At 46.8% G+C, this 70,942-nt stretch overlaps 1 protein-coding gene and 1 long non-coding RNA gene across 6 annotated transcripts; both read left to right on the top strand.

Moving 5' to 3' along the window:
* Window positions 1-23,858: 23,858 nt before the first annotated feature.
* On the top strand, window positions 23,859-25,832 carry LOC108415572. Its single transcript, XR_005131234.1, has 3 exons — window positions 23,859-24,690; window positions 25,469-25,515; window positions 25,615-25,832. It is a non-coding gene; the product is annotated as an uncharacterized LOC108415572 (long non-coding RNA).
* Window positions 25,833-30,355: 4,523 nt separating this feature from the next.
* akap8l (A kinase (PRKA) anchor protein 8-like) lies at window positions 30,356-46,036 on the top strand. Of its 5 annotated transcripts, none has more exons than XM_017688997.2 (13): window positions 30,356-30,464; window positions 32,879-32,917; window positions 33,796-34,021; window positions 36,218-36,734; window positions 37,564-37,684; window positions 40,220-40,263; window positions 40,599-40,635; window positions 40,751-40,883; window positions 41,027-41,168; window positions 42,010-42,115; window positions 42,224-42,354; window positions 42,563-42,658; window positions 43,729-46,036. In XM_017688997.2, the coding sequence occupies exons 1-13, from the start codon at window positions 30,434-30,436 to the stop codon at window positions 44,137-44,139; spliced, it is 2,034 nt and encodes a 677-aa protein (XP_017544486.1). In that variant the 5' UTR covers window positions 30,356-30,433; the 3' UTR covers window positions 44,140-46,036. The 5 variants fall into 5 exon arrangements, with proteins under 5 accessions (XP_017544486.1, XP_017544490.1, XP_017544487.1 ...); XM_017689001.2 differs by having other exon boundaries at window positions 40,751-40,856; XM_017688998.2 differs by having other exon boundaries at window positions 40,602-40,635.
* Window positions 46,037-70,942: the final 24,906 nt, after the last annotated feature.

Genomic DNA, 70,942 nt, shown 5'->3' on the forward strand with positions numbered 1-70,942 from the left:
TTTACTGCAGTTATCAGATTATTAAGTGTAAACATGCTGAACCAGTTACTGACACAGTCTGATTTACTGCAGTTATCAGATTATTAAGTGTAAACATGCTGAACCAGTTACTGACACAGTCTGATTTTCTGTAGTTATCAGATTATTAAGTGTAAACACACTGAACCAGTTACTGACACAGTCTGATTTTCTGTAGTATCAGATTTTTAAGTGTAAACACACTGAACCAGTTACTGACACAGTCTAATTTTCTGTAGTATCAGATTATTAAGTATAAACACGCTGAACCAGTTACTGACACAGTCTAATTTACTGCAGTTATCAGATTATTAAGTATAAACACGCTGAACCAGTTACTGACACAGTCTAATTTTCTGCAGTTATCAGATTATTAAGTGTAAACACGCTGAACCAGTTACTGACACAATCTGATTTTCTGCAGTTATCAGATTATTAAGTGTAAACACGCTGAACCAGTTACTGACACAGTCTAATTTTCTGCAGTTATCAGATTATTAAGTGTAAACACGCTGAACCAGTTACTGACACAATCTGATTTTCTGCAGTTATCAGATTATTAAGTGTAAACACGCTGAACCAGTTACTGACACAATCTGATTTACTGCAGTTATCAGATTATTAAGTGTAAACACACTGAACCAGTTACTGACACAGTCTGATTTTCTGTAGTATCAGATTATTAAGTGTAAACACACTGAACCAGTTACTGACACAGTCTGATTTTCTGTAGTATCAGATTATTAAGTGTAAACACGCTGAACCAGTTACTGACACAGTCTGATTTACTGCAGTTATCAGATTATTAAGTGTAAACATGCTGAACCAGTTACTGACACAGTCTGATTTTCTGTAGTTATCAGATTATTAAGTGTAAACACACTGAACCAGTTACTGACACAGTCTGATTTTCTGTAGTATCAGATTTTTAAGTGTAAACACACTGAACCAGTTACTGACACAGTCTAATTTTCTGTAGTATCAGATTATTAAGTATAAACACGCTGAACCAGTTACTGACACAGTCTAATTTACTGCAGTTATCAGATTATTAAGTGTAAACATGCTGAACCAGTTACTGACACAATCTGATTTACTGCAGTTATCAGATTATTAAGTGTAAACACACTGAACCAGTTACTGACACAGTCTAATTTTCTGTAGTATCAGATTATTAAGTATAAACACGCTGAACCAGTTACTGACACAGTCTAATTTACTGCAGTTATCAGATTATTAAGTGTAAACACACTGAACCAGTTACTGACACAGTCTGATTTTCTGCAGTTATCAGATTATTAAGTGTAAATACACTGAACCAGTTACTGACACAGTCTAATTTTCTGTAGTATCAGATTATTAAGTATAAACACACTGAACCAGTTACTGACACAGTCTGATTTTCTGCAGTTATCAGATTATTAAGTGTAAACACACTGAACCAGTTACTGACACAGTCTGCTTTTCTGCAGTTATCAGATTATTAAGTGTAAACACACTGAACCAGTTACTGACACAGTCTGATTTACTGCAGTTATAAGATTATTCAGTGTAAACACACTGAACCAGTTACTGACATAGTCTGATTTACTGCAGCTATCAGATTATTAAGTGTAAACATGCTGAACCAGTTACTGACACAGTCTAATTTTCTGTAGTTATCAGATTATTCAGTTTAAACACACTGAACCAGTTACTGACACTGTCTAGTTTTCTGTAGTATCAGATTATTAAGTGTAAACATGCTGAACCAGTTACTGACACAGTCTAATTTTCTGTAGTTATCAGATTATTCAGTGTAAACACACTGAACCAGTTACTGACACAGTCTAGTTTTCTGTAGTATCAGATTATTAAGTATAAACATGCTGAACCAGTTACTGACACAGTCTAATTTACTGCAGTTATCAGATTATTAAGTGTAAACATGCTGAACCAGTTACTGACACAATCTGATTTACTGCAGTTATCAGATTATTAAGTGTAAACATGCTGAACCAGTTACTGACACAGTCTAATTTTCTGTAGTTATCAGATTATTAAGTGTAAACACACTGAACCAGTTACTGACACAGTCTGATTTACTGCAGTTATCAGATTATTACGTATAAACATGCTGAACCAGTTACTGACACAATCTGATTTTCTGTAGTTATCAGATTATTAAGTGTAAACACACTGAATCAGTTACTGACACAGTCTGATTTTCTGCAGTTATCAGATTATTAAGTGTAAACACACAACCAGTTACTGACACAGTCTGATTTTCTGCAGTTATTGGATCATGCAGACACAGTCACTGTTAAACTGGTGCAAAGTTTATCTCCAAAAGGATATTTGGGGCAGTCGTGGGCTGGAGGTCAGGGAACTGGCCCTGTGACCGGAAGGTTGCCGGTTTGAACCCCAGCACCAATAGTCTATGACTGAGGTGTCCTTGAGCAAGACACCTAACCGCCAATTGCTCCCCGGGCGCTGTGGATAGGGCTGCCCACTGCTCCGGGCAAGTCTGCTCATTGCCCCCTAGTGTGTACGTGGTGTTTCACTTCACTGATGGGTTAAATGCGGAGGTGGAATTTCCCCGGTTGTGGGATTAAAAAAGTGTCACTTAACTTATATAAAAAGATGATCAAAGTAGAAATAGTCTTATATTGATGTTTTTATGAAATACTTTTCTGACATTTATTGTACAGTGTTCTTTTTACTAGATAAACCATCCCTACATTGGCCTCTTAAGTCTTTAAGGGTCTTTATGTCTTTTAAGTGTCTGATAATTTTGGATTATTTGACAATTTGACTGTATATTCTGTTTTTTCTTTAATAGATTTTAACAACAAAAGCTGACCGTACATTAGCCTCTTAAGTCTGCTGTTTCGGCTCAGACTGTGTCCTAAGGGTCTATCATGGAGGATCAAGCATCATCTCCCACGTCTGCTTCCCCATATGAAGCCTCTAAATGCTCCTCCATTACGGCTCAGAGCGCCGGGGTTGCTGTCGTGCCCCAGCTGACTAGCTGCCATATTAATCTCTCACCATGATTCTTGAAACACATGTGAACTCAGAAGGTAAGAAAAACAGAAAATTGTTTTTGTTTTTCATCAGCTACAGTTAACTCAAATGTATACCACAATATTTAGTAGTATTCAGATGATAAAATATACTCAGATAAAGAAGTTACTTAATTTACACTCTAAAAATTATTCTTCAGTGGTTCTTTCATAAAGAAAATGGTTTTATATAGAAACATGAACCATGTAATGAAGGCATTGTGAAACAGTTCTTTAGATTGATGGGGAATGTGCTTTATAAAGTTCTGTGTGGAACCTTTTTGAAAAGGGTTCTTCTGTTGTTACAAGCTTGACATAGTCACAATACAATAACCATTTTTGATGCTATATAGTGAGTGATACTGTTTTGATCCCACAACCGGGGAAATTCCATCTCCGCATTTAACCCATCCATGCAAGTGAAACACCACACACACACTAGGGGGCAGTGAGCACACTTGCCCGGAGCGGTGGGCAGCCCTATCCACGGCGCCCGGGGAGCAATTGGGGGTTAGGTGTCTTGCTCAAGGACACCTCAGTCATGGACTGTCGGCGCTGGGGGTTGAACCGGCAACCTTCCGGTCACAGGGCCAGTTCCCTAACCTCCAGCCCACGATTAGAACTTTCTACAGCACTTTCTCCCATCAGTCTGACAAACCATTTTGCCATGCAAAGGGTTCTTTGATTGTTCATGTTGGTGGCCGTGAAGGAAATAAGCCAGCATCAGGAACAGACCAAGGGCTCCGGCACACTGCAATGCTCTGCCTAGCATCCTGCTAGCCAACTTCCAGTGTGTGGAGATTAAGCTGGATGGCCTCAGGGCCAGAGTTACATACCAGAGAGACATTCAGGGTTGCCGCCTCCCCTGCTTAGCTGAGACATGGTTGAACCCAGTGGTACCAGACCATTCAGTGGTACCAGGCACCATCCAGCTTGTTCTTCTTAGTCTACCACATGGACAGAACAGTGGGGTCTGGGATGTCAAGGGAACATGGAGAGATGTCGCTGATCAGGTTTCTTCCACTTTCATATCCGCCCAAGTGACGCTTCTACTGAAGAAACCCTCCCTGTGTTCTAACAATGTTGTGGAAAAACCTGTAATGGGCTGTCCTAGCATACCTATCTTCACATCTTTACAGGAACTGACTTCTTGATATCAGTCAATCTGGATCTGGACACTTCAACAGAAACTACCCTCTTGTTAGTTGCCTTTATTATTATTATTATTATTATTATTATTATTATTTGTAGGAGTATTAGTAGTATCTTTTTTTAACCCAGAAAAATCTCACTGAGATTAAAAATCTCTTTTAAAGGAGTGTCCTGGCCAAGATAGGCAGCAACGCATAATAAACTGTGGCTGAAATGTCAAAAAATGTATTAGATACTAATGATGTATGTATGCAGATACAAAATCTACTCCATTTCCCTTTACAGTGGCAATAGATGGAAGGTTCTTGGGCATTTTCAATGAATTTGTAAACAACATTGTTTTAGTTTTGGCAACACTTAAAATGATAAGTCTAAGACTACAAAGTCTGCTTTGTATGGTGTTATAAGCAGCTTGTAGTTTACATACAGTTTGATTTTGAGTAGGTAGATAAAAGTATCATCAGCATAATAATGACAATGTAGATTTGGTACATTATGACAAAGACTGTTAATATAGACAGTAAAAAGCAGAGGCCCCAGAATTGATCCTTGAGGTACACCCTTAGCCACTGTCAAAGGAGTGAATATAAAACATTCAGCTTGCACACACTGCATTTTACCAGATACATAATTCTCATAATTCAGGTAATCGTGTCTTCAGTTACTGCAATGCTCATGAGTCTAGATTTCATTAACATATGTGCCAAAAGTCTCCTATAAATCAATAAAATGGGCTGTAAAGTGATACCCTTTATTTAACAAAACAATTGTCATTTATTACTTTGTGTTGCTGTGATTGCACTATATAGTTTTTCTAAAACCTGACTGATCAGAGTTAAGAACTACTTCAGCTGTTCACTCAATCGAAAACTGAAAGTTAGGAAAGAGTGTTTCCTTTAGAAATAGAGTGAAAGAGAAAAAGAGTAAAAGCAGGTTTTCATGCATCATTAATGGAATATAAAAAAATATTACTTTACAATATCATTATTTAAAAAGATTAAAGCTGCTGCAATACCATCACCTGCTTACTTTAAAAACAATCATGCCATCATCATCATCATCATCATCATTAACTGCTTAGTCCAAATAGGGTTGTGGTAGCAGTTGGGAGAGCAGAGAATCCCAGACAACTCTGTCCCCTGTTCCTGTCAACCCTGTCACTTACGTTTACCAACCCAGTCTACATGTGTTTTGTGGACTTGAATGGCAAACTCCCCTGCCCCCTCAACAATCCATGAGAGGGTGAAAAGCTGGTCCATTGTCCCACGTCCAGGATGGAATCCGCATTGTTCCTCCTCCATCTGAGGTTCAACTATTGGTCGAAGTCTCCTTTCCAGCACCTTGGCATAGACTTTCCCAGGGACGCTGGGTAGTGTGATACCCCGATAGTTGGCACACACACTCCGGTTCCCCTTTTTAAAAATAGGGACCACCACCTCAGTCTGCCAGTTCAGATTCAGATTCAGATTCCTTTATTGATCCCAGGGGGAAATTGCAGTTGTTACAGTTGCAGCCATTTATGTAAAAATAAACACTTTACTAATCATTTAAGACAATATAGAGAAATTTACAGTATGTACACCAGATTTAAGTACTTAAGAATACAGTAAGGTGGCGGTGATTGTGATAGAAATATGAAACATCAGGTATAAAGCAGTTACAATTATTTAAATTATTTAAATTAACTTAGTGTCCCTCTGAGTTTTTGCACACACAATTGTTGTTAATGCACATATGAACAGCTGAGGGAGGAGTTATAGAGTTTGATGGCTACAGGTAAGAATGACTTCCTGTGGCGCTCTATGGTGCATTTTGGTAGAGTGAGTCTTGAGCTGAATGAGCTCTTGTGTCTCATCAAAGGGTTCAAGGGTAATGTTCCCAAGGTTCATGCAATATTGCAGAGGCGCGTCAGCCACAACAGCCCCACAACATCCAGAGCCTTAAACATTTCCGGACATATCTCATCCACCCCTGATGCCTTGCCACTGAAGAGCTTGCCAACTAACTCATTGACCTCCACCAGGGAAATGGAACTTAACACACCAGAAGCCAATAGCCCTGACTCCTATGAAGGAGGCATGTGTCTCGGAGGAGTTCTTAAGGAGTTCTCTTAAAGAGTTCCTCAAAGTGCTCCTTCCACTGACTGACAATATCCTCATTTGAAGTCATTTTCTCTACCCCTGCCAAATACAGCTTGGGCGAAGCCACCCCAACCGCTCCTGAGTTGAGGGACAGTTGTCCAGAACCTCCTTGAGGCCGACCAAAAGTCTTTTTCCATAGTCTTACCAAACTCCTCCCATGCCTTAGATTTTGCTTCCAAAATGTCTGTCAGCTCTGTCTGCTGAGTCCTCCTGGCAATCCTGTCCCTAAAGGATGGTGATCTGTTACTAAGGAGCTCTGGTACCACATACATATACGAACGTCCTTGTGTTCGAACTTGGTGTTTGTTATGGACAATCCTTGCCTAGTACAGAAGTCCAATAACAATTCACCGTTCAAGTTTAGATTGGGCAGGCCATTCTTGCTAATCACGCCTGTCCAGGTCTCCCAGTCATTGCCAACATGAGCACTGAAGACTTCCAGTAAGACTGTGGAGTAAAATGACAGAGCAGGGTCAGCAGATGCTGAGGCGCCTAGTGTGCAGAGATCGCCAACTTTCTGCAGAGTCAATCACTACAGACCTCCAAACTTCATGTGGCCTTCAGATCAGCTCAAGAACATCGTAGAGAGCTTCATGGACTGGGTTTCCATGGCCGAGCAGCTGCGTCCAAGCCTTACATCACCAAGCGCAATGCAGAGCATGGAATGCAGTGGTGTAAAGCGCCGCCACTGGACTCTAGAGCAGTGGAGAAGTGTTCTCTGGAGTGACCAATCACACTTCTCTGTCTGGAAATCCGATGGACGAGTCTGGGTTTGGAGGTTGCCAGGAGACGGTACTTGTCTGACTGCATTGTGCCGAGTGTAAAGTTTGGTGGAGGGGGGATCATGGTGTGGGGCTGTTTTTCAGGAGTTGGGCTCGGCCCCTTCCAAAGAGATTTTGGACAATTTCATGCTCCCAACTTTGTGGTAACAATTTGGGGACGGCCCCTTCCTGTTCCAACATGACTGCACACCAGTGCACAAAGGAGGTCCATAAAGACATGGATGAGCCAGTTTGGTGTGGAAGAACTTGACTGGCCTGCACAGAGTCCTGACCTCAACCCCATAGAACACCTTTGGGATGAATTAGAGTGGAGACTGCGAGCCAGGCCTTCTCGTCCAACATCAGTGTCTGACCTCACAAATGTGCTTCTGGAAGAAAGATTCCCATAAACACTCCTAACCCTTGTGGAAAGCCTTCCCAGAAGAGTTAAAGCGGTTGTAGCTGCAAAGGGTGGGCCGACATCATATTAAACCCTATAATAAATACTTTTGGCAATATAGTGTAGCTCTGAAGATCCCTAGACCACACAAGCCCTTCTGCCATGGCAAGGTCCTGATCCAGGAATAAATCATGTCTTGCTGATTTATTTGTGTCTTAAAGCTTAAGAGCATTATGCACTTTATATAAAAATTTTGACATTTAGTTGTAGTCACTGTCAGTATAAACATTTTAGTGTTACAAGATTTTATGAGTCAAATAAAAATTCAGCATTTGAACTGTACCTGATATTTTTATATTGCAGGGTGGAAATTTGCAGCATCCTTATTACTGAATATTTTATTCTCTTCAAGATTTTTTGGGAATTATTAAAATTGACTGTAGTAACAGTCAGCTTTAGATTTTCTAATTGCAGCTCTTATTTTGTAACTGCTTAAAAATGAACCAGGCGTATTTGTGACCAGTAATGAAAGTATGCCCTTGCTTTTGACCAAGCCACCTCATGCTCATCTAAAAGACTAGCTATATTTAGGGTTAAACCAGGGATTTTCATGAAGTTTAACTCTATATTTTTTAAGCATGCATGTCTCTTATCAGTTTCACTAAAATGGTCATAAAAATTTCCATGAATTTTCAACATTGAGTAGTCGAATCCTCTCCCAATCAAACTGAAATGAGTTGCGTCTGAATAAAACATGGCTCAGATTTTTGTACTTTTGTACTGTGGCACATGATCACTAATGTTGTTTACAAAAACTGAAGCAAGGTTGTATATCTCTGCAGGAAATTTGATCAGTTGAGGATGACTTATAAGGACTTTTCAAATTTTTACTGCAAAAATGACAAGCAACACTCAGTGTTGCAGTTAACTCTTCAGGCTTAAAATGCATTTTCGTTCTTGAGTTTACGTGTTTTATTTAAGCTGTTCAAGCTTGTGTGTGCCTTATCTCAGGGTATTAGCTGTTTGTGGTTCGCTGTGTTGGGTCATATTACAATACGTATATGCCAGGGAGTCCATGTTGTAAGACAGCATCACACTGGTATTCACTTTTATAACTTATGACTCACCAAATGCATTCATTCATCAGTTGTATACATTTCACATTTGTCTGCAGATGATACCTCAGAAGTTTCAAAGGAAATCTTTTAGCCCAGTATACTCCAGTTTTTCTGTTGAAGATACTTGAATAATCAAAGTTGTTTTATGTGTGTTTGTTTTTGTTTTATCAGCAAATGCCAAACAGACTCACCAGCAAGCTTCATTTGTTGGCCCTAATATTGGTGAGTGCTGTATTTAGGCTTCACATTTTTTTAAAAATGCATTTGCAAAAATTATATTTCTGTATTGTCTATTATGACACTAATGGTCAATTATTTTCCATTTACAAAATTTCAGAGAGGGTCAGAGATTACCTAAAATCCACCTTCAGAAGGAAGTTTGAGATGATCTTTGAAGGCATGGCTAAACGAGGAAAACAAACTTTACTGAACAAGATCTACACAGAACTCCGCATCACAGAAGGGCAGTGGGGAGGTCTGAATAAGGAACATGAAGTTTGTCAGACTGACAAAGTATTGACAACACCTCCTGAACAGGACATACTAGTTAGCTGCAGTGACATCTTCAAACCCTTAAACATGCAAGGTCTTGAAAGTGAAACAGAAGATGACAGGACTAAATGTGCGATACCTTCAGATTGTGAGAAAGCTGAAGAGAGACAACCCAGAGTTGTGTTGACTGTTGGAAATGCTGACATTGGGAAAACAGTCTCAGTGCAGAAGTTAATTCTTGACTGGGCTGAAGGAAAAGCCAATCAGGACATTGATCTTCTGTTGGTGCTGCCTTTCCGTGAGTTGAACTCAATCAAAGATGAGAAACAGAGTCTCCATGAACTTCTGCTTGACTTTCACTCCGAACTCAAAGAATTTGGGGATACCAAATATTATGATGACTGTAAAATTCTGTTCATTTTTGATGGTCTAGATGAAAGTCAGCTTCCTCTGCTCTTTGGACAGAGAAGAGTCTCTGATATTTCCAAAACAGCATCGTTGGATGAGCTGATGACTAACCTCATTGAAGGGAATCTGCTTCCTTCTGCTTTGGTGTGGATAACTTCTCGGCTGGCCGCAATACACAAGATTCCTCCAGATCTGATCCATCGTTTGACAGAAGTACAAGGATTCACAGACTTGCAGAAGGAGAAGTATTTCAGGAAGAGGATCAGTGACCAGAGCTTGGCCAGTAGGATCATTTCACATGTGAGGAATTCAAGAACCCTTGAGATCATGTGCCATATACCGGTCTTCTGCTGGATCACAGCTACAGTCCTGGAACAAATGCTGAGAGAAGGCAATGAAAAAATCCCATCATCTCTTACTGAGCTGTACACCCGATTCTTGCTCATCCAAACAAGTGAAAAAAAGAATAAATATCTTGGAAAAAGGGGAAGTGATCCTCTGAAGGTCTCAGATGAAGATGTTCAGCTTATTCTTAAACTCGGAAAACTGGCCTTCGACAATCTGCAAAAGAGCAACATCGTGTTTTCAGAAGATGATTTGAAACAGTACGACATTGATGTCACTGAGGCCTCACTGAGGTCAGGGTTGTTCACTGAGATCGTTAAGGAGGAGGATCCAATGTTTCCGGTGAAGAAGTACAGCTTTGTGCACTTGAGCTGTCAAGAGTATCTTGGAGCTTTCTTTGTTGTCCACACATACGCTGACAGAGGAGTGAACGCAATGCAATCAAGTGACAACAAAAATGCCACAAAACAATCATTTAGGGAAAGTGTTGATGGCTTTCCACAGCAAATGGTGACTTTGTATGACTTGCAGAAATGTGCTATTGATGAAGCTTTGAAGAGTAACAGTGGGCATTTAGATCTGTTCCTTCGCTTCCTCCTTGGCCTCTCGCTGGAGTCAAACCAAAAGTTGCTACAGTCATTTTTGTTGCATGTAGAAAGTGGGCAGAACATTCAGCAGACTATTCAGTACCTCAAGAGAAAGCTCAGAGAAGATGACCAAAGACGTTTGAACTCAGAACGATGCATTAACCTCATTCACTGTCTCGTGGAGCTCAATGATCACTCAATGGCAGAGGAGATACAAAGGTTGTTAACCTCAGACCGACAAGCTCAGTACAATTATACAGAAGGACAAATCTCCACTCTGGTCAACATAATCACTAATGTTGCGGATGAACTAGATAAGTCAGAATTTCAACGCATGATGTCTGTAATTCGTGATAGGTCTAAATTGAGAAATTCATTATTTAGGCTGTTAATCCTTGTGGGTCGCAGTGTTGGTGGACTCTAATCCAGCACTCATTAGGTGTGAAATGTTTGGCAGTCCATCAAAGAGCAGACACACAGACCTGTGCATTCACAGACAGGGTCAATGTAGCATCTCCAATTGGCCATACTGCATGTCTTTGGACTGTCAGAGGAAACCCATGCAGACATGGAGAGCAAGTGTGTGTTGAGACTGTGTGTATTGTGTAATTAAAAAAAAAACAGCAACAAAAAAAACCCCGAAATTTCCAGTGCTGGAACAGTGCACAGTGAGCTCAGTTAAAAGTAGAGAAATACGAGTCTTCATGAGCATCTGCTTGATTTTCACTCTGAACTCAAAGAACTTGACGATACAAAACATTACAATGACTACAAAATTACAAAAGTCAGTGCCTTCATGGTTCAGCCTGCATGCTTATACTGGCTTCATGGTCCTCACCGCCAATGATGCGTTACTCCAGTGTTGAAAACTGCTTAAGGTAATGGGACCGTATATATAACTATCACCACCTCATTAAAGGGTTCTTTGCATGGTGAAATGGTTCTTCATGTTTCTTCATCTTCTGATTAAGGCCAAAAACATGAAATGGGCCATAGATTTTGCTGATAAACAGTAATTGTACTTTAAAAAGTTGCAGAAGTGTTCATTGTAGAGGGTGTGTTAACATTATTTTCACTTTGAACATCAATAAAACATGGAATTTGACCAGGGGAGCAAGGCTTTCGCTTGCGATTGGATATGCAGTCATGGTTGGCGTACAAAGTGATTCTGATGATCAGGTTTGTTCTTTTGTACATTTAAACATTTGCTTCCTGTTTTGGTAAAACCACATCAGGATTCACATAATTCTTGATAGCAGAGATAACATTGGTTAAAACTACACCCTACACAAACAAAGATGGTTCTTCAAGGGTTCTTTAGTAAAGGAAATGGTTCTATATTGAAACCATGAACACCCAAAGAACCATTTGCATAATTAACATTCCGAACATTCCGAAAGCATTCTTCAGTTTGATGAAGAATGTGCTGATGCTTCTTACATAAAAGCTTTTTTAAAATGGTTCTATATAGCACCAAAAATGGTTCTCCTACTGGTATATCATCAGTCTGTTTAGAATAGAAGAACCCTTTTCAGTGCTACACAGAATCCTTTTGAAAAACCATATGCAGCATGTTCTCCATCAATCTGAAGAACGCCTTCACGATGTAAAGAAGCCTTTTGTGATTATGGATCTATACAGAAACATTTTCTTTCTGAAAGAACCCTTGAAGAACCGTTTTTTTTACAGAAGAATTGAAACTGATAGACATTTGTTGTTTTATACGTTGAAACTTAATGTATTGAGTATTGAACCTCATATTCATGTGTTCGAGTGGATGATGTTTGACTACTCCTCCCTGTTAGACAGTGACTCTCTTATGCTGTTGCTGTTACTATATCTGGACAAAATAAACTATTAATAAAGAGCTCGTTTGTGTGCTGAAGTCTAGGTCATCCACACCATGCCCTACACTCCCAGCCAAACATCAGGTGTCACATCACTTCACTCACTGAAGAGGCTCCAGCATGACAAATATATTTCCTGAAAGGGAGTCTGAAGGTGGGGAAAGTCTGATGCTGCATTAATGTGAGAAGTAAAGAGCATTTTTATCAGCTCCACTTACTGTATAGCTGCACTCTGTAGTTCTACAGTTACAGACTGTAGTCCATCTGTTTCTCTGATACTCTGTTACCCTGTTCTTCAGTGGTCAGGACCCCCACAGAGCAGGTACTGTTTGGGTGGTGGGTCATTCTCAGCACTGCAGTAACACTGACGTGGTGGTGGTGTGTTAGTGTGTGTTGTGCTGGTGCGAGTGGATCAGACACAGCAGTGCTGCTGGAGTTTTTAAACCCTGTGTCCACTCACTGTCCACTCTGTTAGACACTCCTACCTCGTTGGTCCACCTTGTAGATGTAAAGTCAGAGACGACAGCTCATCTGCTGCTGCAGTTTGTGTTTGTCATCCTCTAGTCCTTCATCAGTGGTCACAGGACGCTGTTGGCTGGATATTTTGGGTTGGTGGACTATTCTTAGTCCAGCAGCGATACTGAGGTGTTTAAAGACTCCAGCAGCATTTTTTCCAAATCATTTTGGGCTTTTTTTTTTTTTTTTTGGTTCATTCATAATGAAATTTACACACAATTTAAAGAACAGGCATTTTCAAATTATGTCAAAAACTGAAAAACAACAAAAATAAAGATATGACGTTTTCTTCCAGAAGCAGTGATATATACACGATATTTCCAAAAGTATTCGGTGGTCTTCAAATGCAGATGAAATTGAGCGACATCCCATTCTTAATCCATCAGGTTTAATATGATGTCGGCCCACCCTTTGCAGCTATAACAGCTTCAGCTCTTCTGGGAAGGCTTTCCACAAGGGTTAGTGGTGTTTATGGGAATTTCTGACCGTTCTTCCAGAAGTACATTTGTGAGGTCAGACACTGATGTTGGACGAGAAGGAGCATGAAATTGTCCAAAATCTCTTGGTGCTGAAGCTTTAAGAGTTCCTTTCACTGGAACTAAAGGGCCGAGCCCAACTCCTGAAAAACAGCCCCACACCATGATCCCCCTCCCACCAAACTTTACATTTACATTTACATTTATGGCATTTAGCAGACGCTCTTATCCAGAGCGACTTACAAAACTGCTTGTCATTACTTCAGAATATCTCATGTTAATAAATGTCGACATAATTTTAAAGAGCTTTGCTCTAAATTGCTACCTGAAGTTATCTATGCATTGAGACCCAAAACAAATACAACAAGTAGAAAAATACCTACAACTCAACACAGAGTCTACACAACACTAAACCTGCTGAAAAAAAGTTTGTAATAAAATACAGTGAACAAAAAGAGGTGAAGATCTTTAATAGACAGTGTTAGTGATTAGATATGTGTAGTGTAAAGAGATGGGTCTTCAGACGTCGTTTAAAGACAGCAAGTGATTCTGCTGTTCGGACACTTAGGGGAAGTTCATTCCACCACCTTGGTGCCAGGACAGAGAACAGTCTGGAGGCATGTTTTCCTTGTGATCTGCAAGATGGTGGGTCAAGTCGAGCCGTACTTGAAGCACGAAGGTCTCTGGGTACGGATCTAGCTTTCACCATTGATCTCAAGTAGGAAGGAGCTGGACCATTTTTGGCTTTGTAGGCCAACATTTATATCTGATGCGAGCTGCTACAGGAAACCAATTAAGGGAACGCAGCAGTGGAGTGACATGGCTGAATGGCTTTACACTCAGCACAATGCAGTCAGACAAGTACCGTCTCCTGGCAACCGCCAAACCCAGACTCGTCCATCGGATTCCCAGACGGAGAAGCGTGATTGGTCACTCCAGAGAACACGTCTCCACTGCTCTAGAGTCCAGTGCCGGCGCTTTACTCCACTGCATTCCACGCTTTGCATTGCGCTTGGTGATGTAAGGCTTGGATGCAGCTGCTCGGCCATGGAAACCCAGTCCATGAAGCTCTCTACGCTGTTCTTGAGCTGATCTGAAGGCCACATGAAGTTTGGAGGTCTGTAGTGATGGACTCTGCAGAAAGTCGATGACCTCTGCGCACTATGCCCCTCAGCATCCGCTGACCGCTCTGTCATTTTACGTGGCCGACCACTTCGTGGCTGAGTTGCTGTCGTTCCCAATCGCTTCCACTTTGTTATAATCCAACTGATAGTTGACTGTGGAATATTTAGTAGTGAGGAAATTTCACGACTGGACTTGCTGCACAGGTGGCGTCCGATCACGGTACCACGCTGGAATTCACTGAGCTCCTGAGAGCGACCCATTCTTTCACTAATGTCTGTAGAAGCAGTCTGCAGGCCTAGGGGCTCGGCTTTATACACCTGTGGCCATGGAAGTGACTGGAACACCTGATTTCAGTGATCTGGATGGGTGAGTGAAAACTTTTGGAAATATAGTGTGTGTACACACACACACACACACATATATAATAGTCCATTAGTAGGTTTATTCATCAGCTAACACACTGTAAAAAAATTTTAACTCTCCCCAACTTAAAGTTTTCTAGTGAGCAAAAGTTTATCATGCAGCAAATATGGAGGAAAGGCAGTAATAGTGTGGAAAAAGGATAGGTGTTTCTGTAGAACACATTCAGATGTGACCCCATTCACATTTGTCAATATTTTGTTTCTTTCTAGCTCAACAATGCAGTCATTATGTTGTTCTGGACTCCTAAGCTGAAAAAGTGCCTCACTCACAGGTGTGGTCTGAATGTCATTCAATGATGCTAGGCAAAATCTACAAAATTTCTCCACATGAAAACTCTCCTGAAACCCTGCAACTCCATGGGCACCAAGATTGTCAGCAGACACAGTGAGCACTGTTCCCATAACACTCTCACCCATTTGTTCAGCAAACACCCCATCATTCTCAAGACTCTTTAAATCATGCAAAAGTGGTCCAAAAAATGCTTCATAGCCATAAATTTTGACTTCTGCACTTTTTCCAAGCAGTGCCAACTGAATTGAATTGAGACTTGAACGGAACTCTGGGGCCCATTTCAAAATGACCCAATACACAGCTGTAATTTTGTGTATTTTTCGAGAGGTGCCCAGAGGGTTTGCTACTTCAAAATCATCAATATATAAACCAAGTGAAAGTTTGAAATCTTGCCCACCAAGAAGTGTATTTTCTTTGAAATACTTACCATCAAAAGATTCTTCAATGTCTTGAGAACAGGGACATAAACAAATGTTTGTTTCTTTGCACTGTTAAAAACATATTCAACAGGTTCAATCACATCAAAATTGGATTTAAAGTAATTGCTCCTCTTATAGTCAGTCGATAAAGGACCATTTTCAGAGGTTTTGCTCAATAATGGATTTGAATTGTGAAGAGATGTTCCGGATGCTCTTGTATCTCCTCCCGGATGGAAGTAGGTTGAACAGTTTGTGGCTGGGGTGGGAGGAGTCCTTAATGATGGTGGTGAATGTCTTTGATGGCAGGGAGCTGCACGCCTGTGATGCGCTGAGCAGTCTTTACTATCCTCTGCAGGGATTTCCTCTCCGCCACAGTGGAGCTACTGTACCAGAGGGTCACACAGTTGGTCAGTATGCTCTCGATGGTGCATCTGTAAAAATTTGTGAGGATCTGAGGAGACAGCTGGTCTTGTTTTAGTCTCCTCAGGAAGTAAAAATGCTGCTGTGCCTTCTTGATGAGATGGGAGGTGTTGAAGGACCATGAAAGGTCTGCAGAGATGTGGATTCCCAGGAACCTAAAGCTGGAGACACGTTCTACCTCTGCACCGTTGATGTAGACAGGAGAGTGTGTGCAGCCCTTGGTTTTCCGATAGTCCACGATGAGTTCTTTGGTTTTGTCTGTGTTCAGGATGAGGTTGTTGGTGGTGCACCAGGAAGTCAGGTGCTGGATCTCCTCCCTGTAGGCCGATTCATTGTTGTTCCTGATGTGGCCAACCACAGTGGTGTCGTCTGCAAACTTGATGAAGATGTTAGATGTGTGCAGAGGAACACAATCGTGGGTGAACAGGGAGAAGAGCAGAGGGCTCAGCACACAGCCTTGCGGCACACCAGTGTTCAGGGTGATGGTGGTAGACATATAACTGCCCAATCTCACAGACTGGGGTCGGTCTGTCAGGAATTCCAAAACCCAGTTACACATGGGGGTGCTGATTCCCAGGTCACTGAGCTTGGTGACCAGCCTAGTCGGGATGACCGTGTTAAAAGCAGAGCTGAGGTCGATGAAGAGCATCTCCAATGTTTGAAACAACTGACTGATCAAAATTGCAGATGTGTCTTTGCAGAACTTCCTCAATTGCACGACATGTGTTTACATTTGATATTGATAGAATATTCACACTGTCAATTATGTGTTGAACGGCACTTTTGGACACATGCAACTGTGTTTGCATACACAAGTAAAGGGCTGCAAGCTAGCTAACAGAGGGGGCTGGTTAGCCAGTACTATTCCGGAGAATAGCTAACACAGGGGGCTGGTTAGCCAGTACTAGTACGGAGAGTAGCTAACAGAGGGGGCTGGTTAGCTAGAACTAGTCCGGAGAGTAGCTAACAGAGGGGGCTGGATAGTCAGTACTATTCCGGAGAGTAACTAACAGAGGGGGCTGGTTAGCTAGAACTAGTCCGGAGAGTAGCTAACAGAGGGGGCTGGATAGTCAGTACTATTCCGGAGAGTAACTAACAGAGGGGGCTGGTTAGCTAGAACTAGTCCGGAGAGTAGCTAACAGAGGGGGCTGGATAGCCAGCACTAGTCCGGAGGGTAGCTAACAGAGGGGACTGGTCAGCTAGAACTAGTCCGGAGAGTAGCTAACAGAGGGGGCTGGTCAGCTAGAACTAGTCCGGAGAGTAGCTAACAGAGGGGGCTGGTTAGCCAGTACTATTCCGGAGAGTAGCTAACAGAGGGGGCTGGTTAGCCAGTACTAGTCCGGAGAGTAGCTAACAGAGGGGGCTGGTTAGATAGAACTAGTCCTGAGAGTAGCTAACAGAGGGGGCTGGATAGCGAGTACTAGTCCGGAGAGTAGCTAACAGAGGGGGCTGGATAGCCAGTACTAGTCCGGAGAGTAGCTAACAGAGGGGGCTGGTTAGCTAGAACTAGTCCGGAGAGCAGCTAACAGAGGGGGCTGGTTAGCCAGTACTAGCCCGGAGAGTAGCTAACAGAGGGGGCTGGTTAGCTAGAACTAGTCCGGAGAGTAGCTAACAGAGGGGGCTGGATAGCCAGTACTAGTCCGGAGAGTAGCTAACAGACGGGGCTAGTTAGCTAGAACTAGTCCGGAGAGTAGCTAACAGAGGGGGCTGGATAGCCAGTACTATTCCGGAGAGTAGCTAACAGAGGGGGCTGGTTAGATAGAACTAGTCCGGAGAGTAGCTAACAGAGGGGGCTGGTTAGCTAGAACTAGTCCGGAGAGTAGCTAACAGAGGGGGCTGGTTAGCCAGTACTATTCCGGAGAGTAGCTAACAGAGGGGGCTGGATAGCCAGTACTATTCCGGAGAGTAGCTAACAGAGGGGGCTGGTTAGCCAGTACTATTCCGGAGAGTAGCTAACAGAGGGGGCTGGATAGCCAGTACTAGTCCGGAGAGTAGCTAACAGAGGGGGCTGGATAGCCAGTACTAGTCCGGAGAGTAGCTAACAGAGGGGGCTGGTCAGCTAGACCTAGTCTGGAGAGTGAAACGTTAGTTAACTAGCTTTGATAGGAGTTGCGTTTGAAAGTATGTTTGAAGACCTCATTCAAAGTTTTAACTCAACAAACACCAATAAATTAGTTGTGTTAGCTTAATAAAACTCTCATGAACTTCTCTGAAGGTACTTTGGGGTCTTCTGGGCTGGTTGTGAAATACTGGGTCTTCGTCTTCGTTTTGGTCCAGAAAGCGCCAGAAATGCATCCCTCTTGTGCGCATGCGCAGTAGTTTCACTGTTGCTCACCCAACAGACTTAACACGTTGACTGAAAACAGAAATGTTCATTCACTGAATATAAAATTCTGTGTTGCATGGTAAAAATGCTGCAGCTGATGGTACAACCTATTTTTTGTTTTTTGGGGTAACTATTTTTATATTTCATGTTGTGCCTATGTTTATTTTTAAATACACAGAACATGTTTTTTAATTACAGTATTATGTTATTAAATCCAGTAACTTAGTTTAAAATAGTCACTTGAACTGTAAAGTACAAAGTACAGATGTTAACTGCATGTCTGTTCAACTGACAGTGTTTTAGGCTCAAAGGCTCAAGTGCTACACTGTAAGTTTTCAATAGTTATATAATAGTTTTCTTCTTTCATGTAGTTTGTCATTTGCCCTCAGCTCAGAATCACATTCAGCTTGCTTGCTTCCTTTTGCTCTACAAAAACTGGTTCAAACCGGTAAGTAATCACACCCTCTTACTCTTCAGCAACTTAACCGAAGAGATGGCCGAGGGCATGTTTTCTCCAGCAGCGTGTTGGGTCTCGATTTTCAGGTAAGTACCTTTTAAAATGACCTATAACACTTGAGAAAACACAGTTGTGTATATGGACCTACAGTTCTGTTTTTAGAACATGAGGCCAGATTTTCAAAGCTTCGTGGCCTCTTACTAGGTGGTTAAACGTTGTGATGGCTGTCCGGTGCCGATGAGGAGCTCATTGCACATTGTTTGGTTCAGATTGATTAATCCTAGAGTTATTACAGAATATTCGGGGCCTCTTTTGAGTGAATCTCCCCGTATTATTGTTACTGTTCTGTAATAGTAGTATAAGGGAATCTGTAGAGAATTAGTGCCTAGAAGTAAGCCGGAATGCTCCTTTAGGAATTTGCTACGATGGTATGAGACCACAGTGCTAATGTCCTGGTTTTTGTTCAGACTCAGACGCAGTATCACACTGAAATGTAGTATATTGTGTTGTTGAGTGTATGTGAATTTTTACAGTAGTTAGGGGCAGTGGGTCCAAACTTTTAGGTTTTACATTTATAAAAATATTATTTAGATTATATATAAATTATAATTAGATCAATTATAAAATATGCTGATCACAAAAGTCTCATTGATCATGTTAAGCACACAGTCTGTGTGGGAAAGTGCTGAACTGGTTCAAGTCCTGTCTTTCTCATAGAACATTTTACTGCAGCTTCTTTCAGCTGTTGTTTGTTTTAGGGGGTTTCTCCTTTCAGTCTGCATTTCAGGAGGTGAAATGCATGGTCAGTTTGATTAAGGTCTGGTGATTGGCTTGTCTGGTCTAAAACCTTCCACTGTTTTCCCTGATGAAATCCTGAAATGATGAAATGATCCTTTATTGTGATAGCAGTATGTTTTGGATCATTGTCTTGCTGCATGATGATGTTCTTTCTGATTAGATTGGATGCATCTCTCTGTTAATTGGCAGACAGAATCTTTCTGTAAACTTACGCATTCATGAGCTACATCACCAAAAAGAAAGAGTGAGCCTGTTCCAGAAGCTGCCATGTACCCCAAGCCATGACACTACCTCCACCATGCTTACAGTCACACACTTGAAGCAGGAAAAGTAAAGGCTGATAAAAAGAGAAAAGCACGGGAGATTATCATATTTTAGTTTTAAAAATGATATTAGGCAGCTTTGGGACTCAGAAATGTCCTACACATCACTTCAGCACCTCACTCTGCGCGTGTTTTAGTGACATGCCCCCCTGAGGAGGACCTGCTTTACTGGCAGTATGTATTCCAGACAGTTCAATGTTGGCCAAAATCATCTTTTAAGTGTCTGAAAATTTTGGATTATTTGATATTTTTGACTGTATATTCTGTTTTTTCTTTAATAGATTTTAACATCAAAAGCTGACCCTACGTTAGCCTCTTACGTCTGCTGTTTCGGCTCAGACTGTGTCCTAAGGGTCTATCATGGAGGATCAAGCATCATCTCCCACGTCTGCTTCCCTGTCTGAAGCCTTTAAATGCTATTCCATTACAGCTCAGAATGCTGGGGTTGCTGTCGTGCCCCAGCTGACTAACTGTCATGTTGGTTCTCTCAGCATGACTCTTGAAACACATGTGAACCCAAAAGGTAAGAAAAAATTGATTTCGTTTCATCAACTAAACGTGTGTGTGATATGAACTGAAATTTATGCCACAGTATTTTCTAATATTCAGACAGTGACAATATAACATTACAATATCAAAACTAGGGAGGCGTTGTTACCGATACTGGTATCGAGCATTTACTGGTACGCATAAAAACTATATTATACTAATATACTAATACTAATGAACAAACGACTCAAGCAGGCAGTGAAGAAGGCTTTGCTTAAACCGAGTAGCGTTACTGACCCCATGACTGTTGGACACAAAGTAATTGGTCACTTTACACATTCTGACTTGGAAGAGTCCCACCATGAATTCACAGAGTGATTTTAGCTTGTTTTTAAACACACAAACACAACCACATCCCCAGTGCAAGTAGAGACACCCAGCCTAGCAAAACTGAGCTGAAAAACTCAACATTCCCTACCAAAGTCCTGCTTTGCCAGCTTTACTTGTTTGACGGAGTGGAATTGAGAGGTATAAATATTAATACAGTGATTTTTCCATCTCTGTGAAAGTAGAGACTGTACAGTCTTACCATGAACCTTCTTTTAGTTTCCATGATCAGTGTTAGCAGTGCTGCTCAGTTTCTCAGCATGTCTGCTCAGTACTCAGTGTGCATCGTTTTATTTTAAATGAAGCTGCTTCATTTGAAATTGTTCATGGACAGAGCTGTTTTCCATAGTATGGACGCTTTGTTGTTGTACAGTGCGGGTTTATAAATCGTATACTTTGTCCGAACATGATGCCCTATTCAAACGTAGTTTGAACACCATGTCTGCACATTCGCACTTTCTACTTTTTGTTACTTGTTACACCTTGTTCCTGGAGGAATGTAATTTCACTCCACTGTATACTTATACATAGACGGAATGACAATAAAAGCCTCCTGACTTGACTTGACGTCACCAAAAAAGATTTCTACAATCACACAGTGTCTGTCTGGCTTTAGAGGACATTCAGCCACAGCTCAGCCATCAGCCATACAAGATAGAACAGAAAGCTGGAAGCATGAGCTCCTTGGATGCGATTCCTACTGTCGCTGTGCTGCTGCTGTAAGAGACAGATAAGGATCAAAACTATGAAACCTACTAACAGCTGTACAGAAGAGCTTTTCTGATGGTGAACAAAACCCACTCTTTTTCACTGTGGCACTTTTTGATCAGAGATCACTAATTTAGATAATCATCTGAATTCTAATGATTTAATGGTTAAGTGTTATGGTATTAGACCTGGTATTGGTGAATACTACAAACACATACTAGTACTCATTCTGAATAAAATGGTATCAATAAATCCCTAATCAAAATTTTAACAGCAATAATAACAAAATGCTAATTATTATCGTTAGAAATGCTGTAAAACAGTTTGCAACTTAAAAGTTTTCTTTATTGTGTAAATGCTAACAGTCACTCTAACTACTTCAGTTTGTGTTAATGGAATTCGTTTTAGTCTTTATCTCCAAAAATGTTATCTCCTGTTAGCTTTCATCTCCTCACTCATCCTCAGTTCTATTCTGCTCTATTATATATATATATATACATACAGGGTGGGCCATTTATATGGCTACACCCAAATAAAAGGGGAATGGTTGGTGATATTAACTTCCTGTTTGTGGCACATTAGTTTATGGGAGGGGGAAAACTTTTCAAGATGGGTGGTGACCATGGTGGCCATTTTGAAGTCGGACATTTTGGATCCAACTTTAGTTTTTTCCGTGGGAAGAGGGTTGCGTGACACATCAAACTTACTGAGAATTTCACAAGAAAAACAATGGTGTGCTTAGTTTTAATGTAACTTTATTCTTTCATAAGTAATTTACACGTTTCTGACCACTTATAAAATGTGTTCAAAGTACTGCCCATTGTGTTGGATCGTCAGTGCAGCCCTCTTCTCCCGCTCTTCCCCTACTGAGAGCAACACCGCAGAAGAAATGCTAGCACAGGCTTCCAGTATCCGTAGTTTCAGGTGCTGCACATCTTGTATCTTCACAGCAACTGCCTTCAGATGACCCCAAAGATAAAAGTCTAAGGGGGTTAGATCAGGAGACCTTGGGGGCCATTCAACTGGCCCACGATGACCAATCCACTTTCCAGGAAACTGTCCATCTTGCTGGAAAAACTCAGGGAACGTGCCAGCTTCCAAAGTGGATTGGTCATCGTGGGTTCAAAATACCTGAATAAACAATAAAAACATTCTGATTGTGTTGTTTTTCTTTCACCAGCAAATGCTGAACCCACACATCAGCAAGATTCAGCATTTATTCCTAATATTGGTGAGTGCTGTATTTACATTGCACATGCTTTCCAAAAATACATAGCAGATTGTAGGAAACTCATGATCCACAGTACATTAAACACTATTGTATTACTGTATGGCATCTATTCTGAGACTAAAGATCCTTTATTTCCAATATTCAAAATTTCAGAGAAACTCAAAGAAAAACTGCAAGGTCTCTTGAAAGGGAAGTGTGAGAGAATTTTTGAAGGAATTGCAAAGAGAGGAAACCCAACTTTACTAAATAAGATCTACACAAAGCTCTACATCACAGAAGGAGAGCGGGGAGGACTAAATAAGGAACATGAGATTTGGCAGATTGACACAGCGTTGACGACACCTCCTGAACAGGACATAGCAGTCAGCTGCAATGACATCTTCAAACCCTTAAACATAGAAGGTATTAAAAGTGAAACAGAAGAAGATGATGGGACTAAAGGCTTTCAGAATGTGAAAAAGGACAACCCAGAGTTGTGCTGACTAAAGGAATTGCTGGTATTGGAAAAACAGTCTCAGTGCAGAAGTTCATTCTTGACTGGGCTGAAGGAAAAGCCAATCAGGACATTGATCTTCTGTTGGTGCTGCCTTTCCGTGAGTTGAACTCAACCAAAGATGAGAAACAGAGTCTCCATGAACTTCTGCTTAAGTTTTTCTCTGAACTCAAAGAATTTGGGGATACCAAATATAATGATGACTGTAAAATTCTGTTCATTTTTGATGGTCTAGATGAAAGTCAGCTTCCAATGGCTTTTAGACAGAGAAGAGTCTCTGATGTTTCCAAAACAGCATCGTTGGATGAGCTGATGACTAACCTCATTGATGGAAATCTGCTTCCTTCTGCTTTGGTGTGGATAACTTCTCGGCCAGCTGCGATAGACAAGATTCCTCCAGATCTGATCCATCGTATGACAGAAGTACGAGGATTCACAGACTTGAAGAAGGAGAAATACTTCAGGAAGAGGATCAGCGACCAGAGCTTGGCCAGTAGGATCATTTCACATGTGAAGGATTCAAGAACCCTTGAGATCATGTGCCATATACCGGTCTTCTGCTGGATCACAGCTACAGTCCTGGAACAAATGCTGAGAGAAGGCAATGAAAAAATCCCATCGTCTCTTACTGAGCTGTACACCCGATTCTTGCTCATCCAAACAAGTAAAAAAAAGGAAAAGTTTGTTGGGGAAAGAGAAAGTGATCCTCTGAAACTCTCAGATGAAGAGGTTCAGCTTATTCTCAAACTTGGAAAACTGGCCTTCGACAATCTGCAGAAGAGCAATATTGAGTTTTCAGAATATATGAATGAGTATGACATCGATGTCACTGAGGCCTCACTGAGGTCAGGAGTGTTTACTGAGATCGTCAAAGAGGATGATCCGATATTTTCAGTGAAGCAGTACAGCTTTGTCCACTTGAGCTTTCAAGAGTATCTTGCAGCTTTCTTTGTCATCCAGACATACGCTGACACAGGAGTGAATGCAATGCAATCCAGCCACAACAAAATTTGCACAAAACAATCATTAAGGGAGAATGATGAAGATTCTGGCTATCCACCGAATGTTCCTCAGCAAGAAGCAGCATTGCATAACTTTTACAAATGTGCCATTGATGAAGCTTTGAAAAGTGACAGTGGACATTTGGATCTGTTCCTTCGTTTTCTCCTTGGCCTTTCGCTGGAGTCCAGCCAGAAGCTGCTGAAGTCATTCTCGATGTGTGTACACAATGGGAAGAAGAACATTCAGCAGACTATCCAATACCTCAAGAGCAAGCTCAGAGAAGAGGGTGACGGTCTTTGTCCTTGAAAAGATGCCCTAACCTCATTCACTGTCTCATGGAGCTCAATGATCACTCAGTGGCAGAGGAGATACAAAGACAAAAACCCATAAACAGACAGACTGAAAACAAAGAGTCAGCAGCAAACATCTTGGTGGATAAGCTGGAAAAGACAGACCACAGTGAACACTTGAGACCTGAAATGAAGCGTAAAAGGTAGGTTTCATCTTTGAAAGGCTTTATGAGTGTACAGTGCATCCGTTTTGTTAGCATGATCTCTTGATATAACCATAACCACACTTCTGTATGTCTGAAATACTTACTTTTGCTGTTCCTAATGTTCCCTGTACTCATACTGAACTTCTCACCTGTCATATGCTCATATCTACAACGTCCATGAGCAGGGTCACGCATAAGGGTGAAAAAGGATAAAGCTTATGGGGGGTCTGCCACTAGAGGGGCCCAAGAGCTTGAGCATTGTGTTTAAAAAGCTTAACAGTGGAGTGCATTTATATATATATATATATATATATATATATATATATATATACACACAGTGGGGTTCAAAAGACCATGTTAAGGCCTTAAGACAAAAAGATCAGACTGTTTTCTGTTTTTAATTGAGCCTGTTCCACTAAAGCTTGTGTTTAGACGACTCAGGGGGATCTAATCTACTGATCAGACAATTTCACACAAATTTCTGGAGTTCATGCCAGCTTGACTGTATATGATAGTTTAAGCAAAACAGGGTTAGACACAATACTGAGTAATTCATGATCAAATATGTTAAGATTCTACTTTTCACTCACATTATTATGCTGATTATCTCATTTGTAATTAAAAGAATGCAAATAGAAGCATTTTCACCAGTGCTCTCAGATATTTATTTAATATTGCATTTAGTGTTGAACTCTTGAAGAGAAAGAGTTGCAGGATTATTCACAACAGATAAGGATTAACAGGGAGACTGACTGCTTTCTGCTTTGTTTTGTAGATTGGACCATGGAGGACGTTCACAAGAAAAAGCCTGTGTTTCAGAATGTGTGTATTTGTCACTTATACATGAACTGCATTCGATTTACTGCTATATATTTTTAGCAAACAGCACATCATGATTCTTTGTGTTTTTTCCATCTGCAGAGTAGAGCTCAATATGACATGTACTTCAGGGTAAGAGGGTAATTAAGCTTCCAGTGTCCTGCTATTGAACACAGTGAAGAACGGCCCCAGGTCCTTGGACTTCCTATCAAATTCCGTATTGACTATAAAATTCTCTTATTGACGTATAAAGCCCTGCATGCTCTCTCACCGGAGTACCTGCAAGATCTTATTTCCCATTATGAACCGCCTCGCTTACTCAGATCCCAGGATGCTGGTTTTCTACTGGTGCCTAAAGTTCAGAAGACTTCAATGGGGGAAGAGCTTTTTCTTACAAAGCCCCCAAATTGTGGAATAATCTCTCAGTTAATGTTCTGGACTCTGACACCGTCTCAGCCTTTAAGTCTGGACTGAAAACATATTTGTTTAGTTCAGCTTTTGATAACTAGCCTTCCCCTTCAGATAAAGGCAGGTGATCCAGGGGTTCATGGGCATGGAGGTTTATGGTAAACTGAGATGTTGGTGCTGTTGACCCACCACTTCACGCGATCACACAGGTTTGTTGATGGTGGAGTTGGGGATCCCAGTGTCTCAGGGTTCTCTCATATCTATGTTCCCTTCTGGTTCTCTCCTTTTAGTTTACGCTGTTATAGTTAGATCTGCCGGAGTCACCGGCCACACTCTGGGCGAGATCATATTTATTACAGTCATAATAATAATAAATTACATTTATATAGTGCCTTTCACAAACCCAAGGTCGCTTGGGGGACATACTCCTGAGCAGAACTCATTTAGTCTCTTTACTCTTCCTGACATAATGACTGCCCAGACTCCTGCTCAGTCAGAGGCTGCCTCAGTCAGAGACCGCCTCAGTCAGAAACAGCCTCAGTCAGAGGCTGCCTTAGTCAGAGACCGCCTCAGTCATAGACTGCCTCAGTCATAGACTGCCTCAGTCAGAGTCGGCCTCAGTCAGAGACCAGGTTAGTCAGAGACGGCCTTAGTCAGAGACCGCCTCAGTCAGAGTTGGCCTCAGTCAGAGACCAGGTTAGTCAGAGTCGGCCTCGCAGCGCAGCCTCAGTCAGAGACCAGGTTATTCAGAGACGGCCTCAGTCAGAGACCGCCTCAGTCAGAGACCAGGTTAGTCAGAGACGGCCTCAGTCAGAGACCGCCTCAGTCAGAGTCGGCCTCAGTCAGAGACCAGGTTAGTCAGAGTCGGCCTCAGTCAGAGGCTGCCTCAGTCAGAGTCAGCCTCAGTCAGAGGCTGCCTCAGTCAGAGACCGCCTCAGTCAGAGTCGGCCTCAGTCAGAGACCAGGTTAGTCAGAGACGGCCTTAGTCAGAGACCTCCTCAGTCAGAGTTGGCCTCAGTCAGAGTCGGCCTCAGTCAGAGACCAGGTTAGTCAGAGTCGGCCTCGCAGCGCAGCCTCAGTCAGAGACCAGGTTAGTCAGAGACGGCCTCAGTCAGAGACCGCCTCAGTCAGAGTCGGCCTCAGTCAGAGTTGGCCTCGGTCAGAGACCGCCTCAGTCAGAGTCGGCCTCAGTCAGAGACCAGGTTAGTCAGAGACCAGGTTAGTCAGAGACCGCCTCAGTCAGAGTCGGCCTCAGTCAGAGACCAGGTTAGTCAGAGTCGGCCTCAGTCAGAGGCTGCCTCAGTCAGAGTCAGCCTCAGTCAGAGTCAGCCTCAGTCAGAGGCTGCCTCAGTCAGAGACCACCTCAGTCAGAGTTGGCCTCAGTCAGAGTTGGCCTCAGTCAGAAACGGCCTCAGTCAGAGTCGGCCTCAGTCAGAGTCGGCCTCAGTCAGAGACCGCCTCAGTCAGAGTCGGCCTCAGTCAGAGACCAGGTTAGTCAGAGACGGCCTCAGTCAGAGACCAGGTTAGTCAGAGTCGGCCTCGCAGCGCAGCCTCAGTCAGAGACCAGGTTAGTCAGAGACGGCCTCAGTCAGAGACCGCCTCAGTCAGAGTTGGCCTCAGTCAGAGTCGGCCTCAGTCAGAGTCGGCCTCAGACAATGACCAGGTTAGTCAGAGTCGGCCTCAGTCAGAGACCAGGTTAGTCAGAGTCGGCCTCAGTCAGAAACGGCCTCAGTCAGAGTCGGCCTCAGTCAGAGACCAGGTTAGTCAGAAACGGCCTCAGTCAGAGTCCGCTTCAGTCATAGACCGCCTCAGTCAGAGACCGCCTCAGTCAGAGTCGGCCTCAGTCAGAGACCAGGTTAGTCAGAGTCGGCCTCAGTCAGAGTCGGCCTCAGTCAGAGACCAGGTTAGTCAGATACGGCCTCAGTCAGAGGCTGCCTCAGTCAGAGTCAGCCTCAGTCAGAGTCAGCCTCAGTCAGAGGCTGCCTCAGTCAGAGACCACCTCAGTCAGAGTTGGCCTCAGTCAGAGTTGGCCTCAGTCAGAGACCAGGTTAGTCAGAGACGGCCTTAGTCAGAGACCTCCTCAGTCAGAGTTGGCCTCAGTCAGAGTCGGCCTCAGTCAGAGACCAGGTTAGTCAGAGTCGGCCTCGCAGCGCAGCCTCAGTCAGAGACCAGGTTAGTCAGAGACGGCCTCAGTCAGAGACCGCCTCAGTCAGAGTCGGCCTCAGTCAGAGTTGGCCTCGGTCAGAGACCGCCTCAGTCAGAGTCGGCCTCAGTCAGAGACCAGGTTAGTCAGAGACCAGGTTAGTCAGAGACCGCCTCAGTCAGAGTCGGCCTCAGTCAGAGACCAGGTTAGTCAGAGTCGGCCTCAGTCAGAGGCTGCCTCAGTCAGAGTCAGCCTCAGTCAGAGTCAGCCTCAGTCAGAGGCTGCCTCAGTCAGAGACCACCTCAGTCAGAGTTGGCCTCAGTCAGAGTTGGCCTCAGTCAGAAACGGCCTCAGTCAGAGTCGGCCTCAGTCAGAAACGGCCTCAGTCAGAGACCGCCTCAGTCAGAGTCGGCCTCAGTCAGAGACCAGGTTAGTCAGAGACGGCCTCAGTCAGAGACCAGGTTAGTCAGAGTCGGCCTCGCAGCGCAGCCTCAGTCAGAGACCAGGTTAGTCAGAGACGGCCTCAGTCAGAGACCGCCTCAGTCAGAGTTGGCCTCAGTCAGAGTCGGCCTCAGTCAGAGTCGGCCTCAGACAATGACCAGGTTAGTCAGAGTCGGCCTCAGTCAGAGACCAGGTTAGTCAGAGTCGGCCTCAGTCAGAAACGGCCTCAGTCAGAGTCGGCCTCAGTCAGAGACCAGGTTAGTCAGAAACGGCCTCAGTCAGAGTCCGCTTCAGTCATAGACCGCCTCAGTCAGAGACCGCCTCAGTCAGAGTCGGCCTCAGTCAGAGACCAGGTTAGTCAGAGTCGGCCTCAGTCAGAGTCGGCCTCAGTCAGAGACCAGGTTAGTCAGATACGGCCTCAGTCAGAGGCTGCCTCAGTCAGAGTCAGCCTCAGTCAGAGTCAGCCTCAGTCAGAGGCTGCCTCAGTCAGAGACCACCTCAGTCAGAGTTGGCCTCAGTCAGAGTTGGCCTCAGTCAGAAACGGCCTCAGTCAGAGTCGGCCTCAGTCAGAAACGGCCTCAGTCAGAGACCGCCTCAGTCAGAGTCGGCCTCAGTCAGAGACCAGGTTAGTCAGAGACGGCCTCAGTCAGAGACCAGGTTAGTCAGAGTCGGCCTCGCAGCGCAGCCTCAGTCAGAGACCAGGTTAGTCAGAGACGGCCTCAGTCAGAGACCGCCTCAGTCAGAGTTGGCCTCAGTCAGAGTCGGCCTCAGTCAGAGTCGGCCTCAGACAATGACCAGGTTAGTCAGAGTCGGCCTCAGTCAGAGACCAGGTTAGTCAGAGTCGGCCTCAGTCAGAAACGGCCTCAGTCAGAGTCGGCCTCAGTCAGAGACCAGGTTAGTCAGAAACGGCCTCAGTCAGAGTCCGCTTCAGTCATAGACCGCCTCAGTCAGAGACCGCCTCAGTCAGAGTCGGCCTCAGTCAGAGACCAGGTTAGTCAGAGTCGGCCTCAGTCAGAGTCGGCCTCAGTCAGAGACCAGGTTAGTCAGATACGGCCTCAGTCAGAGGCCGCCTCAGTCAGAGTCGGCCTCAGTCAGAGTCGGCCTCAGCCATTGCAGTTTCTAAAGCTTTACCATCCAGTCTTCAGACAGAGATCCTCTCAGCTTCTATTTGGTCTTCAGCTCATTAAGCTGTAAACACTGTCTGACCAGAGGAGGACGGGTCTCCCCTTGTGAGTCTTGGCTCCTCCCAAGGTTTCTGCCTCCAGTCTGAGGCAGTTTTTCCTGGCCACCGGCGCCTCTGACTCGCTCACTGGGGGATTATATGCTGTAACTGTGTTCTCAAACTTCTGTAAAGCTGCTTTGTGACAACATCGTTGTAAAAACTTGATTTGAACTGAACTACAAAGACGTTCAGGGCCCCAGAATCCGCAGGTCCGCCCTGCTTTCTCCACAGTGCAGCAGTGAACGCCTGTGTTTACGTCTCAGCCGCTCAATCTTACAGAGGTCAACTGACAAACTGTGGAGTCCATCTTTAAACAGCAGAGGCGCTGGCGGGTTACACTACCGCCAACCAATCCGCGTAGAAGGAGAATCGGACCCACCCCCGTATACAGCTGCGTCTGCTGATTGGCTCGCTTCACCCTTTATGCAAATCAGTGAATCTCAATGATTGGTTGCCGTTGCCATCATTCAAAATATCCACACGATTCCCGCGCTTATGAAAACGCGACATGAAGCTTATCCGTCGATGATTGGCTCGCAAAGCGCTTTATGCAAAATACGATGTCTACGTGATTGGACGGCGCTACAGTCAATCCCAGTAGCGGCCAATAGCGGCGTCGCTCTCCCTGCGGTCCCGCCTCTCTGTCTTCTCGGGTTCTGCGCTGCGAGCTGCGGGTCGACTGGCGGAGTTACGCGCTAGAGCCCAACATGGACGGTCGCGGCTACGGATCAGGATCAGGTACCGGTTCTTATATAAATAGCAGATTAGATCCAGCCAGTGTCGCTTTACGGCCTTCCGGCTCCAGTGTAGCTCGGTAAGGTGCGCTATATATTTTAATGCGATCTTTCCGGTCCACCTTAAATAGCGCGGTCGCTGCCTGCTGGTGGCTGAGGCGGCCGCCCGTGTGTGCTGCGCCATTTAAGGTGGACCGGAGAAGTCGGAGGAAGAAGCGGTCGGTCTGGGTTGTGTGTGTTATTCTGTGATCTCGTGTTGATCTGATCGGTGTGTTTGACGTTTCTGGGTCTGTCGAGCCGGGGAAGCGCGGGGAGCGGCAGGCGGCCTCGCCGCAGAGGCCTCGGGCTGCGCTCGGGTTCGGCTGCCGCCGTTCAGGACCAGCGCCGCCGGGTCCGCCCGGTGTGGCGTGTTAGTGGTGTTATTAGACGGGTTCGGGTGAGAAGGAGTCGGTGTCGCAGCGGGTTCGGCCCCGGGTTCGGCTCCGGCTCCGCCCCGGCCCCGGCGGACTGAGCAGGGCTAAGATGGTGCTCTCGCAGCAAGATGGCGGCTCGGACCGCGCTCCTCTTTGTTGGGTGGGAGCCGCGCCGGCTCTGAGACTCGGGCCCTCATCAGTTAATCAGCCGGGCTCAGACACGGAGCCGCTGGGCCCGCATGGCGGTGGCTCTTAATAATGCTCGGCAACAAACTGATGTGTTGGGAGCGCACGTTATTATCTTGAGGCCATAAATTAGTGTATTAGGGTTCTACGTTACTGTATTGTGGCCACAGATGGGGGGTGGGGGTGTGTGTGGTGGTGGGGGCGGGGGGGAGGGGGGAGGGATGGTGGTGTGTGTGTGTGTGTGTGGACATGGTCAGTGCTCGTAGCCCAGCTGTGTGTGTGTGTGTGTGTGTGTGGACATGGTCAGTGCTCGTAGCCCAGCTGCGTGTTTGGGGGGGTGTGTGGGGTGTGTGTGGACATGGTCAGTGCTCGTAGCCCAGCTGCGTGTTTGGGGGGGGGGGGGGGGGGGTGTGTGTGTGTGTGTGTGTGTGTGTGTGGACATGGTCAGTGCTCGTAGCCCAGCTGCGTGTTTGTATGTGTGTGTGTGTGTGTGTGTGTGTGTGTGGACATGGTCAGTGCTCGTAGCCCAGCTGTGTGTGTGTGTGTGTGTGTGTGTGTGTGTGTGGGTTGTGTGTGGACATGGTCAGTGCTCGTAGCCCAGCTGCGTGTTTGTGTGTGTGTGTGTGTGTGTGTGTGTGTGTGTGTGGGGTGTGTGTGTGTGTGTGTGGACATGGTCAGTGCTCGTAGCCCAGCTGTGTGTGTGTGTGTGTGTGTGTGTGTGTGTGTGTGTGTGTGTGTGTGGACATGGTCAGTGCTCGTAGCCCAGCTGTGTGTGTGTGTGTGTGTGTGTGTGTGTGTGTGTGTGTGTGTGTGTGGGTTGTGTGTGGACATGGTCAGTGCTCGTAGCCCAGCTGCGTGTTTATATGTGTGTGTGTGTGTGTGTGTGTGGGGTGTGTGTGGACATGGTCAGTGCTCGTAGCCCAGCTGCGTGTTTGGGTGTGTGTGTGGGGTGTGTGTGGACATGGTCAGTGCTCGTAGCCCAGCTGCGTGTTTGGGGGGGGGGGGGGGTGTGTGTGTGGACATGGTCAGTGCTCGTAGCCCAGCTGCGTGTTTGGGGGGGTGTGTGGGGTGTGTGTGGACATGGTCAGTGCTCGTAGCCCAGCTGCGTGTTTGGGGGGGGTGTGTGTGTGTGTGTGTGTGGACATGGTCAGTGCTCGTAGCCCAGCTGCGTGTTTGGGGGGGGTGTGTGTGTGTGTGTGTGTGGACATGGTCAGTGCTCGTAGCCCAGCTGCGTGTTTGGGGGTGTGTGTGTGTGTGTGTGTGTGGACATGGTCAGTGCTCGTAGCCCAGCTGCGTGTTTGGTTGTGAAGAGCGCAGAGTTGTTCCTGCTGGACTGGGTTTAGTGGGAAGTGTTGAATAAAATGAAGGCTAATGGTTCTAAAACGTCTTTTTTCTGGGTTCTGAATGAATAAATACTGTATCCCAATACTGCGCCTTCGATATGTCGCCCACCTCGAGCCAGAAACGACCCTGTTGAGGACGCTTTAGAAGCTTAACTCATGGCCTGAATATAATTTATCACCTCGTCTTGTAAGAAATTCTCCATGGCACTTCAGAGGCCTCATGTAAGAGACCTGGAGTAGTAGGATGACCACAGATTTAGTCAAGCACCGGATGCTGGTGTAGGAAATATGACCATAAAAATCCACCATAACTGCTGGAAACTCGCTGATCAACAAGTAAGAAATGAAATCTGAACGGTAATTTTGGTCCAAGGCTGAGAAGAAGCGTTGGCATGGTTTTAAATGCCCGCGTAAGGCCGAGTCTTGATAAACTGCTCAGTATTTTGTATCAAAATGTTTGTGCTCTCTTCTAATAGGGTTCTCCAGCTGGGGTGGAGGAGGATCTTCCAACAGAGGTAAGTGTCCTATGATTAACTTGCTGAGAACTGCTATCAATGATAACCGTGGCTCAAGGTTCTAGAGCTACTTTGATATCTATTTCAGTGGCCTTGGCGTGAGCCGATGGCCTTACATCTACATCGTCTGTTCACTGTTTGTGATTTCTATTGATAAACGTTGATATTCTTGAACTTGTAGACAAAGCAGTTGAAACTCTGATAGTTATAATGTGATGGACATCTGATCTAGTCTGGACACCGAAACCGAGCTGCTCGATTTATGCAGCTGCGGATGCTAAAATACACTTGATTGGCCTGCTGCGTTTTCTCCTGGGTTCCTCTTTTAAAGAGTAACTTGAATGTTCGATGGTGCTTACATAGCACTCAAAGGTTTCAGGGGTTTTTATCCATTTGTAACATTTCTGTATTTGTAGCATATTAAGTACAGTTGTTTAACCTTGATATCTCCAAGACTTCATATTTTTGAAGTTATGATTTTTTGTTTTGCCGTTCTTGAGAAGCAAAACGGTTATCTTGGTGTCTTATCAACCAATACCCAGAATTCAGTTATCAGAATCGGCATAAGGACGAACATTGGTGGACTTCCTTCAAGTAGATTCTGGAGTCCAGAGTTTTCCAAAGTCACCACAAATAGCATAAGGACTGTCTTTGGAAAAACTCTGGACTCCAGAATCTACTGGAAGGAAGAAAACACAGCAGTCCACCAATTTGTGTCCATATGCCGATTCTGATGTCTGAATTCTGGGTAGTGGCTGATTAGACAGCAAGATAAGTTTTTCGTGCCGGTCCCTCTGTTACCCAACAGACTCCCAAGTTAGTTATTTTTATTTTAACATCAGTGACTGAAGTTTTCTAAACCCATTCTTCTACTTCAGGTTCAGGCAACTATGACCTGTATGGCTACAAAGACTCCATGTCTGGAGGAGGTGGTTTTGGAGGTTATGGGGGCAGAGGGGACCAGATGAAGAGGAGTCTGTCCGGGGGTTCTCTTCTCTCCTCCACTGGAACGAATGCAGACGCTGTAATTGCCAAAATCAACCAGCGACTTGACATGCTTACACAACTGGAGGGAGGCATGAAAGGAGGGAGTCGTGGTGACCGGTAAGGTTGAGATCTTTTGCGTGTGTGAAGCTAGCAAACTTCTCCACTCCCCATGAAACTTAACTTCTCCAGTGAATCAAACACACTTGTTACAAACCTTCTCAATTGCCAAGCAATATTTTGGTACCTTTTATCTTTGGAAAATTCACTTGATGTGATCTAGGCATTGGCTAATTCTTAATGAGAGCTGTTTATTCCCAAAGGTGCCTTTTAAGAGTGTTAGTGCCTGGCACTTTACACCTGGTCAGTAACCTAATTGTAACGTCCTGGAAACCGTTATGTGTAAATATTTGATCATTAGTTGTCTTATATGCCACTCTCTGAGATTCACAGCAGTCTTGAGCCTTTGACACCTTTTCAGCCTTGTTAAGACCACGCTGTTCCTTTCAGAGAAGTCATTGAGTTCTTGACCTTGCATCTAAAATCGCTTAACTTTAAGACGTAATTTGCTTCATGGTTCTCTAGAGTCCAAAAATAAAGTAAAGCCATCAACCTAATTCAGATATGGTTTTTGGTTCCCACATTGGCTTCTTTTCTTGTCTTTGCAAAACAACATTCTTCAGATATCAGGATTCTGTGAAGCTGCTTTGTGACAACATCTGTTGTAAAAAGCGCTATACAAATAAATTAGATTTGATTTGATCTAGGTTAAATGACATATGAAGCCTCTTCATTTTTATTTGTTTTTTGTTGCAGCATTACCGAAGGCCAGTATCTGCAGATCTAAATATATGTTGGAATACATCCAGATAGTTAGTGACGTTCACAGATGCTAGGCCATTTACAGCTTTAACACACTTTCTTACAACCAAAAAGACAATTATAGTAGTCAGTTCTACTTGCAGCAGAGGCTTCTTTGTCAAGCTGGGTAGAAAAGTTCTGATTTTAACAATGCTTTTGTAGATAGTAGAGAGTGATGTCATTTAAATAGTTTTTGCTGTTATGAAACACCAAGCATCATTGTCTTTTTCTGATGTGATTTACGGTCTTGACATTTAGAGAGAATGCAAATAGACATTTACATATGATTAGAACATATCTATGAAAATTTAGCCTGTGTTTCCTGATCCCATTTCCTAGAGCTACCACACACAGTGAGTAAGGTAGTGGTCCTAATATGGAACCTTGTGGAACTCCAGATGAAATGCTAAAATGATTATATGCATGTAATAAGCAGCAGTTTTATTATATAGAAGGTAAAAGTAAGCTTTGTAGCAAGAATACAAGTACAAGAGAATGCTTCTTGGATGCTTTAAGTGGGTTAACGTCTTAGTTCTTTAAATAATCTGCATGTGGTTGAAACGTGGTCTGTTGTCCAGACATTGGCAGACAGGTGAGGCTGACTTAGAGAATGCTGTTCCAGACATGAGTGTTGCAGTGTACAGCTTTGCAAAGTCAGCCAGTATGCCATGACATACCCTTTACACTTAATCGATCTTAAGACCCTAACATCTGGCTTGCCTCGTCTTTGGCTGTGGTTTGCAAAGTACATCCTCTGTCTTCTAAAGGATGTACTTGAAATGATGCTCTCTTATCTCTCTAGTCCTTGTTTCCAAAAGCCTCTGACTCAAACTCTCTCTCCAAAGATGATGTTACATGTTGTCCAAGGGCAACAGGAACCCACTGTCGCATGCTAATCCAACGCATTCCCATTTCCCGACATACATGCCCTGGTGCTGATTATAATTCAACAGCAAGAAGTAATCTCCATCACTGAAGCCATTTTGTCATCCAATACCCCTTTCATATGTATCTTGTTCATATTTGGTACAAAAATTGGGTCCTTTCGAGTCTCCCAGCAAGCTTGGCACAGCTATATTCCAAATATGCAAGAGATCAAGTGGGATTGCACGGGCAAAAGGTATTGGATTACCCAAACCCTTCCCACGGTGTACCTTCACTGACCATTTTAATTGTTGCCTGATTAGATATTGGTGTGGGGGAATGGCTTGGATGAATGTGGCAAAATGCATCTTCTCATCCAGAGTACAATCAGTGTGGGATTCTTTGGTACACTTTAAATAAAAGTTAAGATGATAATTTTAACTTTTTACCTTCTCTCATAGAGGGACATCAAGGGAGAGAGTGAGAGTAAGTGAATGAAGAGGGAAATGAGAGACTGAAAGAGAAAAAGAAGGAAATGCGAGGTGCCACTGCTTCATCTCTTGCTTGCTCTGCGCCTCCCTCCCTCTGCAGGTTTGACCAGTATGAGTCTTTCGACTCGCGCTCCTCCGCCCTCGGCCCCCGTGATCTCTACAGATCCGGTGACTATGGTTACGGTGACTCCCGGGGCGACATGATGGCCCAGCGTGGAGGCATGGGCTTCGGGGCGATGGGCGGGGCAGGAGGGGGTGGCGGCTTTGACAGCTCAGCCTCCTACGGATCCGCCAAAATGCGGCAGGCTCGAGACGCCTTCTCAGGCTCTGGCTGGGGGGCAGGGCAGAGGTCCCCACGCAGGGGCGGAGCGCCAGGGGGGCGCGGCTTTGGCCGTAGGCAAGATCACTCCTCAGTTGGGGGTGGAGGTGGGCGGAGCGGGGGGCAAGGCCACTCCCCCTCAGGGCGAGGCAAGCTGCCGTCGCTCCTGGCCCCCCGCATGTACCCCGACAGTGGGGCCTACCAGCCTCAGCATGGCTCCCAGGACTATCCTGTCCGGCACTTTGGAGGGGGCCCAAGGGTCAACCGTCAACGCACCCGCAAGAGACCCCTCAACCGAGTAAGTACCTCCAGCAAAGCACTGGACTTGAACCATCAAACCCCCAAAACCCCCTTCTCTCCTACTCCAGCCTGCCAAGCCTGAGGAGTGGAGACACGTGAAATGAAATCATTTTACTCCACCTGCCACTCGTCCATGTCTGCTAGGCCACATTTAATGTAGTATCCCTGTAACCTGCCTTACAAAAAAATTGACACCCACCACACAATAACCCATGTAGAGACACATGGGCACTCCTTATTTGATCCGGTGAAGCAGACAGTCCTCTTTATTGGCAGCCCCATTTTGTTTTCTTTTTTTTTTTTTTTTTTTTTTTGTTGACCTACTTTTATTTTGTACAGTTTTTTTCCCCTTACATGCCCCAGATCAAATTGTCCTCTTATGAGATGCTCAGAAGTCAAAGCTCCGGTTCATTTCTTCAGAGTTAATACACAATTGTAGCGGTAACGTTGCTTTCTGTAAGCCCCTCACTGAAAACAGCCCCAGGAGCTTAGTAAGCCTGGTTGTATAGCACTCAGTTCAAGGTCAGCAAGGTTAGACAACAAAGTTGAAGGTTTGCTTGTGAAGGTAAGTGCATGCGATGCTTAGCACTTCCTAATGATGCGAAAGTGTAGTGGTGTGATGTCTGTGGTATGATGACTTATTGCTTAACCTTTGTGTTCACTTTCTGTGGCATGGTTCCCGTGTGTTTGTCAGTCAGTCCCTCTAGAATAATCTCAATGACGTACTGTTAGTGTGTGTTTGTCTTGCTTTACTTTGAGAGTGCATGTGTGTTGCTGTGAGTGCTGCAACCTTGTGTGTTAACATTTGTATGGATGTGTTACTATAGCAGCAGGTGAAACCCCAGCGAGATGGACAGAAGAAGAGGAAGCAGACTCTGACTGCGTCTGATGAGCCAGAGTCTAAAATAGGCAAGACTGAGACCTTCGGAGATGAAAAGACAAATAATGGTACTTCTTGATCAGTATTTCTCTGAACCTATTGCAATGTATACAGCAGATTGCTTGACTGCTTTTGAAACTGGAATGTTCTCTCAGAAGTCAGAGTTCTTGTTTTCTGGGTGGAATCACTAAATGGGTTTAAGGTTTGGCTGTAGATGTTTGCGCAACTTTTTGAAGCACCTTGTGCGGGTGGGTATTATGGCTGGCTGGCTTTTTAACTTGTGCTGTGGCCTCGATCCCTGTTTTGTAGACATCTTAGAGTAATTAGCTGTTAAGAATACACACGTACACGTTGTCTACGCCACTTATCCTTTGGGGTTGCTGGTGGTGCTGGAGCCTATTCCAGCCGGCATTGAGCAGAAAGTAGGTATAACACCATGGACAGGTCGCCGATACATCACGGTTAATGCTGACTCAGATAAATATAGTAGAGAAGCCAAGCTGCTATGCTGTTTGTTTGTTTTTGCCTGTGGTGCTGCCTACTTGTCTGTCTAGTGACATCATTGCTCTTTGTGTGGTGCTATGTGCAAATTGTCGTGGCTTTAATTAGTTTAGAATACACAAAATATTTCCTGTTCTTTTGCAATAGTGAAGTGTTTGATGGGTCTTGAAGCTCCGCTGTGGACACGTCCTAAATTTCCTTCAATAATCTATCTGTGTCCTACATCAGGGAAGCGAATTACAGCAAACATAACTGGGAGTTGACGAGGGTCACAAGCACAGCTACAGCTGAAAGTGGGTAGGTGCAGGCCAAAATGGTGCTCCATTTGTGGGCAGGTATCGCCCTTGATTTTCCGGGTGCGGCAGGATGTCATCAGTAATTGTATTGAGCAGGTACAGACCCTGATTTGGCAAGGCACATTTTAGCAAAAAAAAAACATTTGTGTTCCTCAATATTTCTGTTCTTAACGGCTTTTCCTCAAGTCGATTCCAACTCCACGTGATGGTCACCACGTGATGGTGTTTCTCCAAATTTCAGGTTTCTGAATGGCTGGTTCATGATTCTTCTGATTGTCTGCGCCCATCCTTTTCCTCTTTTACCTTCAGCTCTTAAGCATAATGGTCTTATCTGATCAACTGGTTCTTCTCAGAACGTGTCTAAATCAGAGAGCTTCAGTTTAGTTCTGAGCTTGAGAGATGAGGCTGGATTTGGGCAAGAATCCGTTTGTTTTCTTGGTTCTCTAAGGTGCTCTCAAAAGTCTTTGGCAGCACCACTTTGTCTAGCTTTTCCGTCCGTAAAGGACTGCAGAGAACACAACTTGGATGGTTCTGATCTTTCGTAGAGACGCATCATTGTTCAAGTTCCTTTATCCTTGTTCTGCTGAGTTCTAAACTATCATATTTCTTAACTGCAGGATGCTTTGCTGTTAACAGTTCATCCAAGTAGACTCTCCATTTGTACTTCTGCTCCATCAGTGCTATAGTTATTTTTTCTGATTGTCCTGAACCACTTTTTTCATTCTTTTCTTGAACTTTCATTATAAAAGCCCTCGCATTTTCATGATTTTCCACAGAGTGTCGTGTCACCTGCATATCCAATGTTATTGAAGTTTCTTCCACCAATCTTCTGTTGCTCCAGTCCTGCTTTAACGTACATGTTCTTTGTCGGCCAAACAGGAAGGGTGACAGTGGGCAGCCTTAAGATTAAGTGACCCTTATTCGTCCCACAACGGGGAAATTCCACCTCTGCATTTAACCCGTCCGTGAAGTGAAACACCACATACACACTAGTGAGCACACACACACACTAGGGGGCAGTGAGCATACTTGCCCAGAGCGGTGGGCAGCCCAATCCGCAGCGCCCGTAGAGCAGTTGGGGGTTAGGTGTCTTGCTCAAGGACACTTCAGTCATGTGCTGTCGGCTCTGGGGATCGAACAGGCGAACTTCCAGTCACGGGGCTGGTTCCCTAACCTGCAGCCCACGACTGCCTTGTCAGACTCCTTTTGCTGATGTAGAACCCATCTGTTCATTGTGTGTCATTCCTGGCTTGTTGATCAGAGTAGAGGTTTCTAATTCGGATAATGATATCCGCTAATGTGTCCGATTTCTTAAGGACATTCCATGATTTTAAGAGGTTGACGGGCTTTGTAGGCTTTTTCAGTGATTTAGTGTGCATCACCACTATTTTTGTTGTTCTACTTTTTCTGAATTCTGCTTGCATGTCTGGAGGTTCTCTTTGAAAGTAGGGGTCTAGTCTGTATTAAGTGATCTTCAGTGTTATTTCAATGCTGTGTGGTAACAAGAGTGTGCAAACTTCTGCACTATCCTTCTAGCCTCTTCTTTCAGTGTGACAGTTTTTTTTATTTGACAAACTACCAGATACCTCTTTTTCCTTCTTTAAATTAGAATTTAAGAAACATTTAAAAAAATGTTCTAATCTTTTAAAAGTGAGATATATATATATATATATATATATATATATATATATATATATATATATATATATATATATATATATAAAATGTTTATTTATTTTTTCTCAAAATTAAACATACCACCGGTTTCTGAATCTGTCTCTACAATATTTGTCTTTTGTTTGGCAGCAGAAGCTGAGCATAAAGGCGAGAAGAAGGAAGCTGGGACTCCTGTGAGTTTCTTACTAGGCTTTGTTGAGTGAATGAGATGAAACACTGTTTTAAATGGGTAGTTTATCAAAAATTACATGTTAGTATGATTTGTGAAGGTTAGCTTTGTTCATTAGTGTTATTATAGATGACGACAATTTATGGGTCACTTATTAGTTGCCATGTTAGAGTTGGTTATTTCTCTCCATTGAGCTGCTTCATTGCTCTGTAAAACACTGGCGTTATGAATAGTTTGAGCAGTGTTGGAGTTTTAGCAGGTAATGCTTTTAATTTGTTAATTTAATTCAGGTTGGTGGCATTTCTAGTAACGGCTTGTTTCTGAATCTGTTGTCTTCAGCAGGAATCTGAACCAGTGGCTGAAGGAGCGAGTGGGGGTGAGTAGTTGTTCTTGTTATAAATTGTTATTCTTGTTGTAAAGTGTTTATACTTCGACTGTAGACTTTACTGTTTCCTAATGTCTTCTCTTCCTTTCTTCCTTTCTTTCTTCAGATGCACCTGTCAAGGAGGAAAACTCTCAGCTGAAGACGAAGCAGCCGGGAAAGCAGACCCCGCCCTCTGCTTCCAAACTCAGAAAGAGGCGGGGCTTCTTTGAAAGGTCAGGGGTCAAGGTCACTGCTCAAAGGTCAGATTCTCCATCGCTTAATCTACCTCCCCATCTCTGCCGTCTCTGTGAAGAAGACAGTGAAAATACCTGTTGCATTGAAACACACTGAAATGGTTTGTGTCCTGATTGGCCGTCTCCCGTTCCTGTCCTGCGGTTTTCAGGTTGACCTTTGCGTGCTCCATCTGCAAGTTCCGCTCGTTCTACAGCGAGGAGATGGCGGTCCATCTGGAGAGCAAATTCCACAAAGATCACTTCAGGTTCCTGTCCAACCAGCTCTCAAAACCAACCACTGACTTCCTACAGGTACACGTGTTTACCATTCTCTCTGCTCAATTACTGTGGAAGAACCCCTGTATCGGACTGTTCTAGAATATGTCGCTGTTCTTCCCCCAGTTTAACTTATTGTCCTCCTGTTTATCTTGTTTTAGAACTTACTCCACATTCGTCTTATTTTAGAATGTCCTGATCCAGTGGCCTAGAAAGCCCTCCACTGTCTCGCATCCTTTTACCTATTTGCGTTATTCAAGAACGTCAATCCCACACTCACTGTTCTACAATGTTCTGTCCCCAGATAGTGTCCTAGAATGGTCTTTTCTAGAATGTTCAGCCCTCATTCGTTCTAGGACGACGGTTGCCCGTTCGCGCCGTCCTAGGACGACGGTTGCCCGTTCGCGCCGTCCTAGGACGACGGTTGCCCGTTCGCGCCGTCCTAGGACGACGGTTGCCCGTTCGCGCCGTCCTAGGACGACGGTTGCCCGTTCGCGCCGTCCTAGGACGACGGTTGCCCGTTCGCGCCGTCCTAGGATGTTTTTTTTCAGGGATTAAGTTTAGGAAGCCCTGGTTCAGAGCAAAAGGCTAATATTCTTATGCCATAAAATGGAGACAAGAAAAACAATGGCTAGTAGAAATAACAGATTATTAACTGCAGCTTCACCAGTGTACACACAGCACATTGGGCTGAACAGAGAAGGAACATTCCCTAATGGCATTAATGGGCCAGAGTAACCATGCTAGATCGTGGAAACGGGAGTGGGGGGGGGGGGGGGGGGGGGGGGGGGCTCTAGAGCTGTTCAGAGGGAGAACATTTTCATGATCACAGCTCTTTCTAAAGAGTACATGTGTTTGTGTGTGTGTGACGTTTTAGGAGTACCTGAATAATAAATACAAGAAGACGGAGCAGAGGGTTAATCAGATGGAGAACCACAGCGCCGCCATCTGCCAGGTGTATAAAGAGCAAGACTTGACCAGAGGTGTGTATTAGTTCCATGCCTTCAAGGTTTTTTTTTTCTTATGCTAGCCTTTTTTCCTCGCTTTATATTCTCTCCCACATTGCTGTTGTTCGTGTTACTGATTTTCAGACATCGGTATGGAGCACTTTATGAAGAAAGTAGAAGCAGCTCACTGTGCAGCGTGTGATCTGTACATCCCCATGCAGTACTCACTCATCCAGAAGCACCTCAAGTCTCCTGATCACAACTACAACCGCAAGGTAGGTAGACACAATTCCTCGACATGACAGCTGCTGTTAATAATAATAATAATAATAATAATAATAATAATAATAAATGGAATAGGTCATGGTCTAGGTCAGTCCATCAACTAATCATTTAACAAACAGATAAACTTCCACATGTATTCCAGCTGTCCACTATGTTGTTCTGACCTTGTCCTCACCGCTCTGCCTGTTTGTCCTTCAGGGTATGATGGAGCAGTCCAAGAGGTCCAGTCTGTCTGTGGCTCGAAGCATCCTCAACCACAAGGTCATCGGCAAGAAGCTGGAGAGCTACCTGAAGGTCCGTATGTTTACGTTAGATCCTCACACTTGACGAAGGGACCCGGTCCATTTCAATCAGAATTTTGATTGGACAGTTTTGGGCTCAGTCCTCGCTGTCGGTGGGGTTGAGTTTGGAAATTTTTGGGCTGTTTTTGGTTCAACCCAAATTTCAGGTCTGGTTAAAGCTCTACACCAGACGTTCATCAATATGTCAGTTTGGTTATCATATCAGCTGATATTGGCAAAAAAGCCTATAATGACCTTTTTGGTCTCTTTAAGCCAGAGGCCACTAATAGGCAGACCGCAGTCCGAGTCCGGACCCAGACGCTGTCCTATGCAGACCGGGACCTGTAACCGATAAACTGTGGAGAATTATTTAATTTGGATGGAGAGGTCCTGTCTTAATGGGCGGAGCTTTTCTAGCCTTTACGATAGCTTTAGCGGCCGGAGACTCACAGACTTGTCGCATGCACTGTAAATATCACATGACTACTCAACCAATCAGATGAGCTCTGAGACTCGAGTGAGTGAACCCACACAGGGGAGGGACGAGGAGAGAAACGGCAGTCAGAGAAGAAAGTGAGTCAGAGGGAAGTTATTCCACATGAACTGACAGTAAATGTTGCTGAAATCTGACCCAACTGGACTTTATTTGATCTGATGGTCAGTAAATGTTGGTGAAATCTGACCCAACTGGACTTCATTTGGTCTGATGTTCAGCTGTCGACTGTATAAGATGCTGATATTCCTACTTGGCTACTTCAGTAATCAGTATGTGGCCCTGAGTCGTGATGCAGGTCAGACGTTATGATGTTCTGGACCTTCGCTTGAGGAAACCTTCTGTAACTGGACCTTGAATTTTAATTAAACACCTGTGATTTAAACTTTGCGACCTCATGGTTGAGGCTTTTGTGCTGGTGGGGAACCTGTATGAGCGGTCATTCAACTGTATGAGCGGTCATTCAACTGTATGAGCGATACAGCCTAAACTAGAGAATCTGATCAGCGCTGCAAAACTATTAGGGAATAAATTCTTATTAGCTGAAATCCAAAGTTATTTATTTATTTACCGTCTGGTTCTGTTTTCAGGGCGAAAACCCCTTCACCGGTAACCAGGACGACCAGGACCCCGAGGACTCCATGGTGATGGAGGTTTCAGAAGGAGACATGGCAAATGAGAGCCTGAAGGAGGGGGGTAAAGCAGAAGAGGCGGGGCCTGGGACAGAGGGGGTGGAGCCAGCCCAAGAGGCCGTGGGGAACGGGGATGGACACAAAGAGGAGATGAAGATAGAGGAAGGGGAAGGTAGAGAAGATATTGGAGGAGAGGATGAGGAGGAGGGAGTGGAAGTGGGGGAGGAGGAGCTGAAGGCTGAAGGAGACGCTGAAGGAGACGCTGAAGGAGACGCTGAAGGAGACGCTGAAGGAGACGCTGAAGGAGACGCTGAAGGAGACGCTCAGCTGGGGGCAGCAGGAGACGCTGACCTCATCGTGATCGAGTGAAACCCCTTTATTTACAGACGCTGTGGCTCAGATGGGATCAGGACCAGCAGGGAGAGAACCTGCACTGCAGTGAGAGTCTGAGACGCAGACAGACTGTGATGTTTCTCGTTAGAGGAGCTTTTAGAACATTTTAATGAGATTTTCAGTCTGTTTTACATGTTTTTGCTTAGTTTAGATGAGTTTAAGTTCACGGGCAGATAAATCACACGTGTTGTATGTAAAAATGCTGGAAAGACAAAATGATCTGCCAGCATCGCTGAAAGATCTCAGGATGGATAATCTTTCAGTTATGAATCCTAAAACAGTCAGAAGATGAGAAATATTAATGTTTCCTATGTTCTAAGACGTCCCACTCGCCAGCAGACGCAGTTTTTGAGTTCTCCACACTGATCTGAGATCATTATGACCTGATTTTCTTACGTTACGTCACTTTTTCCTTGCCTGGGACTTTAAGGGTGGACGATACACTTTACAATGTTCTGTTTTTCTGAGTTCTTTTAAGGTGGAACCGGCAAAATCCTATAAACCCGCAGCCAACTGTCCGTTTCTTAAAGCTATAGGCTACAGTCTTTAAAATACATGGCACATCAAGGGTTCTTCAGTAAAGAAAATGGTTCTATATAGAACAGTGAACACTCAAAGAACCCTTTGCATGATTAAATGGTTCTTCACATGGTGAAATGGTTCTGCAGAGCTGGAGAATTTGTGTAGGGTTCTATATAGCAACAGAAAGGGTTCTGCTATTGTAATGTCAGTCTTGTAACAGTAGAAGAACCGTTCTGTTAGTGCTATGTGGAACGCTTTTCAAAAAGCCTCTATATACAACCATTTACAACGTTCAGGCAGTCTGTAGAACCCTTGCACGATGCGAAGAACCCTTCGCGTGATTTAAATGGTTCTTTGCATCATGAAAGGTTTCTTCAGATTGATGGAAAGTGTGTGTGTGTGTGTGTGTGTGTGTGTGTGTGTGTGTGTGTTTTGTGGGGGCAGCACCAAAAAGGCTTCTGCTATGGTTACAATATCAATCTTGTGGAAAAAAACTGGTGCTGTATGGAACCCTTTTCAAAAAGGTTCTGTATAGAACCAGATAGAACATTCCCGCGCAGTCTGCTGAACCCTTGCATGATGCAGCGATACCTTTAATCATGCAAACGGTTCTTTGAGTGTTTATGGTTTTGTATATATTTGAGATGGTTCTTCAAGGGTTCTTTAGTGAGGAATCTGGATCCATATAGAACCATGAACATTCAAAGAACATTTTGCACAATTTAGTGGTTCTTTGGTGAAAAATCGTTCTGCAGATTAGAGTATGTTTGTATATGGTTCTATGTAAGCACCAAAAAGGGTTCTGCTGTTAGTGTTATAACAGTAGAGGAAAAAGTTTTGGTGCTAAATGGAACCCTTTACAGAAAGGTTCTATATAGAAGCATAAGCATCATTCTCAAACTGCAGAACCCCTGCACAACGCAAAGAGCCCTTTAATCATGCGAAGGGTTGTTCTATATAGAACACCCCATGATGAAGAACCCAGATGGTTCTGATCTGTGCGGAAGAGTCCGTCTGTAAGAAGCCGGTGACTCGGTACTGAAGCTGATCCTGGACCAGCTCTCCGTCCCGCTCTCCTCACTCTGGACCGGTCAGATGAAGCCCTCTCCTCGGTTCCTCACCCACAGAGTCCGCTCTGCTGTGTCTGTCCCCCTCGGAGCTCGTCTGTACATACATAGCCTGGTTCTGGTTCCGCCTTCGGTGGAGGAGTTTCTCTGCTCTGCGACCGTTCTGTCTGGACAGGTCACTCGCCTGCCAGTCAGTCTGGGGTGGTTCTTGTGTTCTGTTTGTGTAGAGGTGCTGATGAACTGTTTCTGCTGAGATCTGAGAATAAATGTTTGTAAAATCATGACCCGAGTGTGGCTCTCACTGTGATCGGCTGGGCGGAGGTCAGAACGGAGGTCACGTCAGATCAGATTAGAGCGAGGCTGAGTCAGGACTGGAGCTGAGGGAGAGGTGGATGAATCATGATCTTCACTCGAGATGGTGGAGTTAAACTAGAGAACGTCTGGAGTGTAAGGAATAGAAAAAACATTGACCATTACAGATGAATGCACTGTTAAGTTTTCTCTTAGAACCGGTTTATTCCATTAGAACTTGTTTATTCCAATAGTCCTGTAGTTTACTCTCAAAGAACGTCAGTTTATTATTAGATATTTCGCTTTCTTTTCATCTCCAGTAGAGCGTTAGTTTGTAGTTCAATAGAATAGGAAGGTATAATGCGGCTTCAGTTCTGCTTTTATTTTTAATTTTTTTAATTATTCTCGGTTTATATCACAATACCTACATTTAGAGCCGGTTATTCATTCAGCCTAATGAGAAACTGTAGAACAGACTCGGTTTATATCACAATACCTACATTTAGAGTCGGTTATTCATTCAGTCTAATGAGAAACTGTAGAACGGACTCGGTTTATATCACAATACCTACATTTAGAGTCGGTTATTCATTCAGCCTAATGAGAAACTGTAGAACGGACTCGGTTTATATCACAATACCTACATTTAGAGTCGGTTATTCATTCAGCCTAATGAGAAACTGTAGAACGGACTCGGTTTATATCACAATACCTACATTTAGAGTCGGTTATTCATTCAGCCTAATGAGAAACTGTAGAACGGACTCGGTTTATATCACAATACCTACATTTAGAGTCGGTTATTCATTCAGCCTAATGAGAAACTGTAGAACGGACTCGGTTTATATCACAATACCTACATTTAGAGCCGGTTATTCATTCAGCCTAATGAGAAACTGTAGAACGGACTCGGTTTATATCACAATACCTACATTTAGAGTCGGTTATTCATTCAGCCTAACGAGAAACTGTAGAACAGAATATATATATATATATATATATATATATATATATATATATATATATATATATATATATATATACACACAAACATATTGCTAAAAAAAAATAAAGGGACCACTTAAACAACACAATATAACTCCAAGTAAATCAAACTTCTGTGAAATCAAACTGTCCACTTAGGAAGCAACACTGACAATCAATTTCACAGCTGTTGTGCAAATGGAACAGACAACAGGTGGAGATTACGGGCAATTAGCAAGACACACTCAATAAAGGAGTGGTTCTGCAGGTGGGACCACAGACCACTTCTCAGTACCTTTCTGCTTTCTGGCTGATGTTTTGGTCACTTTTGAATGTTGGTGGTCTTTCACACTCGTGGTAGCAGGAGACGGACTCTACAACCCACACAAGTGGCTCAGGTAGTGCAGCTCATCCAGGATGGCACATCAATGCGAGCTGTGGCAAGAAGGTTTGCTGTGTCTGTCAGCGTCGTGTCCAGAGGCTGGAGGCGCTACCAGGAGACAGGCCAGTGCACCAGGAGACGTGTAGGAGGCCGTGGGAGGGCAACAACCCAGCAGCAGGACCGCTACCTCCGCCTTTGTGCAAGGAGGAACAGGAGGAGCTGCCAGAGCCCTGCAGAATGACCTCCAGCAGGCCGCAAATGTGCATGTGTCCGCACAAACGGTTAGAAACTGACTCCATTAGGATGGTATGAGGGCCCGACGTCCACAGATGGGGGTCGTGCTCACAGCCCAACACCGTGCAGGACGCTTGGCACTTGCCAGAGAGCACCAGGACTGGCAAATTCGCCACTGGGCCCTGTGATCTTCACAGATGAAAGCAGGTTCACACTGAGCACATGTGACAGACGTGACAGAGTCTGGAGACGCCGTGGAGAGCGATCTGCTGCCTGCAACATCCTTCAGCATGACCGGTTTGGCAGTGGGTCAGTAATGGTGTGGGGTGGCATTTCTTTGGAGGGCCGCACAGCCCTCCATGTGCTCGCCAGAGGTAGCCTGACTGCCATTAGGTACCGAGATGAGATCCTCAGACCCCGTGTGAGACCATATGCTGGTGTGGTTGGCCCAGGGTTCCTCCTAATGCAGGACAATGCTAGACCTCATGTGGCTGGAGTGTGTCAGCAGTTCCTGCAAGATGAAGGCATTGAAGCTATGGACTGGCCCACCCGTTCCCCAGACCTGAATCCGATTGAGCACATCTGGGACATCATGTCTCACTCCATCCACCAACACCACATTGCACCACAGACTGTCCAGGAGTTGGCGGATGCTTTAGTCCAGGTCTGGGAGGAGATCCCTCAGGAGACCATCTGCCACCTCATCAGGAGCTGCCCAGGCGTTGTAGGGAGGTCATACAGGCATGTGGAGGCCACACACAATACTGAGCCTCATTTTGACTTGCTTTAAGGACATCACATCAAAGTTGGATCAGTCTGTCGTGTGTTTTTCCACTTTAATTCTGTGTGTGACTCCAAATCCAGGCCTTCACTGGTTAATAAATTTGATTTCCATTGATGATTTTTGTGAGATTTTGTTGTCAGCACATTCAACTTTGTACAGAACAAAGTCTTCAATGAGAATATTTCATTCATTCAGATCTAGGATGTGTTATTTGAGTGTTCCCTTTATTTTTGAGCAGTGTATATATAAGTGAGTGCACCCCTCAAATTTCTGCAAATAGTTTATTCTATCTTTTCATGGGATGACACTATAGAAATTAAACTTGGATATAACTTCAGTCAGTAACAAGTCACACAGCACCAGGGAGGGACGACGACACAACTGGGCACAATCTGGACATGTCCACTGTGAGGTGGACTCACTCTTGCTGCCAGCTATTTAGACATTAATGTCTGTGTGTTGTTCTTTTCAGAGGACAGTAAATCTGCACTGCTGTACAAGCTGCACACTGACCACTTTAACTTATATCAGAGTTTCATTTCTACAGTGACGTCCCATCAGAAGACAGAATAGAACATTTGTGGAAATGTGAGGGGTGCACTTACTTTTGTGAGATACTGTATATGTAAATAATCCAACCCTATTTTCAAAATAGTTGGGAAAATGCAAGATGTATATAAAAACAAAATGCAATGATGGGCAAATGATTTAAACCCTGTATTTAATTGAAAGGAGTACAAAGACAACAAATCAAAGGTTGAAACGGAGAATTTATTGTTTTGAAAATATTCACCCATTTTGAATTTCATGCCAACATGTTCCAAAAAACGTTGGAATGGGGGAACAAAAGACTGGTAAAGTTGTGTAATGCTAAAAAAAACACTTGGTGCTTAATTGGTAACAGGTCAGAGTCTTTCAGAAGTAAAGAGGAGGAGGGGGCACCATCAAATAGAGCAACAACTCAAGAAGAACGTTTCTCAAGATAAAACAGCAAAGAGCTTCTGCTTTTCATCGTCTACGGTGCAGAATATCATTAAAGACTCAGAGAATCTGGAGAAATCTCTGTCTGTGAGGGACGAGGCTGAACACCTGTATCTTTGGGCCCTCAGGCAGCACTGCATTAAAAACAGACATGATTCTGTAGTGGAAATCACTGCATGGGCTCAGAAACACTTCTGAAAACCACTGTCTGTGAACACAGTTCATCACTGCATCCACAAACGCTGTTAAACTCTAAAACACAAAGAAGAACCCAAATATAAAAAGGGTCCAGAAACGCTGCCACCTTCTCTGGGCCTGAGCTCATTTAAAATGGACTGAGGGGAAGTGGAAAAGTGTCCGGTGGTCCGACGGATCAACATCTGAAATTCTTTATGGAAATCATGGACACTGTGTCCTCCGGGCTGAAGACCACTCAGCTTGTTATCAGTGCTCAGTTCTAAAGCCAGTGTTCATGATGGTTTAGGGGGCATTAGTGCACATGGCCTGGGTGACCTGCTCATCTGTGAAGGCGCCATTAAAGCTGAATGATATAAACATGTTTTGGAAACATTCTGGGTGAAATCCTGAATCAAACAAGAACAGAAAACATTTCACTTTCAGAACTACAGCAGCGTCTCCTCAGTTCCCAAACACAGAGCGCTGTTAAAGAAGTGATGAAACACAGCGGTAAACAGACGCCGTCCCAATTGTTTAGGAACGTGTTATTGGCATCAAATTCAAAATGGGAAAATATTTAAAAAAAAAACAAAATCTGTCATATTTTTTAACCAAAAAGTGTAAATAGAGTAGTGAAAGGCAGCCCTGCGCTGTAACACGGTGTTCCTCTTTAGCACGATGTCCGTTTGACGAATCAGCCAGTCCGGGCTGTGGCTGATGAACTGTATGTGATCAGCGAGTCTGGGCTGTGTGTGATCAGCTGTGTGTGATCAGACAGTCTGGGCTGTGTGTGATCAGCTGTGTGTGATCAGACAGTCTGGGCTGTGTGTGATCGGCTGTGTGTGATCAGACAGTCTGGGCTGTGTGTGATCGGCTGTGTGTGATCAGACAGTCCGGGCTGTGTGTGATCAGCTGTGTGTGATCAGCTGTGTGTGATCAGACAGTCCGGGCTGTGTGTGACCAGCTGTGTGTGATCAGACAGTCTGGGCTGTGTGTGATCGGCTGTGTGTGATCAGACAGTCCGGGCTGTGTGTGATCAGCTGTGTGTGATCAGACAGTCCAGGCTGTGTGTGATCAGCTGTGTGTGATCAGCTGTGTATGATCAGACAGTCCGGGCTGTGTGTGATCAGCTGTGTGTGATCAGCTGTGTGTGAACAGACAGTCCGGGCTGTGTGTGATCGGCTGTGTGTGATCAGCTGTGTGTGATCAGACAGTCCGGGCTGTGTGTGATCGGCTGTGTGTGATCAGCTGTGTGTGATCAGACAGTCCGGGCTGTGTGTGATCGGCTGTGTGTGATCAGACAGTCCGGGCTGTGTGTGATCAGACAGTCCGGGCTGTGTGTGATCAGCTGTGTGTGATCAGACAGTCTGGGCTGTGTGTGATCGGCTGTGTGTGATCAGACAGTCCGGGCTGTGTGTGATCAGCTGTGTGTGATCAGACAGTCCAGGCTGTGTGTGATCAGCTGTGTGTGATCAGCTGTGTGTGATCAGACAGTCCAGGCTGTGTGTGATCAGCTGTGTGTGATCAGCTGTGTGTAAACAGGATCCAGAAACGCTGCCACCTTCTCTGGGCCTGAGCTCATTTAAAATGGACTGAGGGGAGGTGGAAAAGTGTCCGGTGGTCCGACGGATCAACATCTGAAATTCTTTATGGAAATCATGGACACTGTGTCCTCCGGGCTGAAGACCACTCAGCTTGTTATCAGTGCTCAGTTCTAAAGCCAGTGTTCATGATGGTTTAGGGGGCATTAGTGCACATGGCCTGGGTGACCTGCTCATCTGTGAAGGCGCCATTAAAGCTGAATGATATAAACATGTTTTGGAAACATTCTGGGTGAAATCCTGAATCAAACAAGAACAGAAAACATTTCACTTTCAGAACTACAGCAGCGTCTCCTCAGTTCCCAAACACAGAGCGCTGTTAAAGAAGTGATGAAACACAGCGGTAAACAGACGCCGTCCCAACTGTTTAGGAACGTGTTATTGGCATCAAATTCAAAATGGGAAAATATATAAAAAAAATAAATAAATCTTTCATATTTTTTAACCAAAAAGTGTAAATAGAGTAGTGAAAGGCAGCCCTGCGCTGTAACACGGTGTTCCTCTTTAGCACGATGTCCGTTTGACGAATCAGCCAGTCCGGGCTGTGGCTGATGAACTGTATGTGATCAGCGAGTCTGGGCTGTGTGTGATCAGCTGTGTGTGATCAGACAGTCTGGGCTGTGTGTGATCAGACAGTCCGGGCTGTGTGTGATCAGCTGTGTGTGATCAGACAGTCTGGGCTGTGTGTGATCGGCTGTGTGCGATCAGACAGTCCGGGCTGTGTGTGATCAGCTGTGTGTGATCAGCTGTGTGTGATCAGACAGTCCGGGCTGTGTGTGATCAGCTGTGTGTGATCAGCTGTGTGTGATCAGACAGTCCGGGCTGTGTGTGATCAGCTGTGTGTGATCAGACAGTCCAGGCTGTGTGTGATCAGCTGTGTGTGATCAGCTGTGTATGATCAGACAGTCCGGGCTGTGTGTGATCAGCTGTGTGTGATCAGCTGTGTGTGAACAGACAGTCCGGGCTGTGTGTGATCGGCTGTGTGTGATCAGCTGTGTGTGATCAGACAGTCCGGGCTGTGTGTGATCAGCTGTGTGTGATCAGACAGTCTGGGCTGTGTGTGATCAGCTGTGTGTGACCAGACAGTCCGGGCTGTGTGTGATCAGCTGTGTGTGATCAGCTGTGTGTGATCAGACAGTCCGGGCTGTGTGTGATCAGACAGTCCGGGCTGTGTGTGATCAGCTGTGTGTGATCAGACAGTCTGGGCTGTGTGTGATCGGCTGTGTGTGATCAGACAGTCCGGGCTGTGTGTGATCAGCTGTGTGTGATCAGACAGTCCAGGCTGTGTGTGATCAGCTGTGTGTGATCAGCTGTGTGTGATCAGACAGTCCGCGCTGTGTGTGATCGGCTGTGTGTGATCAGCTGTGTGTGATCAGACAGTCCGGACTGTGTGTGATCAGCTGTGTGCGATCAGCTGTGAGTGATCAGACAGTCCGGGCTGTGTGTGATCAGCTGTGTGTGATCAGCTGTGAGTGATCAGCTGTGTGTGATCAGCTGTGTGTGATCAGACAGTCCGGGCTGTGTGTGATCAGACAGTCCGGGCTGTGTGTGGTCAGCTGTGTGTGATCAGCTGTGTGTGATCAGCCAGTCCGGGCTGTGTGCGATCAGCTGTGTGTGATCAGCTGTGTGTGATCAGACAGTCCGGGCTGTGTGTGATCAGCTGTGTGTGATCAGCTGTGAGTGATCAGCTGTGTGTGATCAGACAGTCCGGGCTGTGTGTGATCAGCTGTGTGCGATCAGCTGTGTGTGATCAGACAGTCCAGGCTGTGTGTGATCAGCTGTGAGTGATCAGCTGTGAGTGATCAGCTGTGAGTGATCAGCTGTGTGTGATCAGCTGTGTGTGATCAGCTGTGAGTGATCAGCTGTGAGTGATCAGCTGTGTGTGATCAGACAGTCCGGGCTGTGTGTGATAAGCCGTGAGTGATCAGCTGTGGGTGATCAGACAATCCGGGCTGTGTGTGATCAGACAGTCCGGGCTGTGTGTGATCAGCTGTGAGTGATCAGCTGTGGGTGATCAGACAGTCCGGGCTGTGTGTGATCAGCTGTGAGTGATCAGCTGTGAGTGATCAGCTGTGAGTGATCAGCTGTGGGTGATCAGCTGTGAGTGATCAGCTGTGAGTGATCAGCCACTCCGGGCTGTGTGTGATCAGCTGTGTGTGATCAGACAGTCCGGGCTGTGTGTGATCAGCTGTGAGTGATCAGCTGTGAGTGATCAGCCACTCCGGGCTGTGTGTGATCAGCTGTGAGTGATCAGCTGTGTGTGATCAGACAGTCCGGGCTGTGTGTGATCAGCTGTGAGTGATCAGCTGTGAGTGATCAGCCACTCCGGGCTGTGTGTGATCAGCTGTGAGTGATCAGCTGTGGGTGATCAGACAATCCGGGCTGTGTGTGATCAGACAGTCCGGGCTGTGTGCAATCAGCTGTGTGTGATCAGACAGTCCGGGCTATGAGTGATCAGCTGTGTGTGATCAGCTGTGTGTGATCGGCTGTGTGTGATCAGACAGTCCGGGCTGTGTGTGATCGGCTGTGTGTGATCGGATGTGTGTGATCAGCTGTGTGTGATCAGACAGTCCGGGCTGTGTGTGATCAGCTGTGTGTGATCAGCTGTGTGTGATCAGACAGTCCGGGCTGTGTGTGATCAGACAGTCCGGGCTGTGTGTGATCAGCTGTGTGTGATCAGCTGTGTGTGATCAGCCAGTCCGGGCTGTGTGCGATCAGCTGTGTGTGATCAGCTGTGTGTGATCAGCCAGTCCGGGCTGTGTGCGATCAGCTGTGTGTGATCAGACAGTCCAGGCTGTGTGTGATCAGCTGTGTGTGATCAGCTGTGTGTGATCAGACAGTCCGGGCTGTGTGTGATCAGCTGTGTGTGATCAGCTGTGTGTGATCAGACAGTCCAGGCTGTGTGTGATCAGCTGTGTGTGATCAGACAGTCCGGGCTGTGAGTGATCAGCTGTGTGTGATCAGCTGTGAGTGATCAGCTGTGGGTGATCAGACAGTCCGGGCTGTGTGTGATCAGCTGTGAGTGATCAGCTGTGGGTGATCAGACAGTCCGGGCTGTGTGTGATCAGCTGTGAGTGATCAGCTGTGAGTGATCAGACAGTCCGGGCTGTGTGTGATCAGCTGTGAGTGATCAGCTGTGAGTGATCAGCTGTGGGTGATCAGACAGTCCGGGCTGTGTGTGATCAGCTGTGAGTGATCAGCTGTGAGTGATCAGACAGTCCGGGCTGTGTGTGATCAGCTGTGTGTGATCAGCTGTGAGTGATCAGCTGTGAGTGATCAGCTGTGTGTGATTAGACAGTCCGGGCTGTGTGTGATCAGCTGTGTGTGATCAGCGGTGTGTGATCAGCCAGTCCGGGCTGTGTGTGATCAGCTGTGTGTGATCAGCTGTGGGTGATCAGACAGTCCGGGCTGTGTGTGATCAGCTGTGTGTAATCAGCTGTGAGTGATCAGCTGTGAGTGATCAGCTGTGTGTGATCAGACAGTCCGGGCTGTGTGTGATCAGCTGTGTGTGATCAGCTGTGAGTGATCAGCTGTGAGTGATCAGCTGTGTGTGATCAGACAGTCCGGGCTGTGTGTGATCAGACAGTCCGGGCTGTGTGTGATCAGACAGTCCGGGCTGTGTGTGGTCAGCTGTGAGTGATCAGCTGTGTGTGATCAGACAGTCCGGGCTGTGTGTGATCAGCTGTGTGTGATCAGCTGTGTGTGATCAGCCAGTCCGAGCTGTGTGCGATCAGCTGTGTGTGATCAGCTGTGTGTGATCAGACAGTCCGGGCTGTGTGTGATCAGACAGTCCGGGCTGTGTGTGATCAGCTGTGAGTGATCAGCTGTGTGTGATTAGACAGTCCGGGCTGTGTGTGATCAGCTGTGTGTGATCAGCTGTGTGTGATCAGCCAGTCCGGGCTGTGTGTGATCAGCTGTGAGTGATCAGCTGTGAGTGATCAGCTGTGGGTGATCAGCTGTGAGTGATCAGCTGTGAGTGAACAGCCACTCCGGGCTGTGTGTGATCAGCTGTGTGTGATCAGAGAGTCCGGGCTGTGTGTGATCAGCTGTGAGTGATCAGCTGTGAGTGATCAGCCACTCCGGGCTGTGTGTGATCAGCTGTGAGTGATCAGCTGTGGGTGATCAGACAATCCGGGCTGTGTGTGATCAGACAGTCCGGGCTGTGTGCAATCAGCTGTGTGTGATCAGACAGTCCGGGCTATGAGTGATCAGCTGTGTGTGATCAGCTGTGTGTGATCGGCTGTGTGTGATCAGACAGTCCGGGCTGTGTGTGATCGGCTGTGTGTGATCAGACAGTCCGGGCTGTGTGTGATCGGCTGTGTGTGATCAGACAGTCCGGGCTGTGTGTGATCAGCTGTGTGTGATCAGACAGTCCAGGCTGTGTGTGATCAGCTGTGTGTGATCAGCTGTGTGTGATCAGACAGTCCGCGCTGTGTGTGATCGGCTGTGTGTGATCAGCTGTGTGTGATCAGACAGTCCGGACTGTGTGTGATCAGCTGTGTGCGATCAGCTGTGAGTGATCAGACAGTCCGGGCTGTGTGTGATCAGCTGTGTGTGATCAGCTGTGAGTGATCAGCTGTGTGTGATCAGCTGTGTGTGATCAGACAGTCCGGGCTGTGTGTGATCAGACAGTCCGGGCTGTGTGTGGTCAGCTGTGTGTGATCAGCTGTGTGTGATCAGCCAGTCCGGGCTGTGTGCGATCAGCTGTGTGTGATCAGCTGTGTGTGATCAGACAGTCCGGGCTGTGTGTGATCAGCTGTGTGTGATCAGACAGTCCGGGCTGTGTGTGATCAGCTGTGTGCGATCAGCTGTGTGTGATCAGACAGTCCGGGCTGTGTGTGATCAGCTGTGAGTGATCAGCTGTGAGTGATCAGCTGTGAGTGATCAGCTGTGTGTGATCAGCTGTGTGTGATCAGCTGTGAGTGATCAGCTGTGAGTGATCAGATGTGAGTGATCAGCTGTGTGTGATCAGCTGTGAGTGATCAGCTGTGTGTGATCAGACAGTCCGGGCTGTGTGTGATAAGCCGTGAGTGATCAGCTGTGGGTGATCAGACAATCCGGGCTGTGTGTGATCAGACAGTCCGGGCTGTGTGTGATCAGCTGTGAGTGATCAGCTGTGGGTGATCAGACAGTCCGGGCTGTGTGTGATCAGCTGTGAGTGATCAGCTGTGAGTGATCAGCTGTGAGTGATCAGCTGTGGGTGATCAGCTGTGAGTGATCAGCTGTGAGTGATCAGCCACTCCGGGCTGTGTGTGATCAGCTGTGTGTGATCAGACAGTCCGGGCTGTGTGTGATCAGCTGTGAGTGATCAGCTGTGAGTGATCAGCCACTCCGGGCTGTGTGTGATCAGCTGTGACTGATCAGCTGTGTGTGATCAGACAGTCCGGGCTGTGTGTGATCAGCTGTGAGTGATCAGCTGTGAGTGATCAGCCACTCCGGGCTGTGTGTGATCAGCTGTGAGTGATCAGCTGTGGGTGATCAGACAATCCGGGCTGTGTGTGATCAGCTGTGAGTGATCAGCTGTGAGTGATCAGCCACTCCGGGCTGTGTGTGATCAGCTGTGAGTGATCAGCTGTGGGTGATCAGACAATCCGGGCTGTGTGTGATCAGACAGTCCGGGCTGTGTGCAATCAGCTGTGTGTGATCAGACAGTCCGGGCTATGAGTGATCAGCTGTGTGTGATCAGCTGTGTGTGATCGGCTGTGTGTGATCAGACAGTCCGGGCTGTGTGTGATCGGCTGTGTGTGATCGGATGTGTGTGATCAGCTGTGTGTGATCAGACAGTCCGGGCTGTGTGTGATCAGCTGTGTGTGATCAGCTGTGTGTGATCAGACAGTCCGGGCTGTGTGTGATCAGACAGTCCGGGCTGTGTGTGATCAGCTGTGTGTGATCAGCTGTGTGTGATCAGCCAGTCCGGGCTGTGTGCGATCAGCTGTGTGTGATCAGCTGTGTGTGATCAGCCAGTCCGGGCTGTGTGCGATCAGCTGTGTGTGATCAGACAGTCCAGGCTGTGTGTGATCAGCTGTGTGTGATCAGCTGTGTGTGATCAGACAGTCCGGGCTGTGTGTGATCAGCTGTGTGTGATCAGCTGTGTGTGATCAGACAGTCCAGGCTGTGTGTGATCAGCTGTGTGTGATCAGACAGTCCGGGCTGTGAGTGATCAGCTGTGTGTGATCAGCTGTGAGTGATCAGCTGTGGGTGATCCAGACAGTCCGGGCTGTGTGTGATCAGCTGTGAAGTGATCAGCTGTGGGTGATCAGACAGTCCGGGCTGTGTGTGATCAGCTGTGAGTGATCAGCTGTGTGTGATCAGACAGTCCGGGCTGTGTGTGATCAGCTGTGAGTGATCAGCTGTGAGTGATCAGCTGTGGGTGATCAGACAGTCCGGGCTGTGTGTGATCAGCTGTGAGTGATCAGCTGTGAGTGATCAGACAGTCCGGGCTGTGTGTGATCAGCTGTGTGTGATCAGCTGTGAGTGATCAGCTGTGAGTGATCAGCTGTGTGTGATTAGACAGTCCGGGCTGTGTGTGATCAGCTGTGTGTGATCAGCTGTGTGTGATCAGCCAGTCCGGGCTGTGTGTGATCAGCTGTGTGTGATCAGCTGTGGGTGATCAGACAGTCCGGGCTGTGTGTGATCAGCTGTGTGTAATCAGCTGTGAGTGATCAGCTGTGAGTGATCAGCTGTGTGTGATCAGACAGTCCGGGCTGTGTGTGATCAGCTTGTGTGTGATCAGCTGTGAGTGATCAGCTGTGAGTGATCAGCTGTGTGTGATCAGACAGTCCGGGCTGTGTGTGATCAGACAGTCCGGGCTGTGTGTGATCAGACAGTCCGGGCTGTGTGTGGTCAGCTGTGAGTGATCAGCTGTGTGTGATCAGACAGTCCGGGCTGTGTGTGATCAGCTGTGTGTGATCAGCTGTGTGTGATCAGCCAGTCCGAGCTGTGTGCGATCAGCTGTGTGTGATCAGCTGTGTGTGATCAGACAGTCCGGGCTGTGTGTGATCAGACAGTCCGGGCTGTGTGTGATCAGCTGTGAGTGATCAGCTGTGTGTGATTAGACAGTCCGGGCTGTGTGTGATCAGCTGTGTGTGATCAGCTGTGTGTGATCAGCCAGTCCGGGCTGTGTGTGATCAGCTGTGAGTGATCAGCTGTGAGTGATCAGCTGTGGGTGATCAGCTGTGAGTGATCAGCTGTGAGTGAACAGCCACTCCGGGCTGTGTGTGATCAGCTGTGTGTGATCAGAGAGTCCGGGCTGTGTGTGATCAGCTGTGAGTGATCAGCTGTGAGTGATCAGCCACTCCGGGCTGTGTGTGATCAGCTGTGAGTGATCAGCTGTGGGTGATCAGACAATCCGGGCTGTGTGTGATCAGACAGTCCGGGCTGTGTGCAATCAGCTGTGTGTGATCAGACAGTCCGGGCTATGAGTGATCAGCTGTGTGTGATCAGCTGTGTGTGATCGGCTGTGTGTGATCAGACAGTCCCGGGCTGTGTGTGATCGGCTGTGTGTGATCAGACAGTCCGGGCTGTGTGTGATCAGCTGTGAGTGATCAGCTGTGGGTGATCAGACAGTCCGGGCTGTCTGTGATCAGCTGTGTGTGATCAGCTGTGAGTGATCAGCTGTGAGTGATCAGCTGTGAGTGATCAGCTGTGTGTGATCAGTTGTGTGTGATCAGCTGTGAGTGATCAGCTGTGAGTGATCAGCTGTGTGTGATCAGCTGTGTGTGATCAGCTGTGAGTGATCAGCTGTGAGTGATCAGCTGTGTGTGATCAGCTGTGTGTGATCAGCTGTGAGTGATCAGCTGTGTGTGATCAGCTGTGTGTGATCAGCTGTGAGTGATCAGCTGTGAGTGATCAGCTGTGAGTGATCAGCTGTGTGTGATCAGCTGTGAGTGATCAGCTGTGAGTGATCAGCTGTGTGTGATCAGCTGTGAGTGATCAGCTGTGTGTGATCAGACAGTCTGGGCTGTGTGTGATCAGACAGTCCGGGCTGTGTGTGATCAGCTGTGAGTGATCAGCTGTGGGTGATCAGACAGTCCGGGCTGTGTGTGATCAGCTGTGAGTGATCAGCTGTGAGTGATCAGCTGGGGTGATCAGCTGTGAGTGATCAGCTGTGAGTGATCAGCCACTCCGGGCTGTGTGTGATCAGCTGTGTGTGATCAGACTGTCCGGGCTGTGTGTGATCAGCTGTGTGTGATCAGCTGTGAGTGATCAGCCACTCCGGGCTGTGTGTGATCAGCTGTGAGTGATCAGCTGTGGGTGATCAGACAATCCGGGCTGTGTGATCAGACACTCCGGGCTGTGTGCAATCAGCTGTGTGTGATCAGACAGTCCGGGCTATGAGTGATCAGCTGTGTGTGATCAGCTGTGTGTGATCGGCTGTGTGTGATCAGACAGTCCGGGCTGTGTGTGATCAGACAGTCCGGGCTGTGTGTGATCGGCTGTGTGTGATCAGCTGTGAGTGATCAGCTGTGGGTGATCAGACAGTCCGGGCTGTGTGTGATCAGCTGTGAGTGATCAGCTGTGAGTGATCAGACAGTCCGGGCTGTGTGTGATCAGCTGTGAGTGATCAGCTGTGAGTGATCAGCTGTGGGTGATCAGACAGTCCGGGCTGTGTGTGATCAGCTGTGAGTGATCAGCTGTGAGTGATCAGACAGTCCGGGCTGTGTGTGATCAGCTGTGTGTGATCAGCTGTGAGTGATCAGCTGTGAGTGATCAGCTGTGTGTGATCAGACAGTCCGGGCTGTGTGTGATCAGCTGTGTGTGATCAGCTGTGTGTGATCAGCCAGTCCGGGCTGTGTGTGATCAGCTGTGTGTGATCAGCTGTGGGTGATCAGACAGTCCGGGCTGATGTGTGATCAGCTGTGTGTGATCAGCTGTGAGTGATCAGCTGTGAGTGATCAGCTGTGTGTGATCAGACAGTCCGGGCTGTGTGTGATCAGCTGTGTGTGATCAGCTGTGAGTGATCAGCTGTGAGTGATCAGCTGTGTGTGATCAGACAGTCCGGGCTGTGTGTGATCAGACAGTCCGGGCTGTGTGTGATCAGCTGTGTGTGATCAGCTGTGAGTGATCAGCTGTGAGTGATCAGCTGTGTGTGATCAGACAGTCCGGGCTGTGTGTGATCAGCTGTGTGTGATCAGCTGTGTGTGATCAGCTGTGAGTGATCAGCTGTGAGTGATCAGATGTGAGTGATCAGCTGTGTGTGATCAGCTGTGAGTGATCAGCTGTGTGTGATCAGACAGTCCGGGCTGTGTGTGATAAGCCGTGAGTGATCAGCTGTGGGTGATCAGTCAATCCGGACTGTGTGTGATCAGACAGTCCGGGCTGTGTGTGATCAGCTGTGAGTGATCAGCTGTGGGTGATCAGACAGTCCGGGCTGTGTGTGATCAGCTGTGAGTGATCAGCTGTGAGTGATCAGCTGTGAGTGATCAGCTGTTGGGTGATCAGCTGTGAGTGATTCAGCTGTGAGTGATCAGCCACTCCGGGCTGTGTGTGATCAGCTGTGTGTGATCAGACAGTCCGGGCTGTGTGTGATCAGCTGTGAGTGATCAGCTGTGAGTGATCAGCCACTCCGGGCTGTGTGTGATCAGCCTGTGAGTGATCAGCTGTGTGTGATCAGACAGTCCGGGCTGTGTTGTGATCAGCTGTGAGTGATCAGCTGTGAGTGATCAGCCACTCCGGGCTGTGTGTGATCAGCTGTGAGTGATCAGCTGTGGGTGATCAGACAATCCGGGCTGTGTGTGATCAGACAGTCCGGGCTGTGTGCAATCAGCTGTGTGTGATCAGACAGTCCGGGCTATGAGTGATCAGCTGTGTGTGATCAGCTGTGTGTGATCGGCTGTGTGTGATCAGACAGTCCGGGCTGTGTGTGATCGGCTGTGTGTGATCGGATGTGTGTGATCAGCTGTGTGTGATCAGACAGTCCGGGGCTGTGTGTGATCAGCTGTGGTGTGATCAGCTGTGTGTGATCAGACAGTCCGGAGCTGTGTGTGATCAGACCAGTCCGGGCTGTGTGTGATCAGCTGTGTGTGATCAGCTGTGTGTGATCAGCCAGTCCGGGCTGTGTGCGATCAGACTGTGTGTGATCAAGCTGTGTGTAGATCAGGCCAGTCCGGGCTGTGTGCGATCAGCTGTGTGTGGATCAGACAGTCCAGGCTGTGTGTGATCAGCTGTGTGTGATCAGCTGTGTGTGATCAGACAGTCCGGGCTGTGTGTGATCAGCTGTGTGTGATCAGCTGTGTGTGATCAGACAGTCCAGGCTGTGTGTGATCAGCTGTGTGTGATCAGACAGTCCGGGCTGTGAGTGATCAGCTGTGTGTGATCAGCTGTGAGTGATCAGCTGTGGGTGATGAGACAGTCCGGGCTGTGTGTGATCAGCTGTGAGTGATCAGCTGTGAGTGATCAGACAGTCCGGGCTGTGTGTGATCAGCTGTGAGTGATCAGCTGTGAGTGATCAGCTGTGGGTGATCAGACAGTCCGGGCTGTGTGTGATCAGCTGTGAGTGATCAGCTGTGAGTGATCAGACAGTCCGGGCTGTGTGTGATCAGCTGTGTGTGATCAGCTGTGAGTGATCAGCTGTGAGTGATCAGCTGTGTGTGATTAGACAGTCCGGGCTGTGTGTGATCAGCTGTGTGTGATCAGCGGTGTGTGATCAGCCAGTCCGGGCTGTGTGTGATCAGCTGTGTGTGATCAGCTGTGGGTGATCAGACAGTCCGGGCTGTGTGTGATCAGCTGTGTGTAATCAGCTGTGAGTGATCAGCTGTGAGTGATCAGCTGTGTGTGATCAGACAGTCCGGGCTGTGTGTGATCAGCTGTGTGTGATCAGCTGTGAGTGATCAGCTGTGAGTGATCAGCTGTGTGTGATCAGACAGTCCGGGCTGTGTGTGATCAGACAGTCCGGGCTGTGTGTGATCAGACAGTCCGGGCTGTGTGTGGTCAGCTGTGAGTGATCAGCTGTGTGTGATCAGACAGTCCGGGCTGTGTGTGATCAGCTGTGTGTGATCAGCTGTGTGTGATCAGCCAGTCCGAGCTGTGTGCGATCAGCTGTGTGTGATCAGCTGTGTGTGATCAGACAGTCCGGGCTGTGTGTGATCAGACAGTCCGGGCTGTGTGTGATCAGCTGTGAGTGATCAGCTGTGTGTGATTAGACAGTCCGGGCTGTGTGTGATCAGCTGTGTGTGATCAGCTGTGTGTGATCAGCCAGTCCGGGCTGTGTGTGATCAGCTGTGAGTGATCAGCTGTGAGTGATCAGCTGTGGGTGATCAGCTGTGAGTGATCAGCTGTGAGTGAACAGCCACTCCGGTCTGTGTGTGATCAGCTTGTGTGTGATCAGAGAGTCCGGGCTGTGTGTGATCAGCTGTGAGTGATCAGCTGTGAGTGATCAGCCACTCCGGGCTGTGTGTGATCAGCTGTGAGTGATCAGCTGTGGGTGATCAGACAATCCGGGCTGTGTGTGATCAGACAGTCCGGGCTGTGTGCAATCAGCTGTGTGTGATCAGACAGTCCGGGCTATGAGTGATCAGCTGTGTGTGATCAGCTGTGTGTGATCGGCTGTGTGTGATCAGACAGTCCGGGCTGTGTGTGATCGGCTGTGTGTGATCAGACAGTCCGGGCTGTGTGTGATCAGCTGTGAGTGATCAGCTGTGGGTGATCAGACAGTCCGGGCTGTCTGTGATCAGCTGTGTGTGATCAGCTGTGAGTGATCAGCTGTGAGTGATCAGCTGTGAGTGATCAGCTGTGTGTGATCAGTTGTGTGTGATCAGCTGTGAGTGATCAGCTGTGAGTGATCAGCTGTGTGTGATCAGCTGTGTGTGATCAGCTGTGAGTGATCAGCTGTGAGTGATCAGCTGTGTGTGATCAGCTGTGTGTGATCAGCTGTGAGTGATCAGCTGTGTGTGATCAGCTGTGTGTGATCAGCTGTGAGTGATCAGCTGTGAGTGATCAGCTGTGAGTGATCAGCTGTGTGTGATCAGCTGTGAGTGATCAGCTGTGTGTGATCAGACAGTCTGGGCTGTGTGTGATAAGCTGTGAGTGATCAGCTGTGGGTGATCAGACAATCCGGGCTGTGTGTGATCAGACAGTCCGGGCTGTGTGTGATCAGCTGTGAGTGATCAGCTGTGGGTGATCAGACAGTCCGGGCTGTGTGTGATCAGCTGTGAGTGATTAGCTGTGAGTGATCAGCTGTGGGTGATCAGCTGTGAGTGATCAGCTGTGAGTGATCAGCCACTCCGGGCTGTGTGTGATCAGCTGTGTGTGATCAGACTGTCCGGGCTGTGTGTGATCAGCTGTGTGTGATCAGCTGTGAGTGATCAGCCACTCCGGGCTGTGTGTGATCAGCTGTGAGTGATCAGCTGTGGGTGATCAGACAATCCGGGCTGTGTGATCAGACACTCCGGGCTGTGTGCAATCAGCTGTGTGTGATCAGACAGTCCGGGCTATGAGTGATCAGCTGTGTGTGATCAGCTGTGTGTGATCGGCTGTGTGTGATCAGACAGTCCGGGCTGTGTGTGATCAGACAGTCCGGGCTGTGTGTGATCGGCTGTGTGTGATCAGCTGTGAGTGATCAGCTGTGGGTGATCAGACAGTCCGGGCTGTGTGTGATCAGCTGTGAGTGATCAGCTGTGAGTGATTAGACAGTCCGGGCTGTGTGTGATCAGCTGTGAGTGATCAGCTGTGAGTGATCAGCTGTGGGTGATCAGACAGTCCGGGCTGTGTGTGATCAGCTGTGAGTGATCAGCTGTGAGTGATCAGACAGTCCGGGCTGTGTGTGATCAGCTGTGTGTGATCAGCTGTGAGTGATCAGCTGTGAGTGATCAGCTGTGTGTGATCAGACAGTCCGGGCTGTGTGTGATCAGCTGTGTGTGATCAGCTGTGTGTGATCAGCCAGTCCGGGCTGTGTGTGATCAGCTGTGTGTGATCAGCTGTGGGTGATCAGACAGTCCGGGCTGTGTGTGATCAGCTGTGTGTGATCAGCTGTGAGTGATCAGCTGTGAGTGATCAGCTGTGTGTGATCAGACAGTCCGGGCTGTGTGTGATCAGCTGTGTGTGATCAGCTGTGAGTGATCAGCTGTGAGTGATCAGCTGTGTGTGATCAGACAGTCCGGGCTGTGTGTGATCAGACAGTCCGGGCTGTGTGTGGTCAGCTGTGAGTGATCAGCTGTGTGTGATCAGACAGTCCGGGCTGTGTGTGATCAGCTGTGTGTGATCAGCTGTGTGTGATCAGCCAGTCCGAGCTGTGTGCGATCAGCTGTGTGTGATCAGCTGTGTGTGATCAGACAGTCCGGGCTGTGTGTGATCAGACAGTCCGGGCTGTGTGTGATCAGCTGTGAGTGATCAGCTGTGTGTGATTAGACAGTCCGGGCTGTGTGTGATCAGCTGTGTGTGATCAGCTGTGTGTGATCAGCCAGTCCGGGCTGTGTGTGATCAACTCTGAGTGATCAGCTGTGAGTGATCACCTGTGGGTGATCAGCTGTGAGTGATCAGCTGTGAGTGAACAGCCACTCCGGGCTGTGTGTGATCAGCTGTGTGTGATCAGAGAGTCCGGGCTGTGTGTGATCAGCTGTGAGTGATCAGCTGTGAGTGATCAGCCACTCCGGGCTGTGTGTGATCAGCTGTGAGTGATCAGCTGTGGGTGATCAGACAATCCGGGCTGTGTGTGATCAGACAGTCCGGGCTGTGTGCAATCAGCTGTGTGTGATCAGACAGTCCGGGCTATGAGTGATCAGCTGTGTGTGATCAGCTGTGTGTGATCGGCTGTGTGTGATCAGACAGTCCGGGCTGTGTGTGATCGGCTGTGTGTGATCAGACAGTCCGGGCTGTGTGTGATCAGCTGTGAGTGATCAGCTGTGGGTGATCAGACAGTCCGGGCTGTCTGTGATCAGCTGTGTGTGATCAGCTGTGAGTGATCAGCTGTGAGTGATCAGCTGTGTGTGATCAGTTGTGTGTGATCAGCTGTGAGTGATCAGCTGTGAGTGATCAGCTGTGTGTGATCAGCTGTGAGTGATCAGCTGTGAGTGATCAGCTGTGTGTGATCAGCTGTGTGTGATCAGCTGTGAGTGATCAGCTGTGTGTGATCAGCTGTGTGTGATCAGCTGTGAGTGATCAGCTGTGAGTGATCAGCTGTGAGTGATCAGCTGTGTGTGATCAGCTGTGAGTGATCAGCTGTGTGTGATCAGACAGTCCGGGCTGTGTGTGATAAGCTGTGAGTGATCAGCTGTGTGTGATCAGACAATCCGGGCTGTGTGTGATCAGACAGTCCGGGCTGTGTGTGATCAGCTGTGAGTGATCAGCTGTGGGTGATCAGACAGTCCGGGCTGTGTGTGATCAGCTGTGAGTGATCAGCTGTGAGTGATCAGCTGTGGGTGATCAGCTGTGAGTGATCAGCTGTGAGTGATCAGCCACTCCGGGCTGTGTGTGATCAGCTGTGTGTGATCAGACAGTCCGGGCTGTGTGTGATCAGCTGTGTGTGATCAGCTGTGAGTGATCAGCCACTCCGGGCTGTGTGTGATCAGCTGTGAGTGATCAGCTGTGGGTGATCAGACAATCCGGGCTGTGTGATCAGACAGTCCGGGCTGTGTGCAATCAGCTGTGTGTGATCAGACAGTCCGGGCTATGAGTGATCAGCTGTGTGTGATCAGCTGTGTGTGATCGGCTGTGTGTGATCAGACAGTCCGGGCTGTGTGTGATCAGACAGTCCGGGCTGTGTGTGATCGGCTGTGTGTGATCGGCTGTGTGTGATCAGCTGTGTGTGATCAGACAGTCCGGGCTGTGTGTGATCAGCTGTGTGTGATCAGCTGTGTGTGATCAGACAGTCCGGGCTGTGTGTGATCAGACAGTCCGGGCTGTGTGTGATCAGCTGTGAGTGATCAGCTGTGTGTGATTAGACAGTCCGGGCTGTGTGTGATCAGCTGTGTGTGATCAGCTGTGTGTGATCAGCAAGTCCGGGCTGTGTGCGATCAGCTGTGTGTGATCAGACAGTCCAGGCTGTGTGTGATCAGCTGTGTGTGATCAGACAGTCCGGGCTGTGTGTGATCAGACAGTCCGGGCTGTGTGTGATCAGCTGTGTGTGATCAGCTGTGTGTGATCAGACAGTCCGGGCTGTGTGTGATCAGCTGTGTGTGATCAGCTGTGTGTGATCAGACAGTCCAGGCTGTGTGTGATCAGCTGTGTGTGATCAGACAGTCCGGGCTGTGAGTGATCAGCTGTGTGTGATCAGCTGTGAGTGATCAGCTGTGGGTGATCAGACAGTCCGGGCTGTGTGTGATCAGCTGTGAGTGATCAGCTGTGAGTGATCAGACAGTCCGGGCTGTGTGTGATCAGCTGTGTGAGTGATCAGCTGTGAGTGATCAGCTGTGGGTGATCAGACAGTCTGGGCTCTGTGTGATCAGCTGTGTGTGATCAGCTGTGAGTGATCAGCTGTGAGTGATCAGCTGTGTGTGATCAGACAGTCCGGGCTGTGTGTGATCAGCTGTGTGTGATCAGCTGTGTGTGATCAGACAGTCCAAGCTGTGTGTGATCAGCTGTGGGTGATCAGACAGTCCGGGCTGTGTGTGATCAGCTGTGTGTGATCAGCTGTGAGTGATCAGCTGTGAGTGATCAGCTGTGTGTGATCAGACAGTCCGGGCTGTGTGTGATCAGCTGTGTGTGATCAGCTGTGAGTGATCAGCTGTGAGTGATCAGCTGTGTGTGATCAGACAGTCCGGGCTGTGTGTGATCAGACAGTCCGGGCTGTGTGTGGTCAGCTGTGAGTGATCAGCTGTGTGTGATCAGACAGTCTGGGCTGTCTGTGATCAGCTGTGTGTGATCAGCTGTGTGTGATCAGCCAGTCCGAGCTGTGTGCGATCAGCTGTGTGTGATCGGCTGTGTGTGATCAGACAGTCCGGGCTGTGTGTGATCAGACAGTCCGGGCTGTGTGTGATCAGCTGTGTGTGATCAGACAGTCTGGGCTGTGTGTGATCGGCTGTGTGTGATCAGACAGTCCGGGCTGTGTGTGATCAGCTGTGTGTGATCAGACAGTCCAGGCTGTGTGTGATCAGCTGTGTGTGATCAGCTGTGTGTGATCAGACAGTCCAGGCTGTGTCTGATCAGCTGTGTGTGATCAGCTGTGTGTAAACAGGATCCAGAAACGCTGCCACCTTCTCTGGGCCTGAGCTCATTTAAAATGGACTGAGGTGGAAAAGTGTCCGGTGGTCCGACGGATCAACATCTGAAATTCTTTATGGAAATCATGGACACTGTGTCCTCCGGGCTGAAGACCACTCAGCTTGTTATCAGTGCTCAGTTCTAAAGCCAGTGTTCATGATGGTTTAGGGGGCATTAGTGCACATGGCCTGGGTGACCTGCTCATCTGTGAAGGCGCCATTAAAGCTGAATGATATAAACATGTTTTGGAAACATTCTGGGTGAAATCCTGAATCAAACAAGAACAGAAAACATTTCACTTTCAGAACTACAGCAGCGTCTCCTCAGTTCCCAAACACAGAGCGCTGTTAAAGAAGTGATGAAACACAGCGGTAAACAGACGCCATCCCAACTGTTTAGGAACGTGTTATTGGCATCAAATTCAAAATGGGAAAATATAAAAAAAAAAAAAAATCTTTCATATTTTTTAACCAAAAAGTGTAAATAGAGTAGTGAAAGGCAGCCCTGCGCTGTAACACGGTGTTCCTCTTTAGCACGATGTCCATTTGACGAATCAGCCAGTCCGGGCTGTGGCTGATGAACTGTATGTGATCAGCGAGTCTGGGCTGTGTGTGATCAGCTGTGTGTGATCAGACAGTCTGGGCTGTGTGTGATCAGACAGTCCGGGCTGTGTGTGATCAGCTGTGTGTGATCAGACAGTCTGGGCTGTGTGTGATCGGCTGTGTGTGATCAGACAGTCCGGGCTGTGTGTGATCAGCTGTGTGTGATCAGACAGTCCGGGCTGTGTGTGATCAGCTGTGTGTGATCAGACAGTCCAGGCTGTGTGTGATCAGCTGTGTGTGATCAGCTGTGTGTGAACAGACAGTCCGGGCTGTGTGTGATCGGCTGTGTGTGATCAGCTGCGTGTGATCAGACAGTCCGGGCTGTGTGTGATCAGCTGTGTGTGATCAGACAGTCTGGGCTGTGTGTGATCAGCTGTGTGTGATCAGACAGTCCGGGCTGTATGTGATCAGCTGTGTGTGATCAGCTGTGTGTGATCAGACAGTCCGGGCTGTGTGTGATCAGACATTCCGGGCTGTGTGTGATCAGCTGTGTGTGATCAGACAGTCTGGGCTGTGTGTGATCGGCTGTGTGTGATCAGACAGTCCGGGCTGTGTGTGATCAGCTGTGTGTGATCAGACAGTCTAGGCTGTGTGTGATCAGCTGTGTGTGATCAGCTGTGTGTGATCAGACAGTCCAGGCTGTGTGTGATCAGCTGTGAGTGATCAGCTGTGTGTGATCAGACAGTCCGGGCTGTGTGTGATCGGCTGTGTGTGATCAGCTGTGTGTGATCAGACAGTCCGGGCTGTGTGTGATCGGCTGTGTGTGATCAGCTGTGTGTGATCAGACAGTCCGGGCTGTGTGTGATCGGCTGTGTGCGATCATCTGTGTGTGATCAGACAATCCGGGCTGTGTGTGATCAGCAAGTCTGGGCTGTGTGTGATCAGCTGTGTGTGATCAGCTGTGTGTGATCAGACAGTCCGGGCTGTGTGTGATCAGCTGTGAGTGATCAGACAGTCCGGGCTGTGTGTGATCAGCTGTGTGTGATCAGCTGTGAGTGATCAGCTGTGTGTGATCAGCTGTGTGTGATCAGACAGTCCGGGCTGTGTGTGATCAGACAGTCCGGGCTGTGTGTGGTCAGCTGTGAGTGATCAGCTGTGTGTGATCAGACAGTCTGGGCTGTGTGTGATCAGCTGTGTGTGATCAGCTGTGTGTGATTAGCCAGTCCGGGCTGTGTGCGATCAGCTGTGTGTGATCAGCTGTGTGTGATCAGACAGTCCGGGCTGTGTGTGATCAGCTGTGTGTGATCAGACAGTCCGGGCTGTGTGTGATCAGCTGTGTGCGATCAGCTGTGTGTGATCAGACAGTCCGGGCTGTGTGCAATCAGCTGTGTGTGATCAGACAGTCCGGGCTATGAGTGATCAGCTGTGTGTGATCAGCTGTGTGTGATCGGCTGTGTGTGATCAGACAGTCCGGGCTGTGTGTGATCGGCTGTGTGTGATCGGCTGTGTGTGATCAGCTGTGTGTGATCAGCTGTGTGTGATCAGCCAGTCCGGGCTGTGTGCGATCAGCTGTGTGTAATCAGCTGTGTGTGATCAGACAGTCCGGGCTGTGTGTGATCAGCTGTGTGTGATCAGACAGTCCGGGCTGTGTGTGATCAGCTGTGTGTGATCAGACAGTCCGGGCTGTGTGTGATCAGCTGTGTGTGATCAGCTGTGTGTGATCAGACAGTCCAGGCTGTGTGTGATCAGCTGTGTGTGATCAGACAGTCCGGGCTGTGTGTGATCAGACAGTCCGGGCTGTGTGTGATCAGCTGTGTGTGATCAGCTGTGAGTGATCAGCTGTGGGTGATCAGACAGTCCGGGCTGTGTGTGATCAGCTGTGAGTGATCAGCTGTGGGTGATCAGACAGTCCGGGCTGTGTGTGATCAGCTGTGAGTGATCAGCTGTGAGTGATCACCTGTGGGTGATCAGACAGTCCGGGCTGTGTGTGATCAGACAGTCCGGGCTGTGTGTGATCAGCTGTGTGTGAACAGCTGTGTGTGATCAGACAGTCCGGGCTGTGTGTGATCAGCTGTGTGTGATCAGCTGTGTGTGATCAGACAGTCCAGGCTGTGTGTGATCAGCTGTGTGTGATCAGCTGTGGGTGATCAGACAGTCCGGGCTGTGTGTGATCAGCTGTGTGTGATCAGCTGTGAGTGATCAGCTGTGAGTGATCAGCTGTGTGTGATCAGACAGTCCGGCCTATGTGTGATCAGCTGTGTGTGATCAGCTGTGAGTGATCAGCTGTGAGTGATCAGCTGTGTGTGATTAGCTGTGAGTGATCAGCTGTGTGTGATCAGCTGTGAGTGATCAGCTGTGTGTGATCAGCTGTGAGTGATCAGCTGTGTGTGATCAGCTGTGAGTGATCAGCTGTGTGTGATCAGCTGTGAGTGATCAGCTGTGAGTGATCAGCTGTATGTGATCAGCTGTGAGTGATCAGCTGTGTGTGATCAGACAGTCCGGGCTGTGTGTGATCAGCTGTGAGTGATCAGCTGTGGGTGATCAGACAGTCCGGGCTGTGTGTGATCAGCTTTGAGTGATCAGCTGTGAGTGATCAGCTGTGAGTGATCAGCTGTGGGTGATTAGCTGTGAGTGATCAGCTGTGTGTGATCAGACAGTCCAGGCTGTGTGTGATCAGCTGTGTGTGATCAGCTGTGTATGATCAGACAGTCCGGGCTGTGTGTGATCGGCTGTGTGTGATCAGCTGTGTGTGATCAGACAGTGCGGGCTGTGTGTGATCGGCTGTGTGTGATCGGCTGTGTGTGATCAGCTGTGTGTGATCAGACAGTCCGGGCTGTGTGTGATCAGCTGTGTGTGATCAGCTGTGTGTGATCAGACAGTCCGGGCTGTGTGTGATCAGACAGTCCGGGCTGTGTGTGATCAGCTGTGAGTGATCAGCTGTGTGTGATTAGACAGTCCGGGCTGTGTGTGATCAGCTGTGTGTGATCAGCTGTGTGTGATCAGCCAGTCCGTGCTGTGTGCGATCAGCTGTGTGTGATCAGCTGTGTGTGATCAGACAGTCCAGGCTGTGTGTGATCAGC

This window comes from Pygocentrus nattereri, chromosome 12 (assembly GCF_015220715.1).
Source record: "Pygocentrus nattereri isolate fPygNat1 chromosome 12, fPygNat1.pri, whole genome shotgun sequence".
In the NCBI taxonomy this organism is placed as follows: Eukaryota; Metazoa; Chordata; class Actinopteri; order Characiformes; family Serrasalmidae; genus Pygocentrus; species Pygocentrus nattereri.

Bases quoted from the DNA above. Each gene is read 5' to 3' on its own strand.
- akap8l (XM_017688997.2), top strand. From the start codon at position 30,434: ATGGACGGTCGCGGCTACGGATCAGGATCAG. The intron at 42,116-42,223 runs GTGTGTATTAGT...ACTGATTTTCAG, and splicing joins AGAGCAAGACTTGACCAGAG to ACATCGGTATGGAGCACTTT. The intron at 42,659-43,728 runs GTCCGTATGTTT...TTCTGTTTTCAG, and splicing joins AGCTGGAGAGCTACCTGAAG to GGCGAAAACCCCTTCACCGG.